This window comes from Sminthopsis crassicaudata, chromosome 3 (genome assembly GCF_048593235.1).
Source record: "Sminthopsis crassicaudata isolate SCR6 chromosome 3, ASM4859323v1, whole genome shotgun sequence".
Taxonomy (NCBI): domain Eukaryota; kingdom Metazoa; phylum Chordata; class Mammalia; order Dasyuromorphia; family Dasyuridae; genus Sminthopsis; species Sminthopsis crassicaudata.
In genome coordinates, this window is record NC_133619.1 from 120,570,018 (window position 1) to 120,642,106 (window position 72,089).

The following is a 72,089-nucleotide window of genomic DNA, read 5'->3' on the forward strand; positions in this document are numbered from 1 at the left end:
AGTGAACACTTTGATAGGGAAAAGAAAATCATTATAAGCCAATATGGGTTCATTAAGAATAAGTCATTCTAGTTTAATTTAAATTTTGTACAGGTTTATTACAGGTTTATTAGACTAATAAATCAAGAAAGTATCATGAATGCAATTTACCTAGATTTTGGCAAAGTATCTAAAAAAGATTTGCTTTTGTTTTTATTTTATTTTATTTTATTTTATTTGTTCGTTCATGTGTTTGTTTGTTTGTTTGTTTGTTAATTTGCTGAGGCAATTAGCGTTAAGTGACTTGCCCAGGGTCACACAGCTAGGAAGTGTTAAGATTCTTGAGACCAGATTTCAACTCAGGTCCTCCTGACTTCAGGGCTACTGCTCTATCCACTGCTCCACCTAGCTGCCCCTTATTTTTATTTTTTAATGATATTCTTATTAATAAGACATAGAGATGTAGATCACTTACTCATATAGGTTATAAATGTACACCCTCTTCAATGATAGATATATCAACCCTCAACCCTCTTCATTATCAACTTTTCTCTTGAATATTATAAAGAAGACTGGCCAAGGCCAGCCCTTATAAACAAGTATATCATGCTTATCCAATGCAATCCCCACATAAGAGAGACTGAGGGAGTCTACCTCCATGAAAGTGTAATGATATATAATGGAATTGCCTTGATCCCATTTCAGGGAATTATTGCCACATATAGAGGAGGAGTTTTTTTATTGACTGTTGAACTTAAATGGAAAATGCATTCAAAAGGCATTTGTCTGGAACCTAGGGTTACAACACTTACCTCATTGGGCACAGAGTAGATGAACACATGGAAATGAACCTAGGAGGAGTCTATACCTTAGGCTTCTTCTATTCAATTATTTTCCTAATGATTTGGATAAAAGTATTGTTATCAAGATGAGTGACACTATTATTATACAATTATGGATTTAAGGAAAAGATAAATTTAGTTTTTTTTCTACCATAACTTATTGATATAAAAAAAATTGCCACATGAAGTTCACATCAGGAGACACTACTAACAAAGATACTACTGTCTCAATTCTGAGCCTTCTGCATTGATCTGGGCATGCAGACTGATTTAAGTGAGCTATAATTGTTTGGCTAACATTGGAAGAGCTTTTTGAAAATGTGCCATTTTAATATAAACACAATCATGTAACTATGTGAATGTACTAAGCATAAACAGTTCAGATAAGAATGCAAACATGAGTTGGCAAAATGTATTTGGAAAGGCTTCCAGGAGCCAAGATGACAGAGTAAGCAGAAATCATCTGAACTTTCCCATATTTACAACTATACAACTGTACTATCGTATACAAACAACTAAAAAATAGAACCCCAAAATTAATTCGACAACAGCAAAACCAATAAAAAGATGGAGTAAAAATTTTCTAGCTGATGACAGCTTGGAAGGTCAGCAGGAAAGGTCTGTCTCACTAGGGTAAAAAGCCTAAAAAAGAGCACAGCCCATTCTGGTAAGGCAGCAGCAGACCCTCCCTGAGCAAGCCAGCAGGAAACCCTGACCTGCAGAGACATGGAAGCTCCATTGCAACAGCAGATAAGTAGCCTTACCTCTTGCCGTTTTACAGAACCACTCATCCTCCACCCTCCTGCTCTGGAAGCTTTAGCACAATATCAGATGAGGCACCAGGAGAGGCCCCTATGGCACCACACAGCATTATTCACCACATATTCTCCATTCCTACCCCCCATCCCCAACTGAACACCAGGTAAGCCACCAGACCCCTACAGCTCCAGTGCAGCATGAGGATCCCATGCAGGACTTAAATAGCACTAGAATAGCACCAGCCTGCAGCCCCCTTCACAAAAATCTTAGGACAATGCCCCTTCTATCTTGTGAGCAAAGTTCAACTTTAATAGTAACAAAATGATTTGGAAAAAATGAGCAAAAAATAAATAAACATACAAAAGAACCTAACTAAAGAAAATAATTATGGTGACAGGGAAGATCAAGACACAAACTCAGAGGAAGATAAAAATGTCAAAATATCTATGCATAAAAAATCAAATTAAAATGTGAATTGGTCTCAAGCCCGAAAAGAACTCTTGGACAAGCTCAAAAAGACATTTAAAAACACACAAGAGAATTAGAAGAAAAATTTGGAAAATAAATGAGAGTAATATAAGAGAATCATGAAAAAAATAAATTGCTTGATAAAGGAAGTGCAGAAGTGGGGAAAAAATATACAAAACAGCTTCCTAAAAAGTAGAAATGTCCAAATGGTAAAGGAGGTTAAAAATTAACTAAAGAAAATTGCTCCTTAAAAATGAGTAGTGGGTAAGTGGAAATTATTAATTCAACAATATATCAAAAATCAGTCAAACAGGGGGCGGAGCCAAGATGGCGGAGAAGAAACACATGACTCTGTGAACGTCCTTACTCCCTCACAACCAATTAGATAAGTCAGCCTCAGAAATAGCATTGAACTGATAGATACCACAAGGACTGGAAGCACCACTTACCAGCTGAAGAGAATCTGGAGTTTCAACAGAAAAGGTCAGTTCCTAGGGGAGGAAGAAGAGAGGCCAGCACAGACGGCCGGGTGCTAGCATACTGCGCCGATAGCGCTGGGAAGGGCTCTGGGATCAGAGAAGCCACTGAGATAAAGGAATTTGGCACAGGCTGTTAGCTCTTCTCTGCTTATAATACAGCAGTTCAAAGGAGAAATCTAAACTACTTTAAAAATTCAAAGATAGATTAGATCTTCCAGGATCCTAGGGGTGACTCAGCAGATCTCGGCACTGGGGGGTGTGGCCCCTAGCTCCCACCTGAGACTAGTTAAGAGATTGAGAAGTGGGCGGATACGGCCCAAGGCAACACACACTGCCTAGCTCAGCTGGAGGGTGTGGAACTCAGCTCCGGAAGTCCCAGAGAAGCTGAACCTTTGAACTAGGGACTGAGGTTTCTGGCAGACACTTCCAGTTTGAGCCCAGGGGCTTTTCACGTCACCTGCTACTGACATCCACGCCCCACCGGGATACATAGGCCAGGCTTTGTGTCACCTTTACTGTTCAAACTTAAACCTCAGGGAAGCCTCTAAAACACAGCGCCCTCAAGGCACAGCAGTGCTAGTCACCTCTGAGGCACTTCCAGGGAGGGGGTGGGGAACTCTCTCCCAGAGCTCTCTCTTAGCTCAGGCGCAGGAGCCTATGCATCCATCTGGTCTGGAGGAAGCTGGTAAATAAATAAATAAATAATTTCCTACCCCAGGGACAGACCACAAAAGATTTTTCAAGTATGAGCAAAAAGCCCAGAAAAAACATAGATTCCTTCTACACAGAGAAAGAGCGGGTATCCAACCCCGAGGAAGTTAACAACAGAGAGTCAGTAGATAACAACTTAAAGGGGAATGATTCCTGCCCCCCATCACATAACTCTCTCCTAGAAGAGACTATTAAAAAGTTAAGAGAGTTTGAAGAAAAATGGGGAAAGGAAAGGAAAGCTATGATAGAGAATAACAACGTCCTGAAATTGGAGTTGGAAAAAATAAAGAATTCGTAGGAGATGCAGGGAAACAAAATTAGTGAATTAGAAAAGGTTAAAAAATCACAGGAAAGTAGGATTTCTGAATTGGAAAAGATAAAAAAGTCTCAAGAAAATAGAATTTCTGAATTGGAAAAAGAAAATAATTCTCAAAAAAAAATTAGGGAAATGGAAAAAAATTCAATAGAGCAAAATAATTCATTTAAAAATGAAATTGGGCATTTACAAAAAGAACTAAAAACTGTGAAAAAAGAAAATAACTCCTTAAAAGTCAGGATGGAACAAATAGAAATGAATGATTCACAGAGAACCCAAGAATCAGTCAAACAAAAAAAAAAAAAAATGAGAAGCTGGAGAACAACGTCAAATACTTACTGGGAAAATCTATAGACCTGGAAAATAGATCTAGGAGAGATAATCTGCAGATCATTGGACTTCCCGAAAACTATGACCAAAAAAAGAGCCTAGATTCTATTTTACAGGAAATTATCAAAGAGAACTGTCCAGAGATAATAGAAACAGAAGGGAAAGTAGATGTGGAAAGAATTCATCGAACTCCTTCTGAAATAGACCCTAAAAAAAGAACACCACGGAATATTGTGGCTAAGCTGCAGAATTACCACACAAAGGAGAAAATCTTGCAAGCAGGTAGAAAAAAACAATTTAAATACGAAGGTGCCACAATAAGGGTCACTCAAGATCTGGCTGTCTCCACATTAAAAGATAGAAGGGCCTGGAACCTGATATTCAGTAAGGCAAAAGATCAAGGATTGCAACCAAGAATGAACTACCCAGCTAAGTTTAGCATCTTTTTTCCATGGAAGAAGTTGGTCATTCAATGAAATAGAGGAATTCTATATGTTTCTAAGAAAAAAACCAGACTTAAACAAAAAATTTGATCTACATCCACAAGACTGAAGAGAAACAGAAAAAGGTACACAGAACCCTTGATAACTGTAACTCTGTTGTGGGTATATAAAAAGTACTCATGGATAATTTGATTTTACTGATATAAAAGAAAAAAAAGGGGGTGTAGTAAAGGGAAGGAGGTCATTTCAAAAAAAGGGGAAGGAATGATAAAAAGAGGGAAACTACATCCCAGGAAGAGGCATAGAAAATACACCATATCTGAGGGAATTTAGTGAGGGGGAGAATCATTGTGTGAATCAGAAGAGGTTCAAAGAGTAAATAATTGACATATTTGTTTTTCAGAGAATTTTCTCTCACCTCATTAAAAGGGGGGAGAGGAAAAGGGAAAAGGAAAAGGAGAATAAGGGAAGGGACTTGGAGGGAGGGGGGAGGGATACTAAAAAAAGGGAGGGCTGCGCGTCACAAGGGGGGTTTGTAAATTAAGTATCGGGGAGGGGGATCAGGAGGGTCAAGGGAAAAAGCATAATCTGGGGATAATATGATGGCAGGAAATACAGAATTAGTAATTTTAACTGTAAATGTGAATGGGATGAACGCTCCCATCAAACGGAGACGGATAGCAGATTGGATCAAAAAGCAGAACCCTACAATATGTTGTCTGCAGGAAACACACTTAAAGCAGGGAGATACATACAGAGTAAAGGTAAAAGGTTGGAACAGAGCCTATTATGCTTCAGGTAAAGCCATAAAAGCAGGGGTAGCTATCCTTATCTCAGATCAAGCAAAAGCAGAAGTTGATCTAGTTAAAAAAGATAAGGAAGGAAACTATATCCTGCTGAAAGGTAGCATAAATAATGAAGCCATATCAATACTAAACATATATGCACCAAGTGGTATAGCATCTAACTTTCTAAACGAAAAGTTAAGAGAATTGCAAGAAGAAATAGACAGTAAAACTATAATAGTGGGAGATCTCAACCTTGCACTCTCAGATTTAGACAAATCAAACCACAAAAAAATAAGAAAGAAATTTAAAAAGTAAATAGAACATTAGAAAAACTAGGTATGATAGACCTTTGGAGAAAACTGAATGTCAATAGAAAGGAATATACTTTCTTCTCAGCAGTTCATGGATCCTATACAAAAATAGACCATATATTAGGAAATAAAGATCTCAAAATTAAATGTAGGAAGGCAGAAATAATAAATGCCTTCTTCTCAGATCACAATGCAATAAAAGCTACATTCAGTAAAAAGTTAGGGGTAAATAGACCAAAAAGTAATTAGAAAATGAACAATCTCATCTTAAAGAATGACTGGGTGAAAGAGCAAATTATAGAAACAATTAATAATTTCACCCAAGATAATGACAATGATGAGACATCATACCAAAATCTGTGGGATGCAGCTAAAGCAGTAGTAAGGGGAAATTTTATATCTTTAGAGGCTTATTTGAAGAAAATAGAGAAAGAGAAAATTAACAAATTGGGCCTGCAACTTAAAAAGCTAGAAAAAGACCAAATTAAAACCCCCCAACCAAAAATTAAACTTGAAATACAAAAATTAAAAGGAGAAATCAATAATATTGAAAGTAAAAAAACTATTGAATTAATAAATAAAACCAAGAGTTGGTTTTATGAAAAAGCCAATAAAATAGATAAACCTTTGGTAAATTTGATCAGAAAAAAGAAAGAGGAAAATCAAATTGTTAGTCTTACAAATGAAAAGGGGGATCTTTCCACCAATGAAGAGGAAATTAGAGAAATAATAAGGAGCTACTTTGCCCAACTTTATGCCAATAAATTTGATAACTTAAGTGAAATGGATGACTTCCTCCAAAAATATAGGCTCCCTAGATTAACAGAGGAAGAGATAAATTGCTTAAATAGTCCCAATTCAGAAAAAGAAATAGAACAAGCTATTAATCAACTCCCCAACTAAAAATCCCCAGGACCAGATGGATTCACATGTGAATTCTACCAAACATTTAAAGAACAATTAGCCCCAATGTTATATAAATTATTTGAAAAAATAGGGGATGAAGGAGTCCTACCAAACTCCTTTTATGACACAGACATGGTACTGATACCTAAACCTGGTAGATCGAAAACTGAGAAAGAAAATTATAGACCAATTTCCTTAATGAATATTGATGCTAAAATCTTAAATAAGATATTAGCAAAAAGACTTCAGAAAATCATCTCCAGGATAATACACTATGATCAAGTAGGATTTATTCCAGGAATGCAGGGCTGGTTTAATATTAGGAAAACTATTAATATAATTGACCATATTAATAATCAAATTAATAAGAACCATATGATCATCTCAATAGATGCAGAAAAAGCATTTGACAAAATCCAACATCCATTCCTACTAAAAACTCTTGAGAGTATAGGAATAAATGGACTATTCCTTAGAATAATCAGAAGCATATATTTAAGACTGTCAGTAAGCATAATATGCAATAGAAATAAACTGCAACCTTTCCCAGTAAGATCAGGAGTGAAACAAGGTTGCCCACTATCACCATTACTATTCAATATAGTACTAGAAACGCTAGCCTCGGCAATAAGAGCCGAGAAAGAGATTCAAGGAATTAGAGTAGGAAATGAGGAAATCAAACTATCACTTTTTGCAGATGACATGATGGTATATTTAGAGAACCCCAAAGACTCTGCTAAAAAGCTATTAGAAATAATTCAAAATTTCAGCAAAGTGGCAGGATACAAAATAAATCCACATAAATCCTTAGCATTTTTATATATCACTAACAAAATGCAACAGCAAGAGATACAAAGAGAAATTCCATTCCAAACAAATGTTGAGAGTATAAAGTATTTGGGAATCCATCTACCAAAGAATAGTCAGGATTTATATGAGAAAAATTACAAAACACTTGCCACAAAAATAAAGTCAGATTTAAATAATTGGAAAGATATTCAGTGCTCTTGGATAGGCCGAGCGAATATAATAAAGATGACAATACTCCCCAAACTAATCTATTTATTTAGTGCTATACCAATCAGACTCCCAAGAAACTATTTCAATGACCTAGAAAAAATAACAACAAAATTCATATGGAAGAATAAAAGGTCGAGAATTGCAAGGGAACTAATGAAAAAAACTCAGAGGAAGGTGGTCTAAGTGTACCTGATGTAAAGCTATATTATATAGCAGCAGTCACCAAAACCATTTGGTATTGGCTAAGAAATAGACCGGTGGATCAGTGGAACAGATTAGATACAAAGGACAAAAAAGGGTACATCTATAGCAATCTAATCTTTGACAAACCCAAAGATACCAACATTAGGGATAAAAATTCATTATTTGGAAAAAACTGTTGGGAAAACTGGAGATTAATATGGCAGAAATTAGATAATGATCCACACTTAACACCATATACCAAGATAAGATCAAAATGGGTCCATGATTTAGGCATAAAGAGGGAGATAATAAATAGATTAGAGGAACAGAGGATAGTCTACCTCTCAGACTTGTGGAGGAGGAAGGAATTTATGACCAGAGGAGAACCAGAGATCATTATTGATCACAAAATAGAAGATTTTGATTACATCAAACTAAAAAGTTTCTGTACAAACAATACTAATGCAAACAAGATTAGAAGGGAAGTAACAAATTGGGAAAATATTTTTAAAAGCAAAGGTTCTGACAAAGGTCTCATTTCCAAAATATATAGAGAACTGACCCTAATTTATAAGAAACCGAACCATTCTCCAATTGATAAATGGTCAAAGGATATGAACAGACAATTCTCAGAGGAAGAAATTGAAACTATATCCACTCATATGAAAGAGTGTTCCAAATCACTACTGATCAGAGAAATGCAAATTAAGACAACTCTGAGATACCACTACACACCTGTCAGATTGGCTAAGATGACAGGAACAAATAATGATGAATGTTGGAGGGGATGTGGGAAAACTGGGACACTAATACATTGTTGGTGGAGTTGTGAAAGAATCCAGCCATTCTGGAGAGCAATTTGGAACTATGCCCCAAAAGTTAACAAACTATGCATACCCTTTGACCCATCAGTACTACTACTGGGCTTATATCCCAAAGAAATACTAAAGAGTGGAAAGAGACCTGTATGTGCCAAAATGTTTGTGGCAGCTCTTTTTTGTTGTAGCTAGAAACTGAAAGATTAATGGATGTCCATCAGTTGGAGAATGGTTGGGTAAATTATGGTATATGAAGGTTATGGAATATTATTGCTCTGTAAGAAATGACCAGCAGGAGGAATACAGAGAGGCTTGGAGAGACTTACATCAACTGATGCTGAGTGAAATGAGCAGAACCAGAAGATCACTGTACACTGCAACAACAATACTATATGAGGATGTATTCTGATGGAAGTGGAAATCTTCAACATAAAGAAGAGCCAACTCACTCCCAGTTGATCAATGATGGACAGAGGTAGCTACACCCAGAGAAGAAACACTGGGAAGTGAATGTAAATTGTTAGCACTAATATCTGTCTGCCCAGGTTACATGTACCTTCGGAATCTAATGCTTATTGTGCAACAAGAAAATGGTATTTACACACATGTATTGTATCTAGGTTATATTGTAACACATGTAAAATGTATGGGATTGCCTGTCATCGGGGGGAGGGAGTGGAGGGAGGGGGAGATAATTTGGAAAAATGAATACAAGGGATAATATTATAAAAAATATATAATAAAAAATAATAATAATTAAAAAACAGTCAAACAAAATCAAAAGATTAAAAAATAGAAACAAAATGTAAAATATGTCATTGGAAAAACAACTGACTTGAAAAATAGATTAAGAAATAAAAAATTAAATATAAGCATTAAATACATATAACATAAATAAAATAAAAATTATTGAACTACCTGAAAACCATAATTAAAAAAAAAAAGACATAGACAGCATAGTTCAAGAAAGTATCAAAGAATCCTAGATTTGGAGGGTAAAATCTACCTATCACCTTCAAAAAAAAATCCCACAATTAAGACTCCCAAGGATATTATAGTCAATTTCAAAATCTCTCAGGTCAATACTACAAAAAGACAGAAAAAAAATCATTCAATATCAAGGAGCCATAGCCAGGATTATACTGACTTCAGCAGCTTCTTCATTAAAAGAGCAAAGAACATAGATTATGATATTCAAGAAGGCAAAAGAGCTAAGATCGTGACCAAAAATTACCTACCCAGTAAAACTGAATATAATTCTTCAGAGGTAAAAAAATGATCATTCAATGAAATAAAAGGCTTTTAAGTTTTCCTGATGCAAAGTCCAGAATTGAACAAAAATTATGATTTTCAATTTCAAGACTCAAGAGAAGCATAAAAGTAAAAAGTGAAAATGAAAATCATGAGGCATTCAAAAAGACTAAATTTTTTACAAGATGATACTTAAAATTCTAAAGAACTACAACACTGTTAGTGCAGTTAGAAGTTTATATAAAGGATGTGGGCAAAAGGCAATTTTGAGGAAATCATATAAAAAATTAAGGAGTGAACAAGGATTACACTGGGAGTAGAAGAAAGGGAGAGATAGAATGGTATAAATTATCCACATGAAGAGGCATGAAATATTTATTACAGCAGAGGAGATGATGGGAGAATAAGCTACAGACATCACTTGAATATTACTTTCATCAGAATTGGCTCAAACTGGGGAAATATATACAATCAATTGGGTATAGAAATCTATCTTACCATAGAGAGAAGTAGAAGGAAAAAGGTTAAATGAAGGGAGCAAGGTGGAGAATAGGGGACTTATAAAAAGGAAGGGAAATTGGAGGAAATGATGGTCAGAAGCAAAACTTTGATGAGAAGTAAGGATAAATAAAGAATAAAAGGAAATAGAGAAAAGGCTAAACAGGAGGAAAATGGAATGAAGGGAAATATACAATAATGATAATTGTGAATGTAAATGGGATAGCAGAATGGATTAAAAAATCTTATAATATGTTATTTACAAGAAACATTTGAAGGATATACAGAGAGTTAATAGGGGATAGAACAATTTATTATGTATGCTTCAGGTGAAGTTTAAAAAAAACCCCACAGGAATAGCAATCATGATTTCAGACAAAGCAAATGTTCCATAGACAATCAAATAATATCAATACTAACCATATATGTACCAATTGATAAAGCATCCAAAATCTTAAAGAGAAATTAAGAAGTTACAGGAGAAAAAAGACGTACTTTCATACTAGTGGCATACTTCACTTTCCCTTCTCAGAATTAGATAAATCTAACCACAAAACAAAGAGAAAAGAAGTTTGGGAGATAAATAAAATTTTAGAAAAGCTTCCATAGAAAACTAAATGAGGATAGAAAAGAATACACCTTTTTCTCAGTGGTACATGACACCAGTACAAAAATTGACTATTAATTAGGGCATAAAACTTTCAAAATCAAATGTAGAAATAAAATATTTCTATAACAAAATATTAAAATATAATCTTTTTCAGATCATAATATAATAAATTATATTTAATAAAGGACAGTGATGAGATCGATTTTAAAAGTCACTGGAAAGCTTTGGTTGCATCCCATGAAGTTTGATATATTGTCTTATTGTTTTAAGTTTGTTCTTTTTAAGTTGTATCTAAATTGTCACTAGTTGAGTAGTGTTTTCTTGGTGAGGAAAGGAGAAATAAGACAACTAGTAGGTTTCAACTTCTTAAATTGTGTTCTCATAACAAGGTGGGGGTCCTATATGGGGTCTCGTAACAACACCATGGGGGTAACAAAATTATGATTTGTTATCAGGAACTGTTTGATCTGCATACCGATTTTATATACCTATATGCTTAGGGTCACGTAAAAATTTCTCAGTTGAAAAGGGATTATGATATGATATATAGTATTTTGATATACTTTCAATCTGGAAGTAGTAACCACTGGGCAGTGATTGTTTATTTTATTCAGTTGACAGATACTGTATAACATTGGTACTCTAACCCACCTAGAAGGCAGAGACCAGTAATTAGCACAATTCAGCTGCTCATTTCATGCCTCAAAGATGCTTACTGTTTATCTGAGTGATAGGGCATAAGATGTTACCCAATTAAGGTTCAAGCTATGGATCAACCTTCTATTGCCTAGACTATATAAAATCTTTTATCAAAAGCAATATGCTGTGGAATCCTAGGTGGAAAATGGATTTCTATTTATGGACATTAATAGTAAAAGTAACTAATGTAGAAAAGCTAAGTTTTAGGATTACATATTTTTACTGGGAGGTTCTCCCAACACCTTCATTTCAAAGATGAGAAAACTGAGATCCAGAGAGACTAAACAGTTTACTAAATGTAAATACATACAAATAGGGATCCTGGAACTGCATTAACATAATTTATCATCAAGTCCAATACTGGCCAATATATCATGCTCACTAATCTCAGAGTCATATGTGACTTAATATTTCTCAGTTGAGGGCGGAGCCAAGATGGCGGAGAAGAAACACACGACTCAGTGAACGTCCTCACTCCCTCACAACCAATTAGATAAATTAAGTCTCAAAATTAGCTCAGGACTGATAGATACCACAAGGACTGGAAGCACGACTTACCAGCTGAAGAGAATCTGGAGTTTCAACAGGAAAGGTCAGTTCTCAGGGGAGGAATAAGAAAGACCAGCACAGACGGTGGGGTAGGGGCACACTGCGCCCATTGCGCTGGGAAGGGCTCTGGGATCAGAGAAGCCACTGAGGTAAAGGAATCTGGCACAGGCTGTTAGCTCTTCTCTGCTAATTATTTAGCAGTTCAGAAGAGAAAGCCAAAATATTTTAAAACTCAGATTAGATTTCCCCCCCCCCCATCCTGGGGGGTGACTCAGCAAATCTCTTGGCACCAGGGGGTGTGGCCTCAGCTACCTCCTGAGAATAGTTAAGAGACTGACAAGTGGGTGGATACGGCCCAAGGCAACACACACTGCCTAGCTTAGCTGGAGGGAGTGGAACTCAGCTCCAGGAAGTCCCAGAGAAGCGGAACCTTTGAATTAGGGACCGCGGTTTCTGGCAGACACTTCCAGTTTGAGCGCAGGGGCTTCTCACGTCACCTGCTGCAGACATTCACTCCCCACCCGGACAAATAGGCTGGGCTTCTTGCTGTCTTCACTATTCTACGCCCTCGAAGCACAGTAGTGCTAATCACCTCTGAGGCACCTCCAGGGAGGGGGTGGGGAACTCTCTCCCAGAGCTCTATCTTAGCTAAGGCGCAGGAGCCGCTGCATCCATCCTGTCTGGGAGGAAGCTGGTAAAGAAGTAAATAATTTCCTACCCCAGGGACAGACCCCAAAACATTTTTTAAGTATGAGCAAAAAAGCTAGAAAAACTATAGATTCCTTCTATACAGAGAAAGAGCGGGTATCCAACCCCGAGTAAGTTAACAGCAAAGATTCAGAAGATAACAACCTAAAGGGGAACGATTCCTGCCCCCCATCACATAACTCTCTCCTAGAAGAAGCTCTTAAAAAATTGAGGGAGATCGAAGAAAAATGGGGAAAAGAAAGGGAAGTTATGATAGAGAATAACAACGTCCTGAAATTGGAGTTGGAAAAAATAAAGAATTCACAGGAGATGCAGGGAAACAAAATTAGTGAATTAGAAAAGGTTAAAAAATCACAGGAAAGTAGGATTTCTGAATTGGAAAAGATAAAAAAGTCTCAAGAAAATAGAATTTCTGAATTGGAAAAAGAAAATAATTCTCAAAAAAAAAAAAATTAGGGAAATGGAAAAAAATTCAATAGAGCAAAATAATTCATTTAAAAACGAAATTGGGCATTTACAAAAAGAACTAAAAACTGTGAAAGAAGAAAATAACTCCTTAAAAGTCAGGATGGAACAAATAGAAATGAATGATTCACAGAGAACCCAAGAATCAGTCAAACAAAACAAAAAAAATGAGAAGCTGGAGAACAACGTCAAATACTTACTGGGAAAATCTATAGACCTGGAAAATAGATCTAGGAGAGATAATCTGCGGATTATTGGACTTCCAGAAAACTATGACCAAAAAAAGAGCCTAGATTCTATTTTACAGGAAATTATCAAAGAGAACTGTCCAGAGATAATAGAAACAGAAGGGAAAGTAGATGTGGAAAGAATTCATCGAACTCCTTCTGAAATAGACCCTAAAAGAACACCACGGAATATTGTGGCTAAGCTGCAGAATTACCACACAAAGGAGAAAATCCTGCAAGCAGCTAGAAAAAAACAATTTAAATACCAAGGTGCCACAATAAGGGTCACCCAAGATCTGGCTGCCTCCACATTAAAAGATAGAAGGGCCTGGAACCTGATATTCCGTAAGGCAAAAGATCAAGGACTGCAACCAAGAATGAACTATCCAGCTAAGTTTAGCATCTTTTTCCATGGAAGAAGATGGTCATTCAATGAAACAGAGGAATTCTATATGTTTCTAAGAAAAAAACCAGACTTAAACAAAAAATTTGATCTACATCCACAAGACTGAAGAGAAACAGAAAAAGGTACACAGAACCCTTGAGAACTGTAACTCTGTTGTGGGTATATAAAAAATACTCAAGGATAATTTGATTTTACTGATATAAAAGAAAAAAAGGGGGGTGTAGTAAAGGGAAGGAGTGATAAAAAGAGGGAAACTACATCCCAGGAAGAGACATAGAAAATACACCATATCTGAGGGAACTTAGTGAGGGGGAGAATCATTGTGTGAATCTTACTCTCATCAGAAGAGGCTCAAAGAGTAAATAATTAACATATTTGTTTTTCAGAGAATTTTCTCTCGCCTCATTAAAAGGGGGGAGAGGAAAAGGGAAAAGGAAAAGGAGAATAAGTGAAGGGACTTGGAGGGAGGGGGGAGGGATCCTAAAAAAAAAAAAAAAAAAAAAAAAGAGGGAGGGTTGCGCGTCACAAGGGGGGTCTGTAAATTAAATATCGGGGAGGGGGATCAGGGGGGTCAAGGGAAAAAAGCATAATCTGGGGATAATACGATGGCAGGAAATACAGAATTAGTAATTTTAACTGTAAATGTAAATGGGATGAACGATCCCATCAAACGGAGACGGATAGTTGATTGGATCAAAAAGCAGAACCCTACAATATGTTGCCTACAGGAAACACACTTAAAGCAGGGAGATACATACAGAGTAAAGGTAAAAGGTTGGAACAGAGCCTATTATGCTTCAGGTAAAGCCAAAAAAGCAGGGGTAGCTATCCTTATCTCAGATCAAGCAAAAGCAGAAGTAGATCTCGTTAAAAAAGATAAGGAAGGAAACTATATCCTGCTGAAAGGTAGCATAAATAATGAAGCCATATCAATACTAAACATATATGCACCAAGTGGTATAGCATCTAACTTTCTAAAGGAAAAGTTAAGAGAACTGCAAGAAGAAATAGACAGTAAAACTATAATAGTGGGAGATCTCAACCTTGCACTCTCAGATTTAGACAAATCAAACCACAAAACAAACAAGAAAGAAATTAAAAAAATAAATAGAACATTAGAAAAACTAGGTATGATAGACCTTTGGAGAAAACTATTTTAATGACCTAGAAAAAATAACAACAAAATTCATATGGAAGAATATTTGGTATTGGCTAAGAAATAGACCGGTAGATCAGTGGAACAGATTAGATACAAAGGACAAAAAAGGCTACATATATAGCAACCTAATCTTTGACAAACCCAAAGATACCAACATTAGGGATAAAAATTCATTATTCGGAAAAAACTGTTGGGAAAACTGGAAATTAGTATGGCAGAAATTAGATATGGATCCACACTTAACACCATATACCAAGATAAGATCAAAATGGGTCCATGATTTAGGCATAAAGAGGGAGATAATAAATAGATTAGAGGAACAGAGGATAATCTACCTCTCAGACTTGTGGAGGAGGAAGGAATTTATGACCAGAGGAGAACTAGAGATCATTATTGATCACAAAATAGAAGATTTTGATTACATCAAACTAAAAAGTTTCTGTACAAATAATACTAATGCAAACAAGATTAGAAGGGAAGTAACAAATTGGGAAAATATTTTTAAAAACAAAGGTTCTGACAAAGGTCTCATTTCCAAAATATATAGAGAACTGACCATAATTTATAAGAAACCGAACCATTCTCCAATTGATAAATGGTCAAAGGATATGAACAGACAATTCTCAGAGGAAGAAATTGAAACTATATCCACTCACATGAAAGAGTGTTCCAAATCACTACTGATCAGAGAAATGCAAATTAAGACCACTCTGAGATACCACTACACACCTGTCAGATTGGCTAAGATGACAGGAACAAATAATGACAAATGTTGGAGGGGATGTGGGGAAATTGGGACACTAATACATTGCTGGTGGAGTTGTGAAAGAATCCAGCCATTCTGGAGAGCAATCTGGAATTATGCCCAAAAAGTTATCAAACTGTGCATACCCTTTGACCCAGCAGCGCTACTACTGGGATTATATCCCAAAGAAATACTAAAGAGCGGAAAGAGACATATATGTGCCAAAATGTTTGTGGCAGCTCTTTTTGTTGTAGCTAGAAACTGGAAGATGAATGGATGTCCATCAGTTGGAGAATGGTTGGGTAAATTGTGGTATATGAATGTTATGGAATATTATTGCTCTGTAAGAAATGACCAGCAGGAGGAATACAGAGAGGCCTGGAGAGACTTAAATCAACTGATGCTGAGTGAAATGAGCAGAACCAGAAGATCACTGTATACTTCAACAACAATACTGTATGAGGATGTATTCTGATGGAAGTGGAAATCTTCAACATAAAGAAAAGCCAACTCACTTCCAGTTGATCAATGATGGACAGAGGTAGATACACCCAGAGAAGAAACACTGGGAGGGGAATGTAAATTGTTAGCACTACAATCTGTCTGCCCAGGTTGCATGTACCTTCGGATTCTAATGTTTATTGTGCAACAAGAAAATGATATTCACACACATGTATTGTACTTAGACTATATTGTAACACATGTAAAATGTATGGTATTGCCTGTCGTCGGGGGGAGGGAATAGAGGGAGGGGGAGTAATTTGGAAAAATGAATACAAGGGATAATATTATAAAATATATATATATATATATATATATATATATATATATATATATATAATAAAAAAAAATATTTCTCAGTTATCACACTTCCAGACCTGAAAATGTGGAAAGTGACCTATCAAATGCACTTTCCATGCAGTTGCAGAGAGAGTCCCTGTGGACCCTACAAGTAAAGCTATCATTACAATGGAGAACAAATTTTCAAAATTGCCTGTAATCACAAGAGGGTGATGAGTGATCCATGAGAAAACCAATCATATTGCTTCTCCTCTGGTCATAGTTTTATGAACACATAACTTGGGGATATTACTGTCAAGAAAGAGGAATGCTTTCTTCTTTAAATCATTGAATCATAGAACTATAAGGAAATTCAGAGATCACCTAATCCAACTCCCTCAATTTATGGAGGAGTGTTCTCCTCCATGTACAGAGGAATTTAACAGTTTTCTCTCAATATTTTGTCCCTTTCTCTCAGATTTATGTCATATTTTCCACCTATATAGGATTCTCTCATTTGACTTCAGTCACCAGCATAAGACTCGTTGTGATTCCTACTCTATTGATGTGTGGCAGGTTTATAGCTGCCTTAGTGATAGTCACTAGTCCCATTCCTGAAGTAGAGCACAGTATCCTATTTCACCCAGGAGTGGACTTCCTGGATTCTATATTTATAAAAGATATTTCATTTGAGGTTGCATGATTAAGAAAAGTAGGAGGAATGGTGTGATATATAAAATTGCATGCTCTTTTCCCAGTTTTGTTTTTCTTTTCTCAGACCTTTTCATGGATGATGCACATAATTATGATTTTATTTAGCCACCTTTCTGTTGTAGGAAGTTGAAGGACCCACATGCTAATCCTTTGGCTATAGCCTGTAGCAACACTTATCTAGTGAATTCAGAGCTATTGATTCTGGATCATTCACTATCTCCTGGGCTATTCTCTAGCTACAAAATCAAAGATCCCTTCATATCAGTTCTTTTTTCTCCCCCCCCCCCTTTTTTTTTCTGAGACTGGGGTTAAATGACTTGCCGAGGGTCACACAGCTAAGAAGTATTAAATGTCTAAGACCAGATTTGAACTCCTGTCCTCCTGAATTCAAGGCTGGTGCTCTATCCACTGCGCCACCTAGCTGCCCCCATATCAGTTCTTTAACAATTTCTCACTAGTATTGTTGAACCACACCTTGTGCCTTAATGGGGGGAGGAGATAAAGTATATTTTTCATCCTGATCTCTTATGTTGTCCTTTCCCAAGCAGCTCATATTTTGGAAATCTCATTATCCTACAATATTGAATTTGCCTGGTACTAACATCTCATCTGTACCCTTTAACTCTCTGATTAGATTTTCTTATTGGAATACAAAGCCATGGATTCCAGGATTTCATTTAAAGAGAGTGTTCAGCACAATTTTTCTCCTTTGCAATTCTTGGGAATTCTCTCATACTTCCATTCCACGTATCTTTCCTTTCCCTTCTTTCCAGTTATACTTATATCCCAAGTACTTACCTACAAAGCTGGGCATATAGTAGACAATAAATGTTTGTTGACTATCAGATCACAGATATCCATTGAAAATGAGGCTGATGTCTTGAGGGGGGGGGGTCATCAAATTTATCTTGTTTCCTCCTATTTGAATGAGTTCTTTGAGAATATGAACTGGCCTTGCCTCCCACTTATTTTTCCAGTGCTAAGTAAAAATGCTTGATACTTAAGGACTGAATAAGTGATTTTTCATTCATTCATTCAATAATTTTCTAAGTCCAGGGATGAAAAAGAAAATCCTCTCAGATTTTCCTGACCTAAGTTTCTAGAACCCAATTAGAACCTACCAATTCTCTGACTTTCACTTCAAAAACAAATTCTTGATGAGGGTAAGCCTTCATTTGTCTGTTTAGATCAACAAGCTTCATAGTTGGATTATGATTCAGCCTTCTCAGCTCTAGATTTTATCAGAGTGAACATCTCTTGCAAGGCAGTACTTTCACTACTTATACACTTATTTGTGATTGGCAGTATATTGACTCAGGAAAGATAAACTGAACTGTGTTAACATCTACTCCACAACATTTAGGAAGAGGCATTCCAACCCTTACTCTTTATACTCCTATGTTTATCATAGACTCTCAACTCACTCAACCCCAGTTGACTCTGGCTGATTAGAGTTCATCTACTGTCACTTTTCATTAATGTTCTAAGGATCACCCAAAAGGAATTTTGAGTTTTCTTTAGTATTCTGATACTATAGACTCACCCATCATTGCCTGTCAGCCAGACAGACAACTAGATTTTGGGGAAAAGTCACTACTGAGTTGATTTTAGTAAAAAAAAAAAAAGGTTTAAAAAAATCTCATCCCTAAAAGTCTTCAATATATTCTCCCATAAGCACATGCAAAGTTCACATGCAAAGAAAATGGATTCATGTTTGGGCAGTATGTATAGCAAAAGGGTAAGTCACATCTCCTAGTTATGAAAAGACTTTTTCTCCCTTTTGTGGGATCCTCATGAAAGTATCATAAGTCAGAGATTCATAATCATGTATATGCATGTGCATGTGCATGCATGTATGTGTGCCCATGTTTTGGACCCCTTTGGAAACCTAATGAAGCCTTTGCTTCTAAAAATACTGTCTTTTTAAAAAAAAATTATGATGAAATGAAATGCTAAAATTTAGTAACAATGAAAATAAAGATGTTATTTTGCCATTTAAATTCAAAACACCCTAAAATTTAAGTTCAAGCACCTTAGGATAGGTTAGATTAGGTTTTCCAACCTGAAGGCTTTTTGTCAGGTTCTTATAGAGCACAGAAGCAATCTTTTCTCAAAATGCCTGGTTTCCCACTTCTAGCACCATTGTGATGTAAACACAGTCACCCATCTTCTGGTGACATTATTTGGACACCTATGGAAAGTCCAAAATCTTCTATAATTTCTAAATTCATAAGGTCATTCCTTTGGTGAAAGAGGAGAAAGGAGACCCAGAATCTTTTTTTAATCTCCTTTCCACCATAAATGATTCCTTCTAAGAGCTTTGGCTTTTCCTCAGGGGTGACTCTGTCACTCAAATTCTAAAACAGGAATTAGCTTTCTATTTTAAATGATGTGTGTAACCAGTCCCTTTAATGAATCCCAAAACAATTCCTGTGAAGCATCATTTCATCCAAAAGCTTAAAGCATTCTTTGTTCTGGTCGCTCAGTTGTTTCAGTGTATGACCACATTTGAGATTTTCTTGGCAAAAATACTGAAATAGTTTGCCATTTCCTTCTCTAGTTCATATAGATGAGAAACTGAGTCAAGCAGGATTGAGTAGCTTATTCAGGATCACACAACTAGTATGTGTCTGAGACTGGATTTGACCTTAGGTAGATCTTGATTCCAGGTCCCAAACTCTATCCATTGAATCACCTGGATGCCTGAGCACTCTGCCTTTCTTATTTGGTTAGGTTGTTCTCACTTAATTTAAGGCTTTGGACTGGTTCTCACATGACCAAAGTGGTTATTTTAAATGTAGTAACTGAGTCAATTAAAAAAATAAAAATCTTTGCTATTCTACAATCCTTCTATACAATCACTAAAATATTATGTTAAAGCACAGGTCTGACAATGTCATCCTCCCTATTCAAACTCCAGTGGCTCCCTATTATTTCTTTGATAAAATAAAAGTCTTTAACCTCTTATTAAAGTTCTACAAATTTATTCCCCTCCACCGTTTACTTATTCAGTATTGTTCTACTTTAGTCTCCTCCAGGAAAACTAGAAATAAAGCATACTGATCTATCTGCTATTCCTCTATCTGTGCATTTTTGTATTAGCCACATTCCCTGACTAGAATATCCTGAGATAATTGAGGTGATTAGTTCAGCAAGTGATTAATTGTGGAAACTGAAAGAACCACACTGACTCTATCTTGTTAGTTAATTCTGGAGATAGCTCAATTCTCTTTCTATTCAATTATGTATATCACTTATCTTCTATAAGAAAACTATTTTCAATTTGTGGAAATTGAGAGTAAACTTTCTTGTATTGCTTGAACCTGGTCCTGTGTGGCTGGGAAGCTGGACACTTTTACCTGCTGCTTAGAGACCTTTAATTAATGACCTAGATTATATGACTAGCAACTCAGTTGAGTCTGAAAATTGATGCTTTTTCTCAGAGTTGTACATCTCAAGAAATCGTAATGTTTTATCTGAGAAGTGACCCCATACTGATCAATTAGATATCATTTAAATGTCCCTTTAATTGTTTACAGACATGTTGGACAAGTGGGATGCTTCTTTTTGTAAATTTAGGGAATTGCACCTATTTGTTTTCCCCTTCACAACTTGAAAAATCCTTAATCTTTCATCTCTTTGACCCAGCAATGCTACTACTAGGTCTGTATCCCAAAGACATTTTTAAAAAGATATTTAATATATTACAACAATACAGCAACTCTTTTCGGGGGTGACAAAGAATTAGAAATTGAGGAGATGCCTGCCAATAGAAAAATGGCTGACCAAGGATATGAACAGACAATTTTCAAATGATGAAATTGAAACTATTTCCACTCATATTAAAGAGTGTTCCAAATCATTATTGATCAGAGAAATGCAAAATAGGACAACTCTGAGATACACTACACACCTGTCAGATTGCCTAATATGACAGGAACAAATAATGATGAATGTTGGAGGGGATGTGGGAGAACTGGGACACTGATGCATTGTTGGTGGAGTTGTGAAAGAATCCAACCTTTCTGGAGAGCAATCTGGAATTATGCCCAAAAAGTTATCAAACTGTGCATACCCTTTGACCCAGCAGTGCTACTACTGGGCTTATATCCCAAGGAAATACTAAAGAAGTGAAAGGGACCTGTATGTGCCAAAATGTTTGTGGCAGCCCTTTTTGTAGTGGCTAGAAACTGGAAAATGAATGGATGTCCATCAATTGGAGAATGTTTGGGTAAATTATGGTATATGAATGTTAGCGAATATTATTGTTCTGTAAGAAATGACCAACAGGATGAATACAGAGAGGCCTGGAGAGACTTACATCAACTGATGCTAAGTGAAACGAGCAGAACCAGAAGATCATTATACACTTCAACAATGATACTGTATGAGGATGTATTCTGATGGAAGTGGATATCTTCAACATAGAGAAGAGCTAATCCAATTCCAATTGATCAATGATAGACAGAATCAGCTACACCCAGAAAAGGAACACTGGGAAATGAGTGTAAATTGTGAACATTTTTTTTTTGTTTTTCTTCCCAGATTATTTTTACCTTCCGAATGTAATTCTTCCTTTGCAACAACAACAACAACAAAATTCGGTTCTGCACATATATATTGTACCTAGGATATACTATAAGATATTTAATATGTATGGGAATGCCTGCCATCTAGGGGAGGGGGTAGAGGTAAGGAGGGGAAAAATTCGGGAACAGAAGGGAATGCAAGGGATAATGTTGTAAAAAATTACCTATGTATCTGTACTGTCAAAAATGTTATAATTATAAAATTAATAAAAAAAGAAAAAAGAAAAATGGCTGACCAAGTTGTGGTTTATGGTTGTAATGGAATATTATTGTGCTATAAGAAATGATAGATAAGATTTTTCAGAAAAACCTAAAAAAACTTACATGAACTGATACAAAGTGAGCAGAACAGTATAGATAGTAACTGCAATATTGCATGAGGATCAATTATTCTCATCAATGAAAACTACTATACATCTCAAGAGAAGGAACTGATGGAATCAAAATGCAGATTGAAGAATACTATTTTTGTGTGCATGCTTTTGTCTTTTTTGTGTGTACTATTTTCTTTCATAATTAGTTGAATATGGAAATAGATTTTACATAACTATATTGCATAAATCATATCAAATTGCCTGCCATCTCAGGAAAGGGGAGACATGGAAGAGAGGGAGAGAATTTGGAACTCAAAATTAAAAAAAACAACAAATATTAAAAATTGGTTTTACATGTAATTGGAAATATTAAAATATCTAATTTAAAAATAAATGCATATTGGTTGACTGAAGTATTAGTCTCCTTTAAGTTTTCTTTATCCTTTCCAAACTTTCAACTAACTCCTTTTCCAGGAGGGAACATCATGAGTAAAAACCAGCCTTAGTAAGTGCTTTGCTTAACAGTTGGGGTAGGACCTTTCATCTTAAAATCAAGTGGTTCAACTTCCCTCTCTTATTATGTTAGCACAGTTCTGAAGAGATCATAGGGTCTTTTCATTATTTAGAATGACAAGTGTTTTGGATTCTTAGAAAAGAAAACTGCCCCTAATTTTTTCCTAACATATCCTATAATTATTAATTGACATCAGAACAAACTTGTTGCTAAAAAAGAAAGAAAGAAAGAAAGAAGATGAAAAAAACCAATACCATCATTATTCTAGGTGTTACCTAACTTTGGGATGCATTGCAGTATACATAAACTATAGGAAATAACTAGTGAAGACTAAAACTGAAAACCCATATAAATCACCCACAAGACATTGGGATTTGCAGTATTTTATATTTGGAGCAGACAAAGGTTATTGGTATTTTTTTCAAGAGTGCTGGTCTAAAATAAGCAAATTTTGATGTGTAAATGAATGTATCAATCACCCAAATCAGATAAAAAGATAGACATTTCTTTCAGGAGTAAAGTGAGGAGCACTTTGTTTTGAAAGCTGAAATTTAACATATATGGATGTGGGTGGATTGAGGATGAGTGCCATCCCAATTAAAAGAAATGGCACAAGCAAAAAGAATATGATAAGAAAGGATGGGGTATAAATGGTATATAACAAATTACTTAGTTTAGTCTGAAACATAGTAAATGAGATAAATTAATATGGGATAAACTAGAATATGAGGTAGTATTAGGTTATAAAGGTCCATAAATACTAGGAGAGAGAAATTTGGATTCTATCCACTAGGAAATAGGAAGATGAAAAGTTTTTGAGATGAGTAATGACATAATCAGATCTGTATATAAGGAAGATTAATCTGCCAGTGTTCTGAAGTATGGAAGTGTGAGGAAGTGAGACTGGAGATTGAGAACTTGTTGTATATTCTTTCAAAGGTATTGTGCAATAATCCAAGAAGTGATAAAAAGTCTTTATTAGGATAGTGACAGCTGGAAGAGAAAGGAAGAGTTAGATGTGAGATTCAGGGCATCCCAAAAGACAATACAATTTTCACCTATTAAAACTTAAAATGGCATAAAGACTTTTGTAAAGTAAGGAAGTATGCTCACAAGATTAGGTTATTAAGAGAGGAAAGAGCCCAAAGTAAAATTGATTTTAAGTATTAAAAATAAGTGAATATTAGTGCAAGTAGCAGGAATGAGGAAGTCAGGAAAGCTACAATCGGGCAATAAACAAAATAATAACATCAGTTCAGTGTAACCTGAGTATGGGCTACCAATGAAATGTTGAGGTAGTGATGTCCAGTTGGTCTTTGGAAAATGCAGACCTGGAGACTGGGAAACATGTTAAAGCTAAAGACACAGAACTGAAAATTATTTTAGGAAAGATAATAGGTGAAGCTTTGGGAATAGAGATTTCCAAGAAAAGTGAATTTTAAAAGAGAAGACAAGAAGCAATCTTAAGGATCACCAACACTAAGAATTCCATAAAAGAAAGCCAGAAAGAGAAGGAGACAGAGAAACAATCACAGAAGCAGGAGGAGTAAACAGGAGAGTATGGCAGGACTAAAGGCAGGGAAGGAAAATGGTAATGCCACAAGTAATCCAAAGATGAAGATTCAGGAAAGTCCATGATATAAAAGTATTAGGTAACTTTTGAAAAGCCATTTTCTTTTAAAATGAATGACATTACTGTTGCATTTCTTTTTTTTATAATAGCTTTTTGTTTTTATTTTTATAAAGCTTTTTATTTTCAAAACATATGCACAGATAATTTGATAACACTGACCCTTACATAGCCTTGTGTTTCAGATTTTCTCCTCCTTCCCTCCATCCCCTCCCCTAGATGGCAGGCAATCCAGTATGTGTTAAACAAGTTAAAATATGTGTTAAATCCAATATGTATAAACATATTTATATAATTCTCTTGCTGCACAAGAAAAATCAGATCAAATGAACCAAATCAGTTCCAATAGAGAAGTAATGAACTGAACCAGCTACACTCAGGCAAAGAATTCTGGGAGTTGACTATGAACCACTACATAGAATTCCCAATTCCTCTATTTTTGTCTGCCTGCATTTTTTATTTCCTTCATAGGCTAATTGTACACTGTTTCAAAGTCCAATTATTTTGTACAGCAAAATAACTGTTTGGACATGTATACATATATTATATTTAACTTATACTTTTAATATATTTTACATGTATTGGTCAATCTGCCATCTGGGGGAAGGGATAGGGGGAAGGAGGGGAAAAGTTGGAACAAAAGGTTTTTCAATTACCTATGCATAATTTTTTTTGTAAAAATAAACACATAAATAAATAAATATAAAAAAGGAAAAAATCAGATCATAAAAAAGAAAGTAAGAAAATAAAATGCAAGTGAACAACAACAAAAGAGTGAGAATGTTATGTTGTGATCCACACTCAGTTCCCACAGTCCTCTCTCTGGGTATAGATGGCTCTCTTTATCACAAAATTGTTGGAACTGGCATCAATCTTCTCATTGTTGGAAATGTCACCTTTATCAGGACTGATCATCATATAGTATTGTCATTGCTTGTACAATGATCTCCCGGTTCTGCTCATTTCACTTAGCATCAGTTCATGTAAGTTTATCCAGGCCTCTCTAAAATCATCTTCCAATTATTTCTTACAGAACAATAATATTCTATAATATTCATATACCACAATTTATTCAGCCATTCTCCAGCTGTTAAGCATCCATTCAATTTCCAGTTTCTTGCCACTACAAAAAGGGCTGCCACAACCAGTTTTGCACATGTGGGTCCCTTCCCTTTCTTTAAGATCTCTTTGGGATATAGGCCCATAGAAACATTGCTGGGTCAAAGGGTATACATAGTTTGACAACTTTTTGAACATAATTCTAAATTGCTCTCCAGAATGGCTGAATCCATTCACAGTTCCACCAATAATGTATCAGTGTCCCAGTTTTCCCACATCCCCTCCAACATTCTGCATTATCTTTTCCTATCTTCTTAGTCAATCTGAGAGGTGTGTAGTGGTATCTCAGAGTTGTCTTAATTTGCATTTCTCTGATCAATAGTGATTTAGAACATATTTTCACCTGGAGAACATGGGAAATGGGGATATTTGATTTTGTTTATGTTTCTGGGAAGGGTAGTTCCTCAGAGGACCAAGAAGTAGTTTTAATTTCTTCATCTGAAAACTGTGTGTTCGTATCCTTCGACTATTTATCAATTGGGGAATGGCTTGAATTCTTTTAAATTTGAGCACCAGAGGGAAAACAAATCTATATAGTGATTAAGATAAATGCCTGATGTCAGTTTTGAAAGCTAAAAACTTAGAATAGGGAAGGGAGAGAGAGGTTGTCAGAGGGGTCATACTCATCCCCAGATTATTTTTGTATCTTAGAAGTATTTCTTGGGAATACTTGCCCCAAAATCTGTCAAGCCCTCATATTTATGCTCAGTCTCCACTGAATGGTCACTGGCAACTCTATCATGGTACTTACCTGTGGTGGGTCCCTTGGGGCCACTTTTCCTTGAAAATACTCTGGCTCATCTTCCCACCTTGTCCCACTGCATCATTGGCATTTTTGATCATTGATCAGGGGTCCTGAGCATGGGTACCTTTTGAGAGGCAAGAAAGCCACCCTCCCTGACCTGATCTCTGTCAAAGCACTTTCCTTGTAAAATGATACTGTTATACTTGGCTTTCTCACCAGTAATACAGACAATCCCCCAACTTCCTCTGGCTGCTAGGCTTCCTCTTGGCCTTCTGAGGACCCACCCTTCCCAGGAACATAAACAAAATCAAATATCCCCATATCCCATGTTCTTCAGATGACAAATTCATATGCAAGGTTTGGGAAGCACTGTATATTTACATAATACTCACAGAGAGACCAACCTGGGAAGAGCCTTCTAGACAGTGGTCTGGTCATCTTGATAATTCACTATAAATAAAGCAACTAGAATTCTAGGTGGCAAGGTTAGGGAAGAGCAGTCCCCTCCTGCTTTCTCCAAAGGCAATTCATTTTGTCCACTGATTGCATGGTAGGGGAAAGATGGAAAATGGGAGTCTTGTATTTTCAGTCACATTACTGAGATTGTTCTTCTTTTTTTGAATTGGGAAAAAAAAAAGGACCCTATGTAGAAAGGAGCAGGAAAAATGGTAAAAATAAAGAAACCACTAAAATATCAAACAAAGAATGAGTCTCCTAGGTCCAAGCTCCCATTTAATCCTCTAGGACTACAGTCTCCACATCATACATTTGGTACTGATACTTGTCTATCTCAGGCCAGTCTCCAGAAGTTTTGCCCTCAGGTTCCTTCACCTCTGAGTAGGATCAGTTTCAATGATGGTCTACCCATCCTCAGATGGGCTTTCCACAGTCTAGTTGACAGAGGTCAGATCAGACTGCATGGTCACCAGCTCCACAGGGCCTACCACCATGGTCATGTTATCCAAGGCTCCCAACCTGGATGGCTTCTGAACTCATCAGTGTCAGGTTGAAAGAGAGGTGGATGGTCACTGCGTCAAGGAAGTTGGTCTTGGTAGAAGAGATAATGATTGCATTTCAGAAGAACTGGGAGCCAGAAGGCAGCTTGTGTACAGTCACTCTAGGGAATGTAGCCTTGGTGAGATTGTCTATAAAGAATGACCAGCTCATTGGTGCTATAGAAATGAACAAGATGATGATATACTGAGACTGCTGGATAGTGGCCCAGGATGATGACTCAGAATAGTAGTAGAAGCCACGGACTGGAAGTGGTGATTGCTCATGGGGATTGTTCATGGAGATCAGTACAACTTTCTGATATTTCAGCCTATGCTTCTGTCCCTGCTTCTTTTGCTCTTCCATCCTTCTAAGTCTGTCAGAATGAAGAGCAAGTATTCTCATTGTGTTGTCTGGCTCCTCCTGTGGTGTCCTATTGTGTCCATCAGGCCAAAGGTATGGGTTGCACTGTTAAGGGCAGTAACATCTGTAATCTGAAAATGAGTCTGAAAGAGCCTTTGCTAAACATCCCCAAAGATCTCTTCTATTTTATTTTATAGTTATCTCTTTCTAAAGGACACTCTGAAATCTTCCAACTTTTGATTCTTCCTCAATGGCCATGGTAACAATTGCTATGAAAGATGAGTTCTATTTTACCTCAGTGTCATCAATACTCTCCTCTGAAATGGCAATCTGTATGAGTCCTTCATCAGCTACAGTATCTTCACCATGCTTTTGTGCTGCCTTGGCATTAATACTTGGGCACTACTGATCAGGAGGTCAAATTTGGTGCTTCTGCAAATATTGGACCAAATCTTCTCATCCTGATAAAAGTCTATCTGCCCAGAGTATATCATTTTTTCTAACATGATTCCATCCAGATCCTTCCAGTCCTTCAGGGTAGACTTTCTAGACAGAAGAATAAAATGTTTGGGACTGATCAATTGATCATTTAATTTAACACACTTTACATTAATTCCTGAACATGCAAACTTCTTCCAGAGGAAGATTTTCTTTGCTCTTCCACAAATGATAGGATAAGCAATTTTGATCTCTTCATTTGCTTCTATGGTACTAGCATTAGGCCCTTCTTCAATTTTGTGTACTATGTGAGCTTCTATGGTTACAATCATTGCATTGTTCTGTGGCTCTGTTTCATAAAAACCTTGCTACACAGGCTATAACAAAATCACCTAAGTTTTGGTGTCTTCAGGGTTCTCCCTTTGGTTCTCTTGAACTAGCATCACAGCTACCTTCGCTACAGGGTCACTTATGTCAGCATTGGCCATCTATCACATGAAATTGGATGACTGAGAACTCATCTTTGGTAGGTATACAGTCAATTGAAAATGACTTTCAACAAAGTGGTAGAAACAAAATCTAAATTGCAAGAGATTGAACATGTAGTAAGGAATAGAAATAATACATATAAACAATTTTCTAAAAACTAGTAGTAGAACAAATAAATGACAGAAAGGAAAGAACTTATATGGCATCAAACTTAAGAGAAGTGATTTTGTTTGTCCAGGACCTTTTAGAATTGAAAAGACCTGTATATAGTCAGTTGAAAAGAATCAATGGAGAAAGAAAGAAAGAAGATGCCAAAGAAAGAGAGAATGATTGATGGAGCAAAGTCTCAGAGGAGCTGGAAAGGATCCAGAGCACAAGCAGAAGGGTTGGTCTTGGCAAGCTGTTCAGAGGATAGCAGGTCATCTGCTTTTTGTTCAATGTCCTCTGAGATAATTACATAGGTTTAACTAAGCTTTATATTCTCCAAGGGAGACAAGCTCCCTTCCTAGGTAGAGCCATATTGGAAAAACATTCCTAGGAATATATGTAGTTGCACTCAAACTCTCTTATGAAATGAGATTACAGAAGGAATTTGCGGCTACCACTGAGAGTAATCCTGTGGGGAGTCTTGTCACAATAGGAGTACCTTGTGGAACAAGTTTATCACAGAATGGAAACCATTATTCCTCAGAGAAATAAAGTATAGACTTAAATAAATAGAACCCACTAGCAACTTCTCTATTTAGCATGTTAAGTTATTCTCAACATTACAATCTACTTTCCAAACTTATTATGTATACCTTCCTATAGTGTCCAATTCAAACAAATTGTCCTTGCTCTTTCCTTACACATCACATTCTATCTATTTTCTTCATACCTTTGCACAGACTGTCCCCCATACCTGGAATTCACTCCCTCATCACTTCTGACTCTTAGAATACCTGATATCCTTTAAGCAAAATCTCCTGCAGGAGGGCTTTTCCTGATTTCCCTAGCTGTTAATGCATACTTGAACCCAAATATTTCATTATCCTAATTGGTGAGTGCTCCATCTGATTCTCTATTTCAAGCAAAACAAAATGATGATTCCCTTTATTTTCCAAGCATCTTCTCCTAACATGCAAGGGTTCTGTGCTCTAGCCCCTTTTCAATTTCTAGAACCATCATAAATCAATAATGCCTAGCTCCAGGTATAATTTACTTAATCTATCTCCCTATAGCTCTACTCACCAACTCTGTAAATTTCTAAACCAAAGTACCACTCCCTATTAGCAATGCCCTATAAGAATTTTCTCCTCAAGTTGGAATGTAAACTCTTTGAGGGAAGGGAGTTTGTTTTTATATCTGAATCCCCTACAGCTCTTGGCACTCATTAAAAGCTTAATAAAAGCATCCATTCTTTTTCATTCATGTTGTCTCCCCTAAAAGAATGTACTTCTTGAGCCTACAGACTGCTTCATTCTTGTCTTTATATCCCCTAGGCCTAGACTAGTCTGACAGCAAAGGCTTAAAATATGCCTATTGATTAATTGATGTAAGATCTTCTTTTGGATAAAATGTTCTATAAAGCAGAAACACTCTCATATTAGAATAAAGCAGAGATGCTTTAGTATATTCTAACCTTCTAAGCTCACTAATACTGGAGAGAATTGGCTTTTCCCACTTCCAACTCTTTTGATCAGGCTTAAAGGAGTACCGGACTAGATAACCTACTGATCTAAATACAACTATTATTATATTTCAGTAATTTCTTCCCAAGCATTTGCTTATGTTATGCAGACCTAGCATATGACAAAGGATTCTTGTTAGGAAAAAGATTGTAGGATCATTGTTTTAAAATAGTTTCATGGCTAAGAGGGCAAGATGGTATGACTGAGTTATTGACAGGAATCTTTTCTGTGTGTCTCATGCCATATTTATGGTGATTTCATTACATTCTTTTTCCCCTGAGGGTTTTATGATGAACTTGTGGAACTAGCAAGAACTAAGGAAGTCATTTCTTCTAATTTCCTTCTAATTTTCTCTTCCTCAATAGAAAAAAAGAATGTTCTTCACCACCCCCACCCTCTTCCATACTTCTATAAGTAAAATCTTGACAAGGTTGAAGATTATGAGAATGCAAGCAATGAGAAATTAATGCAAATTCTATAGAGTTTAAAGTTCAAAGTATTCTTTTTAATTCACTTGTGTGCTAGAATCACTGTTAAAGGGGTGGTGATTGAAGAGGCAGGATGGTTACACTTGTAAACCATACAAAGAATTACATCATTCAAGTAAATGCATTTTTTCTTTTAGTAAAGGACAATCAGGAAGCAAAACATACTACTTCATAAATAAGAAAATAAACAGGGCTGCATGTGGAAGGATATAATATACAAAAAAGAATCAATAAATATGGGCAATATGTCAAAAGATTTTATTCCACCTTCATGAATAAAAATGTTTCCAAATTCTTATTGCAGAGATGGAATGCTACAAATTCAAACTCATTGGTGAAGTACATTGTAAACACATCATATCTGTACAAGTACAAGTTCACCTTAGTTGACTTGTATGAACTGACACTGAGTAAAAATAATAGATCTAGGAAAATATTTTACATAATAATTACGATAACTTAATACTAAAAGGAAGTTGAATTCTGAATAATTATAATGATCGATCTTGGTCCCAAAGAATAATTAATGAAATATAGCTCTCCCTCTGCAGAAGTAAGGAACTACAAAGGATGAAAGCAGAATATAATTTTAAATATAGTTACCATTTCAATTTTTTAAAATGAAACTGTTTGTTATTGTTGTTACAATAGAAATCTTAACTCCAGGTAAGGAAGAAGAACTGTATCTTCAGAAATAATTGGATATAAAAAAAAAAAAAAAACTAAAAATGAAACATTGAAAATAACCCCCCAAACTGTTCTGTAGCTTATGACATATTAGTCTGAATGTGCTTATTGGTACTGAAATTCAGAGGTGGGAACTAAGGGAGAAACATCTCTAGAGAAGAAAAAGAACTAAATTTAACACTGGCATTTTGTGGAACATTATCTAAGTAGGGGCTCAGAACTAAAAATTTTTAATATATAGAAAGAATTTTGGATCTTTCTGTTACAACTTCCCATTATTGTAAAAAAAAAAATTTATATGAGCCTTGAGAGGAAAAGTTAAGGTTAGAAAATCACAAAGGAATTTACTATGAAACCTAAAATTTTAGTCAGACCAATTTATAAGGAATTATCTAAACATTCTGATAAGGAGTAAGAATAATGCTTTCAGGTTATGCCAAAATGATTAAAACAATCAATCCCGTAATCTTTATTTGAGAAAAGGGAACATTCTCTTTACCAGCACATAGCATAATATTCCATACACAGTGATACTTAATAAATATTTTTATATTATTGTATAAAGATGAAATTCAGTAAAAATTCACTGACTTTCTTAGTCTTACCAATAGCTTTAATTTCTTTTTTGCTAAGTCAGTTGTTTTTCATTTAGAATATAAGATCCTAAATTACATGGAAGGAACCTGATTTTTCAATATAATCTAGAAATTCTGCAAAATACCTGAATTGCTCTTTGGCACACAGAAAAACTGAACAGATGGGTGATTCTGCAAATATAGTAAACCTGTGCCATCAGGGATATGCTGCATATGTCATCATGATAAGATGCTGACAACCGTGACAATGATTACTCTTCACCACAAGAAGATAGTTTCTCTTATTCTAAAGAAAGAAGAAGAAAATATCTCAGAATCTTGGAGCTGAAAGAAACCATAGAGGCCAAATAATCCAAGTCACACATGACCAAGAATTCTCCTAACAATCCCAGTTCTCACCCAGCTTTCGTTTGAAGATCTCTAGTGAAGAAACCCACTTCCTATGCCAGGGCAATCTGTTCCCTTTTTTTCAGTAACTCTAATTGTTAGAAAATTAGGAATGAAAAGATGTAGTAAACTTTGTGAATCCTCTTTTGTATTAAAGTAGTTTGGGCTTGATTTCATAGTTCAGATTAAACTTTAAAGAAGTAAGCTCTGATCTGACTTGTTACAAAGCTCTATTTGTACAGTAAAAGTTAATAAATTGGCAATGACATCTGAGATGGCAAATTTAATTTTGAAATAGTTACTCATTTCATCTTAATAGAATAATGAAATCAAATTACACACATAAGAAAGACCACAAAGAGGGAAAATAGCCATCCATGCTGCTGCTTTTCATTTACTTGTAATATCTTTTCTTTTAAATTCTGTTTGCTAATGGGAAGTAATTTTAGCATGTTAGGCAAATTTGGGGGCTGAAGATGGATAAGAATTATCCAGAATCAAAGAAAATGTATGTCCAATTCCCAACTGAACGATAGATCCTGGCTTCTGAATTAAGAACTGCAGTGAAAAGTAAATGGTCTACTCTATTTTGAGATGCATTTGAGTATGAAGAATTTTATTTCTCCCCATTCCCCTTACATGGGCCCCAAATCTACCTATCTATAATTTATCCCCATTAGCCATTGAGGGGGAGGAAAAAAGACAAATTTAATCCTTCTTCTACATAAAAGCCCTTTAAATACACAAAAACAGTCCTTATGTGCACTGCTTCCACTCTTGCATTCTATCCAGCCTTCTCTTTTCCATACTTAACCTCTCCAGTTCCTCAACAGATACTCATATAAGTTTACTATCTGGTTTTGATCATTTTCTGAATGGATTAGTTTTACTCTTTTTTTTTTTTTTTTTTTTAACTGTAGCACTCAGAACTGAGCAGGATACTCTCAATGTGATTTGAATGAGGCAAAGTAGAAATAAAACCTTTTACATTGAACATTACTGTTGTTTTCAATGCTGTTTAGAAGAATATTACTGGGGGCAGGGTTTCAGGTTTTTTTTAATTTGCCTTTAATTTCTGATCTATTCAGCCCCTGGATCTTTGCCTTTCTTTAATCCTAGAATCCTAGAATTTTATAATGGAAGAGACTTCAGCAACCATCTTCTTCCACCTCTAATCAGAAAGATTCTACACTCTAACACATTCAACAAGTGGTCATCCAGATTCTACTCTGATTAAAGGCACAACTCCCAAGGAAAACCCATTCTACTTTTGGGCAGCTGTAATTATTAGGAAATTTTATTTGTTTGTTTGTTTGTTTTTTTTCCCCTGATTCTCAGCTTAAATTAAAATCTTTGCAACTTTCTGCTCCTGGTTCTAGTTTCTGGGACTAGTAATGAAGTAGACTAGATGAAGCTTTCTCAAAATAAATAAATAAATAAAGTCTGCAAGATAGAGTAGGTCAGACTTTAGGCCCAAGTCACATGATCCCTATTTCCAGAGATTTATGGAGCCGGAAAATTAGGTCTTGGGCCCAGGTTGCAGGAAGTCATATGATCTCAAGGCCAAGAAGTTTCTAAAGGCCAAGATTCTAAATCAACAATAGAAAGCTATATGACCCACAGGAAGTAGGCAACTTTGGTGGCCATTGGTCAATGTTGGTTACTTCCTCTTACCTATCCAATGAAAAGACTTGGGTCTTTTGCTCTTTAACCAGCTTTACTGCTTCCTGCTTGTCAAGTCAATGAGCATGTATTGAGAGCTGAGATGCTTCTCCAGTGTGCTTGGCTCTCTCCCTGCAGGGACTAAATAAATGCTCTCTCTTTGTATCTGAAGATGTCTCTGATTAGTTAATTTGGGCAAGGGGGTCTAGCACCCCTCCTACACAGTAATATTACAAATTATCCAATAATAGAGCATCCATTTTCCAAATCTTTAAAAGCAAGTCCATCTGCCACTCCTTTCACTATCTGATTATATAACCTGTCCTGCTGATGATGTGAAATCACTAATGACAACACCTACTTCTCACTATCTCATTTATCATGAATTTCAATTCATTGTTTGCTATATATGTTCTGGTTTCTTAGGCTCCCCAAGATCCCTTCAAAAACTCATTCTAGAGTCAGAATAAACTGAAGGGTGGGGGATATTAAAGTGTAGTTTATTTTTAACCCAAATTCAATGGCAAGTTAAATCATGAGGAAGTAATTAGTCCTTTCTTTTGGTTGCTTAAATGTGTTTTTGCATAACATTTTAGGGTTTTCAAAGTACTTATCTCATTTAATCAATAACAGGTATTATTATTATCATCATCTCCATTTGAATAATGAGGAAATTAAGGCTCATAAAGATTATATAACCTTATCTACAGCCAAGTGTCAGAAGTGATACTGCTCTTTCTTATCTATATGTCCAACACTCCTTTCACTACCCTGCTTGACCTCCATTGAATAGAAGATAGTGAAACAAATGCAGAGCTATAATTACAGTTTGTACATATATAGTACTTTAGGTAAACAATATAAGTACAAAAGCTCCCATTTAACAGAGATAAAGACAAGTAAATTCACTTTCCCATAGTAGGTATTAACTGTTGATACAACATTGAACTCTTGACTTGAAGTCGTATACTTACTTCAGCACACCAAGTTGTTTCGGAATATCTTTAAAGGAACACAAGTAAATTTATTTCTCTATTGATTTTGTTCATAAACTTCTTATTCTTTTTTTCCACTTTTTTGGATCTAATTAAAGTGGAAGTTTCAGAGAGATAAATTAAAAACATTTAAAGCTGTTTTAGGATTCAACTTGATATTATTAAGCACAGAAGCTATATCCCCTGTAGCTTATCACAAAGCATATACTGATCCAAGCCTGCCAGAGTCAAATAAAACAAGATCACATACACACATAATGTTATATGTTCTGCTAAATTATATATGCTCTATTTATAATTATTGGACCATGCAGAAAAAGCAATTTTAAATAATTTACCAAAAAGCTAGTGTCATGAGGCTTACATGTTACCCTGAAACATAGAAAAAGCAGCAATGGACAGAGAAATGAACTTTATGGGTTCCAGTTCCCATTCTACCTAAAGAGATCTTGGGCATATTATTTAAACTCCTTAGATCTCAGTTCCATTATCTATAAAATAAGAAGATTGGACTATGTGAATTCTGTGAGGTCCCCTAAGGCTCTAGATTTTATGATGCTATGAAAAACCACTGAATATCTTTGAACCTGCAAATGAGGGAGTTGTGCTCAAAGAATTCTAAATTTCAAGCTCAGAATCTATGACCCCATAAATTAAATCTATTTACACTTTTATCCATTTAAGACACAGGAGAATAAGAGGCTATGTGCAGCATTACCTACTCAAGAGTTACAGTATCATTAAGAACTACTAGATAAGATAAAAACAATAATGAATTTGGAGTCAGTGAAACTGGGGTGAACTTTAGTAATAACAGTTGTCCAAAAGTGGAATGGGTTGCCTTGGAAGTTGTGCTCTTAATTAGAATAGAGCCTGGATGACCACTTGTTGGATATGTTAGAGTACAACATCTTTCTGGTTAGGGGTAAGAGAAAATGATTGCTGAGATTTCTTCTATTATAAAATTTTATGATTCTGTGATTAAAGAAAGGCAAAAATCTGGAATCTTGAATGAATCAGAAAATAAGAACAAATTTAAAAAACAGGAAAAAAGTGTTAATTTCTATCTTATGATAATATCAAATTCATTTAACATCTTGGGATCTATTTCCTCAGTTATGGGGATGGGAAGGGAGTGATGGAAAGGAAGGAACAAACATTTAGTAAATGCCTACTATGTGCCAGGCATTATGCTATGTACTTTACAAATATTATGTCATTCAATTCTCACAACTGCCCTGGGAAGTAGGTGCTCTTGCTATCCCTATTTGATAGTGAGGAAAATGAAGTTGAAAAAGGCTGAGGGATATGCTTAGGATCTCATGACTAGTGTATGAGGTTGGCTTTGAACTCAGGTCTTCCTGACTCCAGATTTAAGCATTCTATGTACTGTACCTCTTAGCTGTCATCTGTAAAATGAGAAAATCATACTGGAAGCTCTTTAAGTCTTCTGAACTCTGTTGATTTTGAGGACTTTTTTTGTCCTTAGCTTTAGCTGGACTTGAAGATCAGTGTTATTTCAGCATTAACAAGCTATCTTTGAGGAAATGACCAAAGAGCAAAGATTGGATATGGATAAGAGGTTTGGTCTTCACCAACACAACACAGGGACAAATTGTACATCTCCCAGTCAGTCTTTAGTAGACTTATAGTAAAAATCTCATTGTTTTTTCTGGTTTCTTTTCCTTCAAGGTAACATCATCTGTTCTCAGATTTATCCTTTTGACAGGAGAGAGTTTGAGAAAATATTAATGTTTTTTTTTGATGAGAAAAATGAAAACTACTAGACCTTCTTCAAAAAGTCTCTTTCCAATCAAGCTTTCTCCCTCACCATTCTGACCTGAGGCAGTGTTCATTAAACCCAATAGAAATTTAGCATTTGATAGTGACCTTCAAAAGTCATCAATTTCTGAGTTTTATCTGTCCTCATTAATATCAAGATAGTTATGAAATTTGGGGAAAAAACTAGCTAGGCAGAGTCTAGAATTTTCAATATAACATTGCTGGAAAATGATAATGAACATGGCCTCATAAATTTATCAATTAATATTATAAACACCATCTACAAATAATTATTGGGCATCCACAAAATACAAAGCTCAGAGAGTGCTGTTTCAGAGTACTTACATGTCTAATTCTTTTGTCAAAAGTTGCAATGATAGAAATAGCTTAGGTACACTTTGGGAGATTTTTTTCTTTCCTTGGCTTTTATGCCCCCAAACAGGAAACCTGGGAAAATCTCTGGATAGTACCTAATATAAGTAGAGTGAGACTGATGCCCAGTTTCAAGCATTTAAAATAAGAAAGTGAAAAAATCTTGAAATGAGTAATGACTGCTCACCAAGATTTTTATAAGTATTCAAAGTAACTTTACTGTTCTAATTTAAGCAATCTCCCTAAATCAATAAAAGCAAAAACCAACCCTCAAAAAGTAAACACTCATTCCAAAGATTTATATTCTATATATTTACAGTTTCAAATATGGTAGTCCAGATTGATATTAGCCAGAAATCATTTTTAGCCAGTTTCTTTCAGACAGTAATAGAAGATTAGAGTAAAAAATATCTTTATGTCTTTATCATTGGGTCTCTTTTGATATTCCTTGCTGTTCCTCTGACACTGTTCTCTCCAATTTTACAAAATAACCCATTCCCTCCATGCACCTTCTCAGAAACAAAACAAAGTTGTTAGAATTCAACATTTCATTGAGAAGTGGGGCAAAAACCTTGAAAAGTCTCCATGACACCTGAGTATTAATAATTTCCCCATTCTATCACTTATTTCTTTTTTTAATGAAGCTTTTTATTTTCAAAACATATGCAAATCCAATATATGTTAAACATGTAATTATTCTATACATATTTCCACAATTATCATGCTACAGGATAAATCAGGAAAAATCAGATCAAAAAGAAAAAAAAATGAGAAAGAAAACAAAATGCAAACAACAACAAAAAAATTGAAAATACTATGTTGTGATCCACACTCAGTCCCCAAAGTCTCCCTCTGGATACAGATGGCTGTCTCCATCACAAGATCATTGGTATTGGCCTAAATCACCTCACTATTGAAAAGAGCCAAATCCATAGAATTGACCATTATTTAATCTTGTTATTGGTGTATGCAATATTCTCTTGGTTCTATTCACTTTCTCTAGCATCAGTTCAAATAAGTCTCTCCAGGCCTTTCTAAATTCATCCTGCGGATTTTTTCTTATGGAACAATAATATTCCATAACATTCATTTACCATAACTTATTCAGCCATTCTCCAACCGATGAACATTCACTTAGTTTCTAGTTCTTTACCACTAGAAAGAGAGCTGCAACAAACATTTTTGCACATGTGGATCCTTTTTCTTTTTACAATCTCTTTGGGATAGACCCAGTAAAGACACTGCTGGGTCAAAGGGCATGCAGAGTTTGATAGCTCTTTGGGAATAGTTCCATATTGCTCTCCAGAATGGTTAGAGCAGTTCACAACTTCACCAACAATGCATTACTCTCTGAGTTTTCTCACATTCACTCCAACGTTCATCATCTTTTCCTGTCATCTTAGCCAATCTGAGAGGTGTGTAGTGGTACCTTTGAATTGTCTTAATTTACATTTCTATGATCAATAGTGATTTAGAGTATTTTTATATGACTAAAAGTTTTTTTAATTTCTTCATCTGAAAATTGTCTGTTCATGTCCTTTAACCATTTGTCAATCAGAGAATTGCTTGTATTCTTATAAGTTTGAATCAATTCTCTATATATTTTAGAAATGAGGCCCTTTATCAGAGCCCTTGGATGTAAAAAAAAAAAAAATTCCCACTTTACTGTTTCCCTTCTAATCTTGTCTGCATTGGTTTTGTTTGTAAAAATTTTTTAACTTAACATAATCAAAATTATCCATTTTGCATTCCATAATATACTCTAGTTCTTCTGATGAGGAGTAAACTGAGGTTCTACACCAAGATGGGTCAGTTCCTTTTCTCCTTCCCAAAGTAACCAAGGGCGGGGTCGGTAGCAAATGAATTTGCTACTCAATGCTGTATGGAAACAAAATCTTTCTTAATAGTAAACGGATAGAGAGGCATTTGGCCTTTAGGAAGACCAAACTGCCTGCAAAGGGGACATCAGTTGACGGGCATTGGCTGGTATACACCAAATGCAAAGATTCCATTTTTCAACCTTCCTTATATACATAAAACTAGAGTCATCAAAACAATGTTTGCACAGAGATGTTATCAAGAGGTTCTGGAGATATTTATAACTCAGACAGGAATTCTCTATTGTTGTAAATGAGACAGGAATTCTCTGTTGTTATCATCTTCTGTCTCTCCCCAAAAAGGAATTTCAGATCATTAGAATCGGGGCTGAAAATCCAAACTAGTTCAGATAGCCCAAACTGGTTTGGCCAGATCTTGTAATCAAAGATCAAACAAGGAATATCAAAGGTACAAGGAATCTTAAAGGGGGCTACGCCTGCATCACTTCTTTGATCACAAATTCCTTCCTTTTCCACAGATCTGAGAGATAGACTATCTTTGTCTTCTAATCTGCTTATAGTATCACTCTTTGTGTCTATATTTTGAACCAATTTTGACCTTATCTTAGGATCTTAGATGTGGGTCAATGCCTAGTTTCTAATATACTAAATTCCAATTTTCCTAGCAATTTTTATCAAATAGTGAATTCTTTTCTCAGAAGCTGGACTCTTTGAGTTTATCAAACATTAGATTACTATAGTCATTGACTGTTGTGTCTTGTGAACCTAACCTATTCCACTGATCGACTACTCTACTTCTTAGCCAGTATCAAATGGTTTTGATGAATGCTACTTTTCAGTATAGTTTTAGGTCTGGTACCTAAAGGTTACCTGGCTAGGACACCTTCATTTGCATTTTTTTCATTAATTCCCTTGAAATTCTTGACCTTTTGTTCTTCCAGATGAACTTTGTTATTATTTTTTCTAGCTCTGCAAAATAATTTCTTGGGAATTTAATTGGTATGGCAATGAATAAATATATCAATTTAGGTAGGATTGCCATTTTTATTATATTAGCTTGGCCTACCCATGAGCACTTAATATTCTTTGGAATGTTAAATCTGACTTTATTTGGAAAGTGTTTTGTAATTGTGTTCATATAGTTCCTTACTTTGTCTTGGCAGTTTACCACTTATTTCTTTTCTAATTATAAGCATCATTTAGTGGCTTTTTTCTCCAGCATGCATGCCCTTAGGTCACCACTATTCTCTAAAAGAAGAGTAAAGAAGAAGAAAATCCAAGAATATCAAAGTAGATTACTTATAATGAGAACCATAAATAGGATGAGGCAATGGGAGTTTTGCCTGCAATCAAAAACTCCAGTCTGGGAAATCCTTACCATCCCTTTACCATTCCTAAAATATATATGTAGTCCTGCTGTCATGGATTTAGAGCTAGAAGGGTTTTTGGAACTCCAACTCTCTTATTTTTATAGATGAGAAAACTGAAGCTTGAAGAGGTTAAATGATTTGTCTTGGATCATGCAGCTAGGGTCTAATTCAGGATTTGAACTCAGTTCTTCCTGACTCTGAGTCAAGTACTCTCCCTACAGAGACAATTACATTCTTCCTGCTACTGGAATGGAAGGAGAAGTAGAGAGAGAAGACAAAGTTACTCTCACCTGCCCCTTTACTCTCCATCTTCAAATTCCTGGTATTTCTTTTCTCTGTGCAACACAACCAACCCAACACATGAGCTTCTCAGGTTAGACAACAATGAGTCTCCAAAGTTCTTTAATATTTGGATATCATCTCCTTAATATTCAATGAGCTTCCAAAGTTCTATTACCTCTTGATTGCCACCACTCCTGTCTTAAACTTCTTCATTCCTTTTAATTTTCCAATTTTTTTTACAGTTACTAACCCCATCCACTGTAATGCAAAACCTTCAGATAAAAACGTCATTCATTTGAGGAGGAGAAAATTGTTAAGATCCTAGGTTCAATGATAATCCCCACCCTCCTCTCAGTCAAAAAGAAAAAAAAAGTCCTGAAAAGCAGACCACAAAGTACATGTAATGTGATATTTATATATGATAAACAACACACACATAAACATTATACACACATACATATGCATATTTTTTCACAAAATATCACTTATCATGCTCCCTAGAATATAGTATGCTTGCCTTCAATAGTAGCAATTATAAAGTAGTATTTTGTGGATTACTCCTTCACTCTTTACCCTTTAGCATGCCATACATAGTCACTGTCCTAAAAATCTGGGTCATGGCTTGCTTTTGCTTCAGGATATATTATCATTGTTTTCTAAGGTGAAAGATTTAAGGAAGTGCACTGGTTAGATATTTAAGTTTTGTATCTATGAAGGCTATCAGGTTAATTTGTTATCCCTAGGTAGAGTAGGAAGTGCTTTATGTAGCAGTTTTCTGATTGAATCTTGCATAAGAACCCTAGAATAAAAGTGACAGGAGCAGCTATGTGGCATTATAGTACATAGAGTACAGGTCTAGAGTTTAGGATTCTCAGCTTCTTTGTGAGTTCAAATCCAGCTTTAGGTACATACTATCTGTGTGACCTGGACAAGTCATTTAGCCTCAGTTTGTTTCAGTTTCCTCACTTTTAAATGAGCTGGAGAAGGAAATGGCAAACCATTGAGTATCTCTGCTATGAAAAATCCAAATGGGATCATAAAGTGTCAGAAACAATTAAAAACCAACTGAACAATGACAAATAAAGATGACTACCCTTGAATTAGCTTTCCTCTTTGCTAAGGCCTTTGTTTCCTACAATATCAAACAGTTACAATCCCTTTCACTTCTACGAATAATGTACTCAAATTCAGTCTTATCTTCACAAGAATCCTGGCCCAATACATCTGAATTCCTTCTAAAGACAGCTGTCTGCCTGAAACCTTTGTGGATAGGACTTTTTATTTTAACACCAAATCCTTTCTTTTCTTTCTTATGTTCCTTTACTTTGTGATTAAGCCAATTAATTCTACCATATGAAACAAGTATTTGCATGCATTGTCTTTAAAGGGTTCTGGACAATTTCTAGTGCTTTTTCTATAACCAGGCAAAAATTTAGCTCATTCAGTGACCTTGAGATGAAATAACTTTCCACTAGTTATGTTATATTTTCCAGTAGTTCCAACGTTGTATAATAGGATTCTATCTCCTACCTTGAATTCCTAGAAAGAGAAATTCAAGTACTATAACTATTCATTTCCAGTATTCTGTACTGAAATCACAGACCTTTCTCAACCTTTTTCTCAGTCTCATAACATATTAGATAATGATTTTTATATCTCCTATATTGTACAATTCTCTTTACATAGGGTGAAAGGAAATTGTGGCTCTTCCCCAAATATCAGCACATATAGAATAACCTAAGGGCAATCAATTTTCCTGTTTGCGTTATAGTTCTGATTCCCTATTCTGTGAAATATTTCAGGATCCATGTCATATGTAGAAATGTCACATGCTTGTTCCATTGAACTTTCTTCTCTGTCATATGTAGAAATGTCACATGCTTATTCCGCTGAACTTTCTTCTCTGGCTTTAATGTTAACAGCATTCTACATACTGCAGTAACTTACTACTTACGTGAAAGTAGACCCCTGTGAATGCCTAAAATAAAAAACAATTTTTTTCAGAAATTGGCATATAGCATATTGATCTGACTCAGTTCATTTTCAGGGTTTAAATTTCCTTAGTCTTCCTTCATGCTATTATGAGATTTTTTTTTTTTTTTTTTTTTTTTTTTTTTTTTTTTTTTTTTTTTTGCTGAAGCAATTGGGGTTAAGTAACTTGCCTAGAGTCATACAGCTAGCAAGTTAAGTGTTTGAGATCAAATTTGAACTCAGATCCTCCTGACTTCAGGGCTGATGATCTATCTACTGCGCCACTTAGCTGCCCCTATCATGAGATTTTGTAAGAAATGTATTGACTTAGCAACTTTTTTTCATACTCCTTTCTTTTAAGTACTCTATTTTAGAGAGGGAAAATCTTCAAGATGCTTCTTAAAATGGGAAGGAATGGTGGAGGGAACAGTGTATGTGGTTCACACTTATACCCCAATCATGCAATGAAAATACTTTTATTTAATAAATTTATTTAAATGATCTCATAACTTTGAGTTGTTAGAAGAGTGGAAGGAAGGGGGGACTAAGGAACCAATATGCTCAATTAGGTCATTATTAATTAGCCAATTTCCAAGCTAATGTTATTTCATTTGATCCTTATAATAACCCTAAAGGGAAGGTACTATTAAGAGATCCTGGGCAATCCTGGGATTATAGATTTTGAATTGAAAAAGACCTTGGAGGAAATCTAATCCAATTGCCTCATTTATAGGTGAGGAAAGTGAGGTCCAAGGAATTAAAGAGGCTGGAACAAAATTACACATAAGAGACAGCATTTGACCAAGTCCTCTCACTCCAGGGCCAATGATATTTCTAAAAATCAAATTTCCCACATTCTCCAATGATGCTTTTGAGCTCACAAAACAAATTTGAGGGGTTGGTTTGCAGAAAATCACTGCATGACCTTTTTTCTATTAACAAGAATATACACACCAGTGCTCAGCAGTAGAGATAACAAACAAAAAGTAAAAACAATTCTTGCTTGCCTCAGTAGACTTACATCCTGATGGGAGAAACGACAGATACACACACACACACACACACACACACACACACACACACACACACACACATAAAACTCAGGAGGTGAGAGAGAGCCATAGCCAGAAAAGATGGTTCTAGAGTAGCATATTAAAGAAAATCAAATATTCTAAGAAGCAGAAGCAAAAAGATAGCATTTTCATGCTTGGACTACAGATAGTACAAAGGCAGGGGAAGGAGAGATGAATATGTGGGATAAGACAATATAACTAGATAATAGAGTTTATTGATATCAATATGAGGTAAACAACATTGGAAAGGTAGAAAGAGCCCATGCTATAAAGAGTTTTAAATGCAAAGCAAAGGATTCTACATTTGATCTTAGTGATAAGAATGAGCCACTGGAGTTTACCGAGCAAGGAAGAGTATAACATGGTCACATGTGCTAAGTGGCACAGTGGATAGAGCACTTGACTTGGAATCAGGAAAGTTCATCCTATATGACCCTGGGCATGTCATTTAATCCTGTTTGCCTCAACTCCTCATCTATCAAATGAGTTAGAGAAGGAAATGTCAAGGAACTCCAATATCCTTGCCAAAAAGAATTCCAAATGGAGTAACAAAGAGTTGAACCTGAAAATAACATGGTTAGACCTATACTATAGGAAATTCATTTGGGCAGCTAAATGGAGGATGCAGGGAGACAAATTAGAAGATTACTATTCTAGTCTATGTGAGAAGTGATAATATGCTGTGTGAAGGGAGAGAAGATGTGTGCAAAAGATGCTACCGTGAAAGAAATCACATAATTTAGCATCTCATTGAATATACAGTAAGTGAGATTGTTCAGATTTTAAACTTCAATGACTAGAGGCATAGTGTTACCCATCACAAAGTAATAAAGTTCAGAAGAGGTAAAGGTTGGTAGGGGTGACCTAATTAATTAGAAATATCTAGCATGTAGTTGATGGTGCAGGACTGTAGCTCAGGAGAAATACTAACATTGGATAACAGAAACAAAGTCATGAAAATACAAAGAGAAAGTATCCAGGAAGAAAAGAGTCAACAGTATAAAAGGCTGCAGAGAGGTCAGGAAGGAAGAAAAGAGAGAAAATGTCATTAGATTTGGCAATTAAAAGATCACCAATAACTTTAAAGAGAGCATTTTCTCTTAGTTAAGTGATAGAAATCAGATTGCAGAATGTTCAGAAAAAAAAAACTTGAGGAAATTATATAAAGAAACCAATTACAGACTATTCTTATAATATTCACTGAAGGTTCTGGGTCACAATACTCAGTCAACATTCCAAAATGGCTGCTTTAGCCAATATAAAAGCAGAAATTATAGAAATAATACTCTAGCCTGGGCATACCAAAACAGCTATTACCACATCTTTCCTGACATTCATGATCTTCCTTAGAGATATTAAATGGGTTTTAGAATCTCTGATATAGCCTACTAGGACTAATGTCCAGGAGAAAAGCAAAGTAATGCAATATCACCCTGCAGGAATTTTCTGGGATAGTGAAGAAAAATACCTTTCATAAGCCATAGAGGCATAGTTCTCTTCACAGCTATCAAAGTATGTTTCCTCAAGTTTTACTCAAAATGATTTAGCTACAAATGATTATCTAATACTACTGCTAGAGCTGAACATTCCATTCTTTGTCTTTAGTCACTTCACTATATGGTCCTAAACATCTTGAATTAATGGGTCCAGGGACAGTCAGTAGCTTAATTTGCCAGGTTTTTCACTAGTTACTGATATCATTTACATATCTATAGTTTGGAACTGTGGTAGATAATGAACTAGTTTATATATGTTATGAAGAAAAAAAGAGGTCAAAAAGGAGCAATTAGGATTTCAAGAGATTTGTTCTCAGGCTATAATGTGTATAGGATTTTAAAGGAGAAATACCTAATTTGTAGAGTATATAGAATTAAGAGACACTCAGAGTTGAGGGATGCTTGTGGATAAAGGGTCTACTATGTGCCAGGCACATTGCTAAGTGTTTTTTTTTTTTGTTTGTTTGTTTGTTTTTACAAATATGATCTCATTTGATCCTTACAACTCTACAAGGTAGGTATTATTACAATCCACATTTTACAGATGAGGAAAGTGAGACAATCAGAAGTCAAGATTCTTATCAAAGGTCACACAGTTAATAAGTGTCTGAGTTCACATGTGAATTCAGGTCTTCCTGGCTCTCTTCACCAAATCTATCTATTTTGCCTCTGCACATAATAGCTGCCTTTGCACTAATGTTGCAGTATTTAGTTGTTGTTTGTCCTTTGTTCTTCAGGAAAGCCATGACACCAAAGAGGTGATGCTATGAAGTGCAAGTGAATTGATTTTAAGTGAGTAAGGGCTGAGCCACCAGCCTCACTTTCTCCTCCAGGACTACCTGGGTCCATTGGCAAGATGTAGATCAGGCTGACTGGAGATGGCTCTGAGTGATGTGGGCTACATTGGCCTTTTTACTTTTAAGTGCAACAGATCTCAATTTGACTGAAGCAATGCCCAATCAGAGGTTAAGGCTAGAGAAGAGGCAGAGTGATATTTGGTAACTTCTACATATATACAAGCATCCAAAGCAGGGGAAAGAGTGTAGTTTCATATCTTAAGAACTTCTCACTCTGAATTTAGATATCCTCAACACAGAGGTACCCAGTCTGCTCAACCTCATAACAAAAGATCAGATAATCCACCCTGGGAGACTCCCTTGGAACAAGTTCAGTGATTAATCAGCGGACTTGAGTTCAACTCTGACTATTGTTATTTATCCTTTTAAAGAAGACCATGACATTGGGAAGGTGATACATGCAAATGAGTTGGATTTAAAGGAATATGCACTGAGAAATTACTAGGTGTGTTACTCTGGGCAATTCACTTCTTTCTGCTTTAATTTCCTGGAGTGTACAATTAGCATACTAATAGTACCTGTCTCCCAGGGCTCCTATGAAGAAAAAATAAGATAACATGTAAAATGCAAAGCATAGTGTTTGGCATATGGTAGGTTCTATATAAATTTAAACTATTGCTATTATCATTGATTAAAATACTTGATAAATTAATTAATAGAAATAAGTTGTGACAACATATATTATTAGTTAAATAAAATATTATTTTATGTAAATAAAATTACTTAATATAAACATAAATGGATTGATTGACCTCTCTGAGCTTGAACTTCTGCAATTGTAGCAGAAACAGAGAGTTCAATAGTATGTAGAATTTTTGCTTATTTGGGTAGATTCACCTTCACTGTGGTATTTAGCATATAAGTTTTTCCCACAGAGACCTGTTTAACTAAATTAATTTATTTTCTTAGAACTTTAATAATTTGGTTTTTTCCCCCTCTGGTCAGTTTTATAAGTTGTAAGTGACTAGGAGGCGTATATATTTCTTGAGCATCCAGAATTATCACAATCCTATTTCATTAATCAAAAGTTATCTTGAGTACTTGAGGTTTTTTTTCTTTTAAAGAAAAATTCCTGGGGCAGCTAGGTGGCACAGCAGATAGAGCACCAGTCCTGAAGTCAGGAGGACATGGGTTCAAATATGATCTCAAACACTTAACACTTCCTAGCTGTGTGATCCTGGGGCAAGTCACTTAACCCTAATTGCCTCAGCAAAAAAAAAAAAAAAAAAAAAAAAAAAAAAAAAAAAAAACAGAAAAAAGAAAAGAAAAATTCTTTCTACTATGGTCACTACACCTTTAATCACCATTTTCTGAAGTACTTTTATGAGCGCCAAATGTAGCTGGAAACTTTCAATCTCCTCTTGGGTTATAGTTAAGAACTTGGAGAGAAGATCTTTTGCTCCTTCAGGTTTCAGGTGATTAGCCAGTGCCCTCAAGCATCCAAGCAATACAATAAGTATTTTTTCCATTTTTAACATATCCCCCACAAATCAGGTGCAGGTTCCCCTGAGGCTCTTTAACATTCTTCTTGCCTTTTCTGTGTCTATCACCTGCCACTCTTGTAGTATCTCAGCAGCATGTGTCAATCAGGGTTCAAATCTCTACTTTTTTCAAGGGCAAAATTGTCTCCTGAGATAATGGCAGTATCTAATAAGAGAAACCTCAGGATATGACTATAATTAACATCTTTCTCAGAGCCTGCCCAAGGAATCTTTGTCCATATTTCTGGTGACATAACTATATTCAGGTCTGGAGGGTCTCTTTCCATCCATTTTCCTAGTTTTGCCATATCTAACATAGTTTAGAAGACCAAATGCTTCAATTTCAAGAATTTAGTGTCCAAATTGGAGCAAGGAAACAAGGTTGATCACTTTTTCCAGCCACCATCTCATACTCCAGATATCACTCTTTAAAAAAATGTGGAGATCACCACTGACTATAAAAATACCATTATGTAATGTTCACACAGTTCACCTTTTTGAACTTTTTAGACAATTGACTATACCTTCCCAGAAACACTGAAGTAGCTTGCAGTGCTTATTGGTGGCTTTGACCATTTATCAATTAGAGAGTGGCTTGTATTATAGCTATGAGTGAGTTTATTTGATTTAGACATAAGGGTGATATTATAATCAAATTAAAAGACAAAGGATTAATCTACCTCTCAAATCTATAGTAAAAGGAGGAATTTATGGCCAAAGAAAAACTAGAGAATTATTAATATATTTAATGAAGGAAAGGAAAGGGGGAACCCCATTTCTCATATTGACATAATTATTTTTATTTTTGTTATTGTTTTGGTCATTGAAGGCATAAACACTAGTTCAAGAGACAAAACTCTATTCCTTTTCTCTGAAGGGAGAAAGAAAATAGGAGAATTTGGAAAATAAAATTCTGTCTCTGAGTCATCCCAATTGATGTGGTCTGTGGGAATTTCAAATCTTCCCTCTTTTGGAAGAGAAAGAAAGCAGAACACAGACCTTTTGACAATTGATGTTTTATACCTATATTTTTTTTTCTTTCATAGTAGCTGTGACTGATAATATCACATAAAAATTCTGATGCAAACATCAGACTTAGGAGACAAGGATCATTATATTTTATGATATGAGTTTGAGCCAAGTAATGTTATTAGAAGATTAATTTACTTAGCTGAGTATATACCCCACCTAATTATTACTCCTTAGTATAATCCTATAGGACCATGATGAAGCCACCAATAAGCACTGAAAGCTAGAAAAAAACAATAACAAAGTTCATTGGATGTAAAAAAAAATTTTCCCCAGTTTTCTCCTTCCCTTCTAATCTTGTTTGCATTAGTTTTTTTTTTTTGTACAAAAACTTTAACTCAATACAATCAAAATTATCCATTTTTCATTCTAGTTCTTCTTTGATCACAAATTCCTTCCTTGTCTACAGATCTTAGTTTATCCTTTGTTCTAATTTGCTTATATCTCTCTTTATGAATCCATTTTGACCTTATCTAGGTATAAGGTGTTAGGTGTAGGTCAATTCCTAATTTCTGCCATACTAATTTCCAGTTTTCCTAGCAATTTTTGTCAAATAGTGAATTCTTATCCCAGAAACTGGGATTTTAGGGTTTATCCAAAACTAGATTACTCTGGTCATTGGCTATATAATGTCTTGTGAAGCTAACCTATTCTATTAATGGACTACTTAATTTCCTAGCCAGTACCAAATGATTTTGATGACAGCTGCTTTATGATATAATTTTAGATCTGGTACAGTTAGGCCACCTTCGTTTGCATTTTTTCATTAATTCTCTTGAAATTTTTGATCTTTTGTTCTCCCATGAGAATTTTGTTATTATTATTTCTAGATCTGTAAAATAATTTCTTGGGAGTTTGATTGATATGGCACTGAATAAATAGATTAATTTAAGTAGAATTGTGATTTTTATTATATTAGCTTGGTCTACCCATGAGTACTTGATATTCTTCCATTTAATTAGATCTGACTTTATTTATGTGGAAAGTGTTTTGGAATTGTGTTCAAATAGTTCCTGACTTTGCCTTGGCAGGCAGATTCCCAAACATTTTATATTATATACAGCTATTCTAAATACCTAATATTGAACAGCCCTGCTTTCCTGGTATAAATCCCATTTGGTCATGGTGTATTATCTCTTTGCTAATATTTTATTTAAGATTTTTGCATCAATATTCATTAAAGAAAGCAGTCTATAATTTTCTTTCTCTGTTTTGACCCTACCTGGTTTAGATTTCAGCAACAAATATGTGTCATAAAAAATTTTTTGTTAGGACCCCTTCTTTCCCTATTTTTCCAAATAGTTTGGATAGTATTAGAATTAATTATTCTTTAAATGTTTGACAGAATTCACATGTAAATCCATTTGGCCCTGGAGATTTTTTCTTAGGGAATTGATTAATAGCTTGTTCAATTTCTCTTTTTTTCCCCCCTAAAATGAAATTACTTAAGTAGTTTATTACCTCCTCTTAATTTGGGCAATCTACATTTTTGTAAGTATTCATCCATTTCACTTAGATTATCAGATTTATTGATATACAGTTGGGCAAAATAGCACTAATTATTATTGCTCTAATTTCCTCTTCATTGATGGAAAGTTTACCTTTTTCATTTTTGTTACTAACAATTTGGTTTTCTTCTTTCCTTTTTCTAATCAAATTAATTCAAGGTTTATCTAGTGTGTTGGTTTTTTCATAAATTGTTTTCTTTGAATTTTATTAATTTCCCCTTTTATTTTCAGAATTTCAAATTTGATATTTAATTGGGGGTTTAATTTATTCCTTTTCTAATTGTTTCTAGTTTTCAGTTGCATGCTTAGTTCATTGCCACTTTCTTTCTTTATTTAATGCAAGTAGGCATCTAGAAATATAAAATTTCCCTAAATTTTTCCCATAAATTTGTCTCATTAATGTCATTATCTTAAATGAAATTGCCAATTGTGTCTGTGATTTGTTGTTTCACCCACATATACTTTAGGATTAGATTATTTAGTTTCCAATTAATTTTTGGTTTATTTTTCCCTGACCCTTTATTAAATGTAATTTTTATTTCATCATGTTCTGAGAAAAATACATTTGCTATTTCTACCTTTCTGCATTTGATTTTGATGTTTTTATGCCCAAAAACATGGTCAATTTTTGTGTAGGTTCCATGTACCACTGAGAAAAATGTATATTCATTTCTGCCTCCATTCAATTTTCTCCAAAGTTCTACCATACCTAAATTTTCTAAGATTTTATTTAACTACTTAACTTACTTCTTATTTATTTTGTGGTTCAATTTATCTAGTTGTGATAGAACAAGATTGAGATCCCCCTCTAGTGTATCTTTGCTGTCTAATTCTTCCTGCAGCTCTCAACTTCTCCTCTTGGAATTTGGATGCTATATCACTTGGTACATATATGTTTAGTATTGATATTATATCATTATCTAAGGTATCCTTTAGCAAGATGTAGTTTCCTTCCTTATCTCTTTTAATTAGGTCTATTTATTTTTTTTTGCCTGATCTGAGACTAGAATTGCTATCTCTGATTGTTTTTTTTTTGTTTTGTTTTATTTTTTTGTTATTGTTGTTTGTTGTTGGTACTTTGGGTGAAGCATAATAGGTTTTTCTCCAGCCTTTTACCTTTACACCTTTAAAGTGTCATACTTTAAATATATCATACTGCTTTAAATGTATTTCTTATAAACAACATAGTGTAGGATTCTGGCTTTTAATCCAGTTTGTTATCTGTTTTCATTTTACAAGAGAATTCAACACATTCACATTCATAGTTAAAATTACTCTGTATTTCCTGCTATCTTATTTTCATGAAGTTATATTTTTCTTTTTCCTTCCCCTCCTTTCACTCCTTTCCAGTGTTTTGCTTCTGACCACCACCTCCCTCAAAAAGCCTTTCCTTTTACAGTTCCTTCTCTTTTTTTTGTACCTTTCCTTTTTATATTCTCCATTCTATTAGTCTCCTCCTTTTCTTTCCCATTTCCACTCTTACTTCCCTATGGGGTAAGACAAGTTTCTCTATGAAGCAAAATATGTCTGATAGCCTCTCTGAGACAAATACAATGAGAGTAAGATTTACAAAATGTTCCTCCCTGTCCTTTCTTTCCCTGAATTGTAATAAGTCTTTTTTGTTTCTTTTTGAGATGTAAGTTACACCATTTTACCTCCATTTTCCTCTTCTTCCACTACAATCCTTTTTCCACCTCTAGTTTTTTAAATAGATTATCACAATAAAGTCAAATTATACCTACATACTCTAAATATACCCCTAATAGAGATCCAGTTCTTAAGAGTTAAGCATACCATTTTTCCATGTAAAGATATAAACTTTTTCATTTTTAAAAGTTATTTTTTTCTTTCCTTTTTACCATTTTTTTGCTTTTTTTTTTTTTTTAGTTCTGTATTTGAAGATCAAATTCTCTTTTCAGCTCTGATCTTTTCATCAGAAATAAATAAAATTCACCTATTTCATTGAATGTTCATCTTTTCCCCTGCAAGTTAATGTTTAATTTTGCTGGATAATTGATTCTAGGTTACAATCCAAGCTCCTTTTTCTTTCAGAATATCAAATTCCAGGCCCTTTGATTCTTTAAAGTGGAAGCTACTGGGTCCTGGGTAATACTGATTGTGGCTCCTTAATATGTGAATTGTTTCTTTGTGGCTGCTTGCAATATTTTCCCCTTGATCTGATAATTCTGAAATTTAGCTATGATGTTCCTTGGAGTTTTCATTTGGGAGTCTGTTTCAGGAAGTCATCACTGAATTCTCTCAATGGCTGTTTTACCCTCTGATTCTAGGACATCAGCACATTTTTCCTTGATGATTTTCTGAAAGATATTGTCTAAGGTCTTTTTTTCATCGTGGTTTTCAGATAGTCCAACAATTCTTAAATTGTCTCTCCTGGTTCTATTTTTCATGTCAGTTGTTTTTCCAGTGAGGCATTTTACATACTTTTCTATTTTTTTTTTTTTTGTTTTCTTTTTTTTCTGGTTTTGTTTGACTGTTTTTTTTTTATGTCTCATTGAGTCATTCACTTCCATTTGTTCAATTCTAATTTTTAATGAATGATTTTCTTCAGTTAGCTTTTTACATTTTCTCTTGCATTTGGCCAATTAAACTTTTAAATAGGTTGTTTTGTTCATTGGATTTTTTTTCCATTTCACACATTCTGTTTTTCAAGGAGTTGGTTTCTTTTTCTATTTCATCAAATCTATTTTATAAAGCATTGTATGCTTTTTTTCCAATTCATTGTCTATTTTTAAAAAGAGTTTTCTTCAGATGATTTCTGTTTCCTTTTTCAAACTCTCCTGCAAAGTTCTTATTTCCTTTCCCCATTTTTCTTCTAATTCTCTTTTAAGCTCCTTTTGGAATTCTTCTAAGAGAACCTTTTGAGATAGAGACCAACTCATATTTGGGGCTTCATCTGAAGATAATTTGCCTTTAGTGTCCTCAGGATTTGAAGTCTGTTCTTCACTGCCTTCATAAAATCTATCTATGTTCAAAGTTCTTTTTGATTTTTTGGCCTATTTTTAAAGATTGAGAGCTGCTCTTAGGACAAAGAAGAGCTTGTCCCAAGTTTCCTCTACAGGTGACAGATACTTCACACTGCCCTGGGGTTGGTGCTGCTTATTTCTTTTTCATGCTGGGTGGGTGTGGCCATGTCCCATGTTATTCTGGGATTCAGGAGCTTATTCTTTACCTTATAGTTGCATTGGATGTCTCAAAGCTAGTCTGCTGATCCACTGGCTTCTGAACTAGAACAAAGTAGCCTATGTATTTTGTATTTGCTCTATTTTGGCTAAAAGTCCCTTAGTAGACTTCCCCACATCTTAGAGACCATTCTGCCCTGGTTCCCTGCATTGTACCTATACTCAGCCACCTCCCCCACCCACCCCCCACTGAACAGACCTTTTCTGAAGTTCTTCTTCAGAAATATCTTCTACTATCCAAATATTTGTGGTTTCTATCACTCCAAAAGTAATTTAGAAGTTTGATATGGTGTTGATCTGAAGGAAGCCAGAAAGAGCTCAGCCAAAGACCTTTCTATTTTCTGTCATCTTGGCTCCAACACTCTTTCCCTACACAGGTTTAAATGACTTGTCCCAGGTCACACAGCTAGTAAGTGAGTGAGGATTAATTTGAATTCATTAAAATAAGTCTTCTTGTCTTCAGGTCTGGTACTCTATCCACTGTATCACTTAGTTCCCCAGAAACATGAAGACTTGAGTTCAAATAGAACTTCAGAAATTGTGTGATTTTTGGCAAGTAATGTTCCTTCTTCTTTCTTCTTCTATATAATTGGAATAATAGAATCTATTTCTAAGAGATGTTGTAATAAATAATGAAAATAATATTTTTCAAGCACTTTCCAAATGTTAAAGTACTATTAACACCAGCTACTTTTATTATTACATATTGTGCAGTATTAGACCTAAATTTAACCCAAGTTGATTAGTATTCATGAAAAAAATTAATTCAATTTACAATTCAAAGATAAAAAGTCTTAGAAATTAACAAATATGTAATCAAGATTAACAGTGGGTATGGGAAGGATGTTTCCAATTCAAAATGAAATTTGACAAGTAAACTATTTAAGAAAAGATTACAGAATCAATCTCAAGATGAAGTTTAAGGATGCTTATCTGAAATGAGAAGTGTGCACTAAAATTGAATGCTCAAACAGGTCTTTTTTTTTTTTTTTTTTTTTTTTTTTCCACGGCAGCTAAATATGAAAGAAAAACTTGGGACTTTGGAAGCTGTCCAATGTGCTAGGTTTAAGATGGACTACTGCTGTTCTAAGAAATGTTTGTATTCAGAATTCCACTCTGCAAGATCTGTAACAAATACTGTTTATCTCTCATGGTTTTCAATTGCTTTCTCTCCCACAGAAACGGAAATAGCCTCATCCTGGATTTAAATCCTTCCTGACCATGACAATAACATGCAGGAATGATTTCCATTTCTTTTCATATTTTGATTCCTGCAATCCTTCTGCCCTACTCCCACTTTCTTTTGTGTTGTTCTATAGGAGAACGAACAGAATATGCTTTTCTGAGCATAATGAAAAGCACTGTCAAGAGGTCCAGCTTATACAGTGACAGTGACAGTGCCTGTGCAGCATGATTGAAGGAGTGTTGCCAGAAAAGATCACCTGACCAAAATTATCTCTCCTTCCTTCCCATTCCCACTTCCTGATATTCTCAACCTAGAGATTTAATCCCTTGAATTTAAGCAGGATCTCTGTTTTAAAATGTATTCTTGTCCTTGGAAAGTTAACAATTTAAGTCATTAATATTTATTAAGTGCTTACTATTTTCAAAGTGTTATTTTATCATGATAGTTGATTAACATGGAGACAGGACCAGGAGTCAGAATATTTGAATTCATATCTCACCTCAAACATTCACCAGCTTGTGACTCTGGGCAGATCATTTAAACCTATTTGCCTCAGTTCCTCATCTGTAAAATGAACTGGAAAAGAAAATGGCAAGCCATTCTGGTATCTTTGCCAAGAAATCCCCACATGTGGTCATAGAGAATTAGACATGAAAGAAGTTACTCAACAACATAATTGAGGAAACAAGAAGAATTTTCCAGAACTGACTAGCAAGTTTTTATAGTACTGGGGTGATAGTTGAGACGGCTACATGAATAAAAGCGTTCCCCTTTTCATCATAGAGAAACAATTGTTATCACAGTGGAATATAAGGCTGACCTCAATATTGTTGCCTTAGGACAGATTGATTTATTAACACAGAGAAGATCAGACTCAAGAAGACTTCAGCATTCAGGGAAGAATATATCACGCTCTTTTGTTTTCCTGGGGAATTTCCCACTTGGTAGGCATTTATCATGAACTTGTCTATTGGACTGTTCTGTGGGAAGGGCAAGAAAAGGCCATTTATTGAATGTGCCTTTCTCTTCTGGATTCCCAGGATTATACTTGATAGTCAGGAAAAAAGCCTATTTACTGACAGGTTAAGTGTGAGACGATACCTATTGCTCACTAATAGGACAATTGTTCTGTGATACCTCACCATTACCCTAAGGCTGTGTTTGAAAAATCCAAATGTAATACATTGTGCTAGGTCTGAGAGATATACAATAAAAACAAGACTAAGTATCTTTTCTTATGAGAGTATATTCTAGTAATGCAAGTAAGATATGAGGGGCTCTCCCTGATCAATGTGACATCACTTGGATACACGAATTAGCATCATAGTTAGAAGACTTATTCAACCACTAATTGGTTTTCAATACTCAGGCTGCTTCTAAGATGGTAACTGGCTAGAAGGCAGGATACATATTTGTAAATCACTGTCTGTGATTTACAATTTATATGATCACTCCTACAGACTAGTTCAGTCTTCCTGCCACCTCCCCAATTTTTTTTGATCTGTTTTGCTTTTCCCTAATCAGAATCTAGAGCAGCACAAAATAGTATAAATTTTAATTGGGAGACTTGAGGAAATAGAAGCCCAAGCATTCACATAGTATCATCCCTACCAGGAACTGGCAATTCCTTACTTGAAGTAGGTTTATATGATGGTTACACATACTCATCCAAAGTTTTCTGAGCACAGGTCAGAGTAGACTTTCTCAACCTGAGACATGACTGCAGCCAGAGTACTGATAGAGGTCTTATGCAAGTATATAGTAGATCAAACATGTGCTCACTCATATGGACCCAAAAGTAGTTTCCAGATGATGCAAGAAAAATTATAATTCTCTAGTATTATGATCGCAGAATCTAGCCCTTAAATGGGTTTGTGATTTAAATATAAAGAGTGATACTATAAGCAAATTAGGAAAAAAAAGGATAGTCTACTGTAGTGCTCTGGTTGTTTTTCTGTAGATCTTAGAGCAGCCTTCTTTTCAGTTGAGAAATCACCATGAAAATAGCCAGGGATAAAGTCCAAATTCTTTATTGGCTCTTTGCCTGAGTCTGGGCAGCTTTCTGGCGAGCCTTTCAGACCAGTCTTGGTCTCAGTGGCAGAAGCATAAGAGACCAGCTATTACAGTGGTGTGAAAAGAAGTGAATGAATCTGACTTTGAGTCCAAGGGCTTGTGCTTCAGCCTCCAGCCACCACAAAGGTGGACCATGGAATGAATCTGTCTCTCAGTCCCACCCTGACTTTGTCCCAGCTTATATGCTCTATTCTAATTACATTATCATAGGTGTGAATCTTGTGTAACTATATTAAATACTACGTACATGTCCTGAATTAGAGAACTATCAATCACCATGCTAAACTAGATAAACATTGTCTTATTAATTCCACTTAGCACCTTGTAAGAATCCTTGTTTCAAATAAAAAGTTCTGGCCCATAACAATCTACCTTTTGGAACTGTGACAAAGGAAGGAATTTATGGCCAAAGAAAAACTAAAGTACATTATGGAATGCAAAATGAATAATTTCAATTACATTAAATTAAAAAGGGTTTGTACAAACAAACCAATGTGATGAGAGTTAGGAAAGGGGGAATCCTTTTTGGTTTGGTGCAAGGATAGTCTAGTGACGGTGCAGTGTCCCTTATAAAGGAATTTGGTTGATAAAAAGGTTTATTGTAGGGTTTGGAAGTAAGATTAAAAGGTAAGAGAACACCAGAGCCAGGGTGGCTCTGATGGGCAGAAATCCTTGACATGACCAGCACAAGGATGCCATGTTTGGGACCTCTGTAAAGAGGGGACTCCAGTCTGGCTCTTTTTATAATGGAGGGCTTTGGACAATCTGAAGGGGCCCATGAGTAGGGTCCCAGGCTGGCCTCCAGCCTGAGCTTCAGCCAAGGTTAGAATTTGAATAGAATCCAATGGGTCCTTAGATAAGGAAGACGCTGTTTGTGGAGGTTGGGGAAACCTGAGCAGATAGTGGGGAGCTGGGAAAACCCAAGCTAGCTCAGATCTGGTGGGAGCTGAGAAAGCCCAGATATCATTTGAATTCAAAAGGGTGCTTTTGTGAATCAAAGATCCTAGCTTCTTCAGCCATGGTGGGGTTGGGAATCAGAAAGGAATCTTAAAGGGACTTCAACCCCCATCAAATGCAGAGAAGATTAAAAGGAAAGCAATAAAGTAAGGGAAAATTTTTCTATCCAAGAGTTCTGATAAAGGCCTCATTTCTAAAATATATATAGAATTTACTCAAATTTATAAGAATATAAGCCATTCTCCAATTGATAAATAGTTAAAGAATATGAACAGACAATTTTCATATGAAGAAATTAAAACCATCTCTAGGTCATATGAAAAAAATGCTCTATATCTCTATTGATTAGAGAAATGCAAATTAAAACAACTTTTGAGATACTACTAAGTACCCCTCAGATTGGCTAAGATGATAGGAAAAGATAATGATAAATGTTGGAGGGGATATGTGAAAACTGAGACATATACATTGTTGGTAGAGTTGTGAACTGATCTAACCATTCCATAGAGCAATTTGGAATTTTGCCCAAAAGGCTATCAAACTGTGCATACATTGATCTAGCAGTATTTCTATTGTGTCAATATCCTTAAGAGATCATAAAAAAGGGAAAAGAACCTACATATGCAAAAATGTTTGTAGTAACCTATTTTGTAGGGACAAGGAACTAGAAATTGAGTGGATACCCATCAGTGGGGAAATGGCTGAATAAGTTATAGTATAAGAATGTTATGAAATATTATTTTTCTATAAGAAGCTATGAGCAGAATGATTTCAGAAAGACCTAGAGACTTACATGAACTGATGCTAAGTGAAATGAGCAGAACTAGGAGATCATTGTACATGGCAACAGCAAGATTATGTAATGATCAACTCTGATGGACTTGGCTCTTTTCAACAATGAGGTGCTTCAAGCCAGTTCCAAAAGACTTGTGATAGAGAGAGCCATCTATATGCAGAGAGAGTACTATGGGGACTAAAATGCAGATCATACCATGGTCTTTTCCCCTTTTTTGTTGTTGTTTGCTTGTTTGCTTCTTATTTTCTTTCTTATTTATTTCCCTTTTTGATCTGATTTTTCTTTTATAGCATAACAAATGTAGAAATATGTATAGGAGAATTATACATGTTTAATATATATTGGATTATTTGCTGCCTAGGAGAAGGGGGAAGGAATGAAGAAAATTTTAGAACAAAATATTTTGCAAGGGTGAATGTTGAAAATATCTGCATATATTTTGAAAATAAAAAGCTATTTTTTTTAATGAATTTAGTCCTTTAGGGGAAAAAAAAAGATTTCCTGAGCAGTACCAAATTTGATGATTGCCTTGTGGATAATTTCAAATCTGTGTCTTGCAAATTTGAAATTAATCACCCTCCTTTCAAGCAAGAAAAGATCAATCTCTTTGGTCCCTCAGGCTGAAGACCTAATGCCACATCAGAGCAAAGGTGAGTGAGTGCAGAGGACACTGAAGACAAAAGAGATAAGATTAGTGAGTTATTTGGATAACACAGTTCTGATAGAAATGAAATTAAAATTAGTACCATCAAAAAAATTACCTTTGAAGAAGAGTCCAAATCCTCAAATGGTCTATGGGATTAAATAAAGACTTATTGGAATGCAAAAATTATGAGTAATTTAATGTGTTTTTCTATATTAGCTTATGATCCTCTATTAGCCTTCTGAATGCCTTACATGTTTTATGTGTCTGTGTAGGAATTCCTATGAGTCCTTTACATTTTTTGGAAAATCCAATAAGACTGCCTTAACTGATATACATTTATTACCTTGAGTGATTGCATGGTAGGTAGCTACATTTTATCTACACTTGGGGAAAATCACCTATAAGTTATAACTAAACTATATTTTGGCAATTTTCCTGGATTAAATTTTGTAAAAGCTCAAAGGAAAAAAATATCTTTTGGGGGTCAGTCCCTATGACATTTCATGTGAAACCAGCTTTTGCTGTGTTCTGGGCCATGTGTTATCCATGTATAGAAATAACTATAAAACAAAACAGAACATGGTAAATACATAAGAGATATACAAAGTGTTATGAAATTTTTCATTTTTAAAAAGCCACGGGGAAAAGAACACAAGAATTGTAAGTTTTTATGGGTTTTCAGAAGTCCCAGGAATACCTGAAAGAAAAGATGTTGGGTGAATTTCTTCAATTTAAAAAAGATGGGGCTGAGATATTTTGTTAATTAGAAGTTAATTAACAAGACAGGAAAATACTACTAAGAAAAGTGAATATCATCCAAATCAAGACCAAATAAAGTACACATAATACAAAAGTATCATACAAAGTCATACTAGAATTAAAGGGGTAACAAATCCAAGGTTTAGTTTGAAGGCAGGAAAAAAAAAGGATTGCAACAATTGGTTAAAGCCAGGCTTCCCAGAGAGAACCTAATTGCTTTGGCATAAGGACAATGTATTACGTAATTCCTCCACCAGAGACACCCTTCTTTGTCCCTTTGTGTTAGAGTTACTGTTATCTAAGACCCTAAGTGGTCAGGGGAAAAATGAGGTTAAAGCTAAAGTAAGGGTGGAGATGGGATGGGGAAACAAAAAAGTGAAAACAGATGAAACCAAAGTCTAATATCACTCACTTCACAATTATGCCTAAAGTTGATGAAGTCTTTAAATTATAAAGAAGGAATGTAGACTCAAATCCAGTATATTAATTTATATCCAGATCAGTTGAAAAGGTTTCTTGCCTTGTTGTGCCCTTAGCTCAGCAAGAAATAAAAAGGAACAAGCAACCATATGACACTTAAATTCATCTTCCAGAATCCCAACTAGAGAATAGAGTTCTGCTCTGAAATCTTGATGTCAATCAATCAACAAATATTTACATTTAATGTCCCTAGTGCTAGAGATACAAATATAATAAAAGAAATAATTCCTACTCAAAATGGATTTATATTCTAATAGGGAAAATGACATGGACATAAAAATATATACAGACTAGATATAAAGGAAAACTCCAAAACAATACCATAGTGGAGGGTAATCTGTCACGACAAAACAACCCCAGAGAACAATTAGGATCTTATTAAGATAATGTTTTTGCAACTGCCTGATGCCCAGTATGAAGTGAATTAGATCTCTTGGCAAATAGGAAACCATGGAAAGTTGAAAAAGGAAATTCTAAGAAGACCTTAACAATCAGTTGAAAATTGAAAATTGAGTATTAGCACCATATGTGGAAAATGATGGTTAAGCTTAATTTGAAGAGGAATTTATATTTAGTACCCTCTTAGATATTAGGGAAATCTATTAAATCCCACATCTACCTAAGGGAGATGCTTATGTGAATGGATGAATAAAGGAGATTGAGGGATGAAATGGCATTTATTAAGCACTACTTGCCAGGCATTGTGCTAAACACTGGAGAAACAAAAATAAGCAAGTAAGGTAGTCCATGTCCTAAAGGAAAATTTATTCTAATAAAGGAAGCCAACAAAGGGAGTTGGAAATGGAAAGTGGGGTATATAAATAGCCCATATACATACTGCTATATATTTACATATATATATATGTGTGTGTATATATATCTGTCTATAAAACTTCTATGTTAAAGTTGAATCTATTAAAAAAGCTCATGAGTTTTCATGCAAGCATATGATATATAATATCACATTATTAAAGTTGCAAGCAATATATCATATAGATAATATGCTTATTTGTATATGTTGAGTTCCATCTTGTATCATACTCTTCCAATAGGGTAGGAAGTTAAGTTAGGAACAGCATGGCTTAAGAAAATCCTGAAAATACACAATATGCAAGCACTTTAGTATAAATAAAATGAATGCTTATCAGTAAGAGCCCATGTTCCACGAAGAAGAGCAATTTTGAATGTAGATAGATGAATACAGAGTCTTCCCTATTAATGTCTGATATATCAGCAATGTATATCTCGGGCCCATGAAAAGAGTAACCCCCATTTAGTGAGGACCTGAAATAGAACCATTCATCCTGTGGTATCCATCAGCACCAAAATGTGATATCAATACATTCTCAGGGAGCAAACAGCAACAGCAGAAGCAATAATGAGTCATCATATAAATAGCAGGGTACCCATCCACTGGCAAATCTGACATACAATGATCCCAAGATTGTGATTGAGGAAGTCATACATGTAGGTATATAGTGCCTACTGGAGGAATATAATGCAAGATGTACTAATAGAATTCTGACATACACTATTAAGCATTATGAAAACTCAATTTTTTAAATCTAAGAGATATTTTTTTCTAAATTTTATCTAATAGATACAACTTTAAAGTGGAAGTTTTATAGATAAATATAGATATATAAATATGTAGCAGTACACATATGTACTATTAATATAGACATATCACAATATGTGTGTGTGATTAGTTTAATTATGAGTAGTGTATGAAGTCTGCCACGCTCTGACTTGCATGGGGATCTTGTGGAACAGGAACTACATGGAGAGAGACGGTTTTAAAAATAGACAAACATGTAATGAGATGAGCAGAGAAGATAGGTGATTCTAGATAGCAACTCAGCCCTTCACTTAAATCTTCAATTCTCAGACTATCCATAAGTATACTTCCTTGGAATGGTAGAAAAAATAATACATGTGGATTCTGAGTACTGATATTTGCTTCGTGACTTAGATATGTAGTCACAACATTATCTTGGACAACCTATTCGAATAGGCTTCAATTTCTTGATATATAAAAAGGAGTGGATTAGAATAATTAGCCTATTATCTCTATATCTATTACTTGATGATCCATCCCGTATTCAATCTGTGAATTTTGGAGGAGGCTAATTTTTCTTCTTTTTTTTGGTTATTTTTTTAAATTTTATAATTATACATTTTTGACAGTATATATGCATGAGTAATTTTTTTATAACATTATCCCTTGTATTCATTGTTTCCAAATTTTCCCCTCCCTCTCTCTACTCTCTCCCCTAGATGACAGGCAATCCCAAACATTTTACATGTATTACAGTATAACCTAGATACAATATATGTGTGTAAATCCAATTTTCTTGTTGCATGTTAAGTATTAGATTCCGAAGGTATAAGTAACCTGGGTAGATAAACGGTAGTACTAACAATTTACATTCACTTCCCAGTGTTCCTTCTCTGGGTGTTGTTATTACTGTCCATCATTGATCAACTGGAAGTGAGTTGGATCTTCTTTATGTTGAAGATATCCACTTCCATCAGAATATGTCTTCATACAGCATTGTTGTTAAAGTGTACAGCGATCTTCTGATTCTGTTCATTTCACTCAGCATCAGTTCATGCAAGTCTCTCCATGCCTTTCTGAATTCATCCTGCTGTTCATTTCTTACAGCGCAACAATATTCCATAACCTTCATATACCATAATTTACCCAACCATTCTCCAATTGATGGACATCCATTCATTTTCCAGTTTCTAGCCACTATGAAAAGAGCTGCTACAAACATTTTGGCACATACAGGTCCCTTTCCCCTCTTTAGTATTTCTTTGGGATATAAGCCCAATAGCAGCAATGCTGGATCAAAGAGTATGCACAATTTGATAACTTTGGGGGCATAGTTCCAAATTGCTCTCCAGAATGGCTGGATTCTTTCACAGCTCCACCAACAATGTATTTAGTGTCCCAGTTTTCCCACATCCCCTCCAATATTCATCATTATTTGTTCCTGTCATCTTAGCCAATCTGACAGGTCTGTAGTGGTGTCTCAGAGTTGTCTTAATTTGCATTTCTCTGATCAGTAGTGATTTTGGAACACTGTTTCATATGAGTGGATATAATTTCAATTTCATCATCTGAGAATTGTCTGTTAATATCCTTTGACCATTTATCAATTGGAGAATGGTTTGGTTTCTTATAAATTAGTGTCAGTTCTCTATATATTTTGGAAATGAGACCTTTATCAGAACCTTTAACTGTAAAAATATTTTCCCAATTTGTTACTTCCCTTCTAATCTTGTTTGCATTAGTATTGTTTGTACAGAAACTTTTTAGTTTGATGTAATCAAAATCTTCTATTTTGTGATCTATAATGATCTCTAGTTCTCCTCTGGTCATAAATTCCTTATGGAGGAGGCTAATTTTTCAAACTATTGTGGGGAGGGGAATAAGATATGGGGTGGAAAGACAATGTATTCATCAGGAAATGTTTTCTGTTTCTTTATTATTTACTTGTAATCAGATGAAATGTCTTACTGTTTAAATGTTGCTCCCAACTATTGCTCCTAACTAACTGTTGCTTCTTATCTAGGACTGTTAGCATAATGAACACTTAATTCACACAAAGTGCACTAACTCTAGAAGTTTCTGGTTTTCTTTATGTGTATGATCAAGTGAAGCAAAATAGGTAAACTTCAATTGGATCCCAAGATCAAAGGGTCCAAAGGTAGTGGAATCTATGAGTTACTTAAGATGGAAAGAACAAAGGAAGGAATGGAAACCCAAAAATTGAGATAATTTTCTGAAAGTCATAGAGAGAACCTAACAATGATTTAAACATGAACCTTTAGTCTCCAAAGAAAGTGACATTTTTGACAGTCCTTCTCAAAATATTTCACTTGACTTTCTGGGTGAGATTTGATAATTAAGTAAAAGTCTCATTATGCTTTAGTACCACTTACCAAATACTCAAGGACAAGCATTTTGTGACAAGTCTTATAGCAAGTCCTACTGCTAGAGAAATATAGCAAAGAGAAAGACATGTACAAATGCATTAGTAATAGTTGCCTATGACAGTAACCAGACCATGGAAAAATTGCCTGTATTGCAATAATATGGACTCTATCACATTCATTTTCATTAACTAGTAATGTGTTTATCACACTCAGTTCTCTAATTCACACAAAGAAGAGCTATTGGGGCAATTAAGTGGTGGAGTAGATGGAGATGTAGCCTGGAGTTAAGACTAAATTTAAATCTAAAGTCAGACACTTGGCATTTACTAGCTGTTTTACCCTGGGCAAGTCATATAACCCTAATAGAAGAAGGAAGAAGAAAAAAGAACTGTTCCTATCAAGGAAGTATTGTCAAAAGTAGTAGAATAGTACTGGGTTTGGAGTTAGAAAAACCGAGTAAGAATCTCAGCTTACTTATTTGCTATCATATAACCTTAGATAGATAATTTTACTTATCTCTGGGTCTCAGTTTCTTCATCTAAAAAATGATGAAATTGGAACACATGACCTCTAAGGTGCCTTTCACCTCTCAACTTATTATCCTATTTGCCTAAGTATTTCTAAACCTTCAATAACTATATAAATGTGTTCTTATTGTTGTTGTTATCACTAACACTTAACCAGTTCTTGCTATGTGGTTTTCTGATCAGAAGAAAAAGTTCTCCTTCCACTTTTCCCTATTTTCTGCCTTTGCTCTCTCAATAACTAAAAACAGTGTATTTGCTTTTCTGCTCTATAGAGATGTGTTAAGTGAAGCTGTGTCCAGACAGAAGGCTGATTAATGAAGAATTCCCAATCATCCAATTCATTTTCAAATGTGGCTGGGATACACAGTAATCCTATGCCATATGAATAGGGATATGAACATGACAGTTCTTTTTTTGTGTGTGTCTCTTTGCAGGAATCTAAGGAAGATAATTGGACTCAACTAGCAAGCATTCCAGAGTCCCTGTACCAAACAGCTGTCAAACAGGGTTACTTCTCTCTAAAAGTTTACAATCTAAAACACTTGCCTTAGTCATTTCCTTTGTGCTATACCACAAAGAATTATAGGAAACAGAGCTATGGGGGAAAAATGTCACACCAATAAATGAACATGATTCATGTCTGTGATTTGGAACAGTCACCTGAGGGGATTTAAAGACACCTTTTGTCTTCTTGCAGGATTTGTTATATCCTGAAGCATTTAGGCTTCATGCACTCTGGAATGTCAATGGTGCAGTTCTTAGCCATTTGTCTAAAGCTAAAAGGGATACAGTCAACCTGATCTCTTCTATTTTTCATCTTAAAATGTTTTCTACCTGATAAGCAGATACTGTCAATTTCCTATTACCTCAAAATGGATTTTTTTCCTTTTCCCACTCCAATAGCACTAACACAAAATTGACTCTTCTTTTTTACTGCCTTTGGGAACTAAAAAACAATTGCTCACCTTTACACAGTGTTTTCCTTTTTTGTTTTTTCAAAGCTCCTTTCACAATACAACTCTGAGAAATAGAGAGGGGGCAAATAATATTACCCCCATATTACAGAGGAGGAAACAGATTCATAAAGGTTCAGCAACTTGTCTGCAATCAAACAGTTATTTATAGTTTAAGCCTGGGTCTAAGACTTCTGTCTTCAAGACCATTAAGAAACAATTATAGAAAAGCCATTGCCAAACTCCCAACAGGCAACTGTAACTAACCTCTGTCAGTGGCTTCTGCAAATACCCAGCTAGCTCCAAAGCCAGAGCTGCCAGGGTAGCCCAGGAAATGATTGGTAATTTACGTTCCTATCTAACATCCCTCATTAATTACTTACTAGTTCAGCATATTCTCTTGGTGTTCATGATTCCAGCAGTACAAGCTTTTAATGTGGTTTTTTGAAACTTTTGCACCATGCAAAGTACAGATTTAATTATTTGATTCCAAAGTACATTCTGTACCAAACTTTACAGCCTTTAAATACAGTACCTCAAATCTGGGATTGCAAAAACAGTTCTGAAAAGTGTCATGTTCACAGCTGCTCTTGTAAACAATTTCTGGAATTTTAAAGATGCATTGAGAGTACTGGTGACTAACGCTTTTATTCCTTGTGTACACTAATTAAACACTCTATCCCTTATTCCAAACTGCCTATCAATGTGACTTGTGTTCAAATCCAGTCTCTGAGACTTACTAACTCAAGGGCAAATCATTTCTTGTCCCTAGACCTTAGATTAAATTTAAGAGTGTAAGTTAAAAAGCACTTGTGATCTTCATAAATGGAATAAGTTCCCATATTGGGATTCTTCACACCAATAAATTCCCAATTTTTTACTAATCTGATATTTTTGAATATCCCATATACAGTAGACAGAATGCCTTCTACAACATAAACTAAATACAAAAAGTAGAAGTTCATGCTAATAGAAGATTAAATGGAATGTGCTTTCTGACATAAGTAGAAATGCTCCCACCCTTCCAAAAAAATAATACAAAACAAGGAAAAATATATAGGGTGGTTAAAGTTTGGCCAGACACTGAGGTTACAAAATATTCACCTCAAAATCGTGAGCTTTCTTAATCTACTCAAACAATTCATAATAATACAATTTTCTCCCCATCCTTTCAGAAGCATATGCATTGCTTAAAGTTGGATTTTTATAATATGACAATAAAATTAACACCTGACTTTATCTGTTTTTATGGTTTGCAAAAAGTTTTCCTATATATTATTTCACAATTGTGAAATAATGAATTCAACAAGGAAACTTTTATTTTCCCCATTTTACAGCTAGGAAAACCAAAGTTAAGTAACTTTTTTTTTCCTGAAGAGGAGAGATGAAAGGACAAAAAGAAGATGGAGGATAACTATCCTAAAAAGAAATTTTACTTTTGGTCTCAGTCCTTAATGATAATTATGGGAGAAATAGAGATGGAATAATCACAAAAGAACTGGACAAATCGATATTACATGAAGGAATAAGTTGTATAATCTGGAACTTTTTAATTCACACAAATTCAGGGTATAGGGGGTAGGGTGGAACAGCAAGAAGACAATAAAACTAGAAATAGGAATACTGAAGGAAAGACATGATCAGGGTACTCGGTAAGATCTTTGCTATAAAAGTCTTCAGGCCCTCAAAAGAGAAAAAAATAGAGTCCAGTAGTGGTTCTTCAGAGAGGCAGTTTTTAGATTCCCAGCTCCACCAAGTTCTTTTGGTCAATGTAAGATTCCTGATTCTAGGACAATTTATTGTGGTAACTGAAGGTATTATTATATAGAGGGGAGAGTTTTTATATACATCTGTTATTTTCTTATCTCATAGCAAGGAAATGCTAGATATTGGTAGAAAAACCACAGTGAACTAAATAGGATGGTTCCAAGGCATGTGGAGTTTTCAAAAATAAGCAGGAAAAAGAGATATGCCCATTCTCTAGAACCCAACTTCTTAAACTGTGATTCATAACCCCATATGGGGTCTCATAACTCATAACTCATAACCCCATATGGGGGTCATGAAAGAATGGTTTATTATCAACAAATGTTTTATTTGTATACATATATATGTTTGTGTATACATACACAGATACATAGATACATGCATACATACACCCATAGTCAAGTAAAAATTTCTCAGGCAAAAAGAAGTCATAAGTGGAAAAAGTTTTAAAAGACCTCTTCTAGAACAAAAGCAGCTTTCTACAGGTCTCAGAGAGACAAAGAAGTAATAATTGCTAGCTCAAAAGCTATAAAACTTGTAATAAAGAAAAGTGTGTAAAGAGGATCTAGTCTCTGAAGCATTTACAGATATTCTTTGCCTAGTTCCATTGCAAGCAATCATGTTAAAGGTAAGAGAATCCTGTTTTCAGTAATATATTTGTGAGGCTAGTACTACATAATAAAATAAAGTCTGACTGAGGAGCTGGATTGACAACGCAGGAGGTGTCAAACTAAAATAAAAGGTTCATTCACCCTCTGTCTTTTCTGGTAGTCAATGAAAGAAGAATTTTTTTTAAGCAACTGCTTAACATAAGGGTATCTATCCTTTTTCATGTAGCCACCATGTGTTTCAGAGCACATAGATCTGTTTTCTTTTGTGTTTACTCTTTCTTGATCTTAGGCAACTAAGTATCAAAAGACTGATTAGGTTATAGTATTATGAACTTAGGTTGGAAAAGTTATAAACATCTCTACCAGTAACAGTATAAGTAGAAGAGCTTGGGGCAGCTAAGTGGCAGAGTAGATAGAGAACGAGCTTTGACATCAGAAGGACCTGAATTCACATCTGGTCTCAGATACTTAATACTTCCTATCAAGTCACTTAACCCCAATTGACCTCAGGAAAAAAAATTAGAAGAGCTAATCAAAGCTCTTGGTGACAAAGAAGGCACCAGAAGATAGCTATTAAAAAATAGTTACTCATGTCTGAATGGCAATAACTGAATAGGAACTTCTGGAGGATCCATATAGGAAAGAAAGAATTTTGAGGGCTAGGAATTTTGAAGCAACCATATATAAGGATCTCTGCAGTTGCATAATGACTTAGAAAACCATATATTATTATTACATATGTTCTACTGAATTTTTATTTATATTGTTAAATATTTCACAATTATGTTTTCATCTGGCTTGACCCTCCTTAATTTTTGTAACCAGTACACATGTTTGACACTATCACTGTATACATAATTCCTAACTATCTTTGTATTTTAACTACTGTTCTTGTCATATCTTATCAACAAATTCCTTTTTTAAAAAAATCAACTGAATTCAACTAATTTTGATGGATATTGAGTAACATATTTAGAGAGTTCATGAACAGTACTAGAAACTCTAACCCCTTAAGGTTATTCCAAGAACTCTGAGGAGGAAGAATAAGTCATCTTCTGACAAACTAGTCTATGAGTAAGAGTACCTAGTAAGGGTAAAGCCTGTGGAGAGAGAAGAGGGCACTAATAATTATCTTTCCATTAGTAGCTTCCTTAGAGAAAAGAATGCCTGCCAAAAAATTCAACCTACAGTTTGTTGGAAAGTCTGGGGAAGGGAGTGAGGAGGAGAAGAGGATGGTGTCACTAGGAGAAGCAGAAATGACATGACTAAACTGATTTGCTTCTGGTCTCATTTTCTTTGCAGTGAAGAAAGCAAGGAGAGCTCTTTGATCTGATATTTTAAATGGTGCTTGTTTGTAAGATGAAACACCAGTCTTTTCAGCTCCATTTTTTTCTCAGGAATATAATACAAATATATAATACAAAAAATGAATAACTGCTAGATGAAAACCAATATACTAAAACATAATTTGAATTAATCTAAGAAGGTCCAGTCCAAATTAATACAAAATCTTAATTAAAGACTTAAGTGAAAATTAACTAAAAATCACCTATAAAGAAAGATGCTATCTTCATCTAGAGAAAGAGATGATTAATAGAAATATGTATTGTATGGTTTTACATATTTATATCTAACAGTAATCATCTGCAGGATGGTGGGGTAAAGGGAGAGGAAAAAACAGTATATGACAACTTATATTGTAAAGGAAAAGCAAGTTATACATAATAGATTTACAGTTTAATGTATAATCCTCTTTCTATTCTACTTTGTTATAGAAATGCTGTTTCATTTCTTAAGTTCAGAAAAAATAATTAAATACAACAACAAAAAAAACAAATTAAGTCCAAACATATTCAAGAGTATAAAGGAATTCAAATGAGAATAAAAACAGATTAATTTATTCTTAGTAAACTTTCTTTAGTGAGTAGATAAAAATGATTTTAATTAAAATCCCAGAATTCGAGAAGTAGAAAGGTTTTCATAGATTATCTAATCAAATGATCAGATTAATTATTTGTTTCAGTTTGAAATGTTTATTCATAACAATATTTCTTTTTTTATTAAAGTATTTTATTTTCAAAACCTATGCATAGATAAATTTCAATATTCACCCTAGCAAACCTTGTGTTTCAAAATTTTTACCTCCCTTCCCCTCACTTTCTCCCCAGAAAGCAAGTAATCCAATATACATTAAATATGTGAAATTCTTCTATACATATATCCACAATTATCATATTGCACAAGAAAAATCAGATCAAAAAGGAAAAAAAGAGGAAGAAAACAAAATGCAAGCAAACAACAACAAAAAAAGTGAAAATACTATGTTGTGATCCATACTCAGTCCCCACAGTCCTCTCTCTCTGGATAGAAACTGCTCTCTTCATCACAAGACTATTGGAACTGGCCTGAATTACCTCATTGTTGAAAAGAGCCACATCCATCAGAATTGATCATTGTGTAATCTTCTTGTTGCTGTGTACAATGTTCTCCTGGTTCTACTCACTTCACTCAGCATCAGTTCATGTAAGTCTCTCCAGGCCTTTCTGAAATCATCCTGCTGATCTCTTCTTATATATCATTCTATATTCCATAACATTCATATACTATAACTTATTTAGCCATTCTCCAACTGATGTGCATCTACTCAATTTCCAGTTCTTTACCACTACAAAAAGGATTGCTGCATGCATTTTTGCACATTTGTGTCCCTTTCTCTCCTTTACAATCTCTTTGGAATATAAATCCAGTAGAGACACTGTTGGATCAAACAGTAGACACAGTTTGATAGCCTTTTTGGGCAGTTAGAATTGCTCTACAGGATGATTGAATCAGTTCATAACTACCAACAATATATTAGTGACCCAGTTTTCCCACATCCAGTCCAACATTCATCATTATCTTTTCCTGTAACCTTCCTGTAACCAATCTGAGAGGAGTATGGTGCTATCTTAGAGTTATCTTAATTTGCACTTCTCTAATGAGTAGTGATTTTGAGTACCTTTTCATATAACTAGAAATAGTTTCAATTTCCTTATCTGTGAATTGTCTATTCATATCCTTTGACCATTTAACAATTGGAGAATAGCTTGAATTTTTATAATGTTGAGTCATTTCTCTATATATTTTAGAAATGAGGATTTTATTTGAACCCTTGAATGTAAAAATATTTTCCCAATTTATTGCTTTCTTTCTAATCTTGTCTGCATTAGTTTTGGTTGTTCAAAATCTTTTAACTTAATATAATCAAAATCATCCATTTTGCATTCCATAATGTACTCTAGTTCTTCTTTGGCCACAAATTCCTTCCTTTTCCACAGATCTGAGAGGTGGACTATCCTTTGTTCTTCTAATTTGCTAATATGCTCATTATGTCTAAATGATGAACTCATTTTGACCTTATCTTGGTATAGAGTGTAAGGTGTGGGTCAATGCCAAGTTTCTGCCATATTAATTTCCAATTTTCCTAGTAGTTTTTGTCGAATAGTAAGTTCTTATCCCAGAAGGTGGGATTCGGGGGTTTATCAAACACTATATTACTACAGTCATTGACCATTACATTTTGTGAAACTAATCTATTCTGCTAATTGACCATTCTATTTCTTAGCCAGTACCAAATGGTTTTGGTGACCACTACTTTACAATATAGTTTTAGTTCTGGTACAGATAGGTCACCTTCATTCGCATTTTTTTCATTAATTCCCATGAAATTCTTGACCTTTTGTTGTGCCAGATGAACTTTGTTATTATTTTTCCTAACTCTGCAAATTAATTTTTTTGGAAGCTTGATTCTTGGAACTTATAACACTGAATAACTAGATTAATTTAGATAGAATTGTCATTTTTATTATGTTACTTTGGCCTACCCATGAAAATTTGATATTTTTCCAAATGAATACATCTTACTTTATTTGTGTGGAAAGTATTTTGGAATTGTGTTCATAAAGTTCCTGACTTTGCCTTGGCAGGTACACATCCAAATATTTTACATTATCAACATTTATTTTGAATGGAATTTCTCTTTGTATCTCTTGCTCCTGAACTTTGTTGGTAATATATAAAAAAAGGTTGATGATTTAAATGTATTTATTTTTGTATCCTGCAACTTTGCTAAAGTTGTGAATTGTTTCTGGTAGTTTTTTAGTTGATTCTCTAGAATTCTCTAAGTATACCATCATATCATCTGCAACGAATTATAATTTGGTTTCCTTATTACCTACTCTAATTCCTTTAATGTCTTTTTCTTTGCTTATTACCAAAGCTAACATTTCTAATACAATATTTAATAGT

General features: G+C 34.9%; 1 pseudogene; it reads right to left on the bottom strand.

The window, feature by feature from the left end:
* Positions 1-27,149: 27,149 nt before the first annotated feature.
* On the bottom strand, positions 27,150-28,400 carry LOC141561911 (glucocorticoid modulatory element-binding protein 1 pseudogene; annotated as a pseudogene).
* Between the last annotated feature and the right edge of the window lie 43,689 nt (positions 28,401-72,089).